At 41.4% G+C, this 71,460-nt stretch overlaps 5 protein-coding genes across 7 annotated transcripts in view; 2 read left to right on the forward strand and 3 right to left on the reverse strand.

Annotated features, from left to right (window-relative positions):
• Positions 1-2,908: 2,908 nt before the first annotated feature.
• gas6 (growth arrest-specific 6) lies at positions 2,909-18,645 on the forward strand. Its single transcript, XM_062527408.1, has 16 exons — positions 2,909-3,179; positions 3,295-3,375; positions 3,562-3,722; positions 6,697-6,721; positions 6,868-6,930; positions 8,880-9,002; positions 10,155-10,274; positions 10,582-10,707; positions 11,343-11,464; positions 12,003-12,121; positions 12,375-12,564; positions 12,982-13,146; positions 13,940-14,108; positions 14,546-14,688; positions 15,971-16,175; positions 16,860-18,645. Exons 2-16 carry the CDS (start codon positions 3,303-3,305, stop codon positions 17,006-17,008), a joined length of 1,953 nt encoding a protein of 650 aa, XP_062383392.1. The 5' UTR covers positions 2,909-3,179; positions 3,295-3,302; the 3' UTR covers positions 17,009-18,645.
• A 1,878-nt stretch (positions 18,646-20,523) lies between these two features.
• On the reverse strand, positions 20,524-29,923 carry LOC134071724 (transmembrane protein 255B). Its single transcript, XM_062528559.1, has 9 exons — positions 29,866-29,923; positions 29,573-29,715; positions 28,832-28,894; positions 25,128-25,217; positions 23,945-24,031; positions 23,460-23,545; positions 22,333-22,492; positions 21,172-21,336; positions 20,524-20,757 (listed from the first exon to the last, which is right to left on the reverse strand). Exons 1-9 carry the CDS (start codon positions 29,921-29,923, stop codon positions 20,524-20,526), a joined length of 1,086 nt encoding a protein of 361 aa, XP_062384543.1.
• Positions 29,924-34,446: 4,523 nt separating this feature from the next.
• grk1a (G protein-coupled receptor kinase 1 a) lies at positions 34,447-44,329 on the reverse strand. Its single transcript, XM_062527409.1, has 7 exons — positions 43,628-44,329; positions 40,110-40,237; positions 39,740-39,897; positions 38,906-38,989; positions 36,961-37,085; positions 36,060-36,261; positions 34,447-34,739 (listed from the first exon to the last, which is right to left on the reverse strand). Exons 1-7 carry the CDS (start codon positions 44,327-44,329, stop codon positions 34,447-34,449), a joined length of 1,692 nt encoding a protein of 563 aa, XP_062383393.1.
• A 2,726-nt stretch (positions 44,330-47,055) lies between these two features.
• On the forward strand, positions 47,056-51,618 carry LOC134071686 (potassium-transporting ATPase subunit beta-like). The gene is made up of 7 exons (XM_062528500.1): positions 47,056-47,167; positions 49,051-49,179; positions 49,307-49,420; positions 50,191-50,402; positions 50,708-50,770; positions 50,865-50,957; positions 51,460-51,618. The coding sequence occupies exons 1-7, from the start codon at positions 47,056-47,058 to the stop codon at positions 51,616-51,618; spliced, it is 882 nt and encodes a 293-aa protein (XP_062384484.1).
• A 5,092-nt stretch (positions 51,619-56,710) lies between these two features.
• Positions 56,711-71,460, reverse strand: part of tmco3 (transmembrane and coiled-coil domains 3) — a 19,429-nt gene continuing 4,679 nt past the window's right edge. For 2 of the 3 annotated variants that reach the window (XM_062528118.1, XM_062528116.1), the window contains exons 4-14: positions 71,168-71,359; positions 68,161-68,289; positions 66,021-66,113; positions 65,010-65,196; positions 64,630-64,728; positions 64,108-64,225; positions 61,870-62,065; positions 60,960-61,110; positions 59,585-59,664; positions 58,178-58,327; positions 56,711-57,513 (exon numbers count right to left, since the gene is read on the reverse strand). In XM_062528118.1, coding sequence (XP_062384102.1) covers positions 57,400-57,513; positions 58,178-58,327; positions 59,585-59,664; positions 60,960-61,110; positions 61,870-62,065; positions 64,108-64,225; positions 64,630-64,728; positions 65,010-65,196; positions 66,021-66,113; positions 68,161-68,289; positions 71,168-71,359 — 1,509 coding nt within the window. In that variant the 3' untranslated portion in view covers positions 56,711-57,399. The remainder of the gene's footprint in view (positions 57,514-58,177; positions 58,328-59,584; positions 59,665-60,959; positions 61,111-61,869; positions 62,066-64,107; positions 64,226-64,629; positions 64,729-65,009; positions 65,197-66,020; positions 66,114-68,160; positions 68,290-71,167; positions 71,360-71,460) is intronic. The other variant, XM_062528119.1, reaches the window with a different exon arrangement.

The raw sequence follows: 71,460 nt of genomic DNA on the forward strand, positions 1-71,460 counted from the left end.
GATATGCAAAACATTTTCACAATGTATCTAAGACAACATACGAGTGGATTTGCAGAAGTAGGGATTCGGGGCATGTGACAGAGTACCGTCACTACAGTTGAGTATGCACCATGACTATTCTTTGTATAATAAGTGGCACCACCATATGGCGGTCATACAGTAATATGCACGGCCACAAGCACAGAACGAAGCATATACGTAGCCTCAAATAAATAATACATCAATGTACGGTTAATCCTTGGACTACAATAATGTGGTCCTCTAAGAATTACATATATGCCCTGTGACAATATGAACAAATTAATTTGTTGAATTTATGGTTGAAGCAGATTGTTTCTCTACCTCCGTATACCCCATGTAACGCCCTCAAACTTACTTTCTTACAGCACATCTTTCAGTTTCATCGCCATTTACAGCTTTGTGTACTTTACACACACATGTTAATATGGACGGGAATGTTTTTATCAGAAATATCAAGACAAACAAAGTCAGATAATACAGCACAAACAACATTAAGCACGCTGTATAAGCAGCCTAGCTACCTTGCTGTACTTAATTATTTTGAAGTCACATGTAAATTCAATGCAGGAAGTTCCTAGCCTGGGTGTTCCCATGCTGCTTTGCGCGCAATTTCATTCACACTGCAAAGGCAGCCTGGAAACTACCACCCTAATTTTTGCCTGAGATAGGGGACCAATCACAGAACAGGGGGAAAGCAAGATGATGGTGAGCTATGCACAGACGCATTTGATAGACATCCGTGGCGGCCAATGAACAGATCTGGGCATTTTTTCAAATATGAGAAAATGAACGTTTGGTTGGCAGACTACGTCTCATTGAGATGTGGTCGCGTCAGCCAGGCTAGGAAGTTCCTGTGTTCCAGTACAAAAAAAGGAAGTTCCTGTGAAAACCAGTACACTCACAGGCTGAGTCTCAAAACCGCACACTTCTGTCAGTAGGCCTACACTGCTAGTGTGCACTGAGCGCTTACAGTACTTGCGTTGTGCCCACTTTTCGAAGGTTAGTATTGTCTGCACTATACTATGTAGGCCTACTTAAACAAAGTTTTTGACGTGTACAAGTAGGCGGTTTGAGACACCCCCTCCACATTCCCTTCATCACATGCTATGATTTTTCCATTGCTCTATTTTTGTTATATTGCATTAGTTAGTGGAACCCATGTGAATGTGCATGCTTTAGCAACAATTGGCTGAAGTATTTCATGACCCTGGTGCAGCAACAACAAAACGAAGGACCAGGGACAACTGCTACCCAGGAATATTAAAACCACCTACACTTCCCATTTGACCACTTCTCTGGGGGGTATTCCAAGTACAATGTGTAGTGACAAACCTCGGTAAGTTAACTCAGAGTAAGTGGTAAACCTCTTAATAGAAGAGCTGTACGGCTACAGTATATTCTCCAAACAAAACAATGCCATTGGGCTCTTGTAGGAGGTTTACCACTTACTCTGAGTTAACTTAACACAGGTTTGTCACTAAACCACATACAGTACTTGGAATGCTGCCAGGGACAACTGTTATCCAGGAATATTAAAGCCACCCACACTTCCCATAAGAAAACTTCATGCTCTCCTGGCTATAGCTGTGGAGACTCATTGTGACAGCGGTTTCAGAGCATGAGGCGGCGACCGAAGCTTGTTTGTTACCAAGATAATGCAGAGCAGAGCTCAGAGAGATGAATATTCAATATGAATGGGCTGACGAAGAACAGCAGGCCACATGGAGTAATGTCCTGGCCGCCACAGACCACTGCATTGATATTTCCACTCGTTCTGGTCAGATTTGTTGATGTGATTGTACTTTATCTCTTTAACTTAAACAAGTATAATGTTTCCATTCTCTCTCTTTCTCTCTACAAGACAAGTTCATTCTCCAACCCTCTCAAGTAGATTTACAGGTATCAAACGTTATCAAAGCTAAAAAAAAAAAAAAAAGACTGTGGTGTGTGACCAAGAGGCATTTTACAGTGTACAGTGTTGGTTGTTGCATCGGATTTCGATGGTTTATCTGTTTATCTTGTATTTTAATAAAACAACTCAAAACAAAATACTGCTGTTTGTAAATTGTGTTAAAATTGTGTTGCAACTCTCGCAAAATATTCAAATGGACACTGTTGACTCAAATTGTAATGATTTAGGCTACCAAAATATCTATCCATGGCTCATATGACCCCCAAGGCCATTGTGGCCTCTATGGCTGACCTTGCAATATTTTAGTGTTTATGGGATGCAAGTTACAACTTGTAAGAGATCTGTTCAGCCTGTGGTCATCAGAACATTATGTTTTGTCAGCAAGAAATTATGGGATCCTGACCTAGATCCAAGACACAAAACAGGAAGAGATGGGAGGGTGTGTGTGTGTGTGTGCGCGCTGGCGCGTGTGGGGGGGCAATGTCAGTAATATGGCATAAATGAAACCAAGATGAGAAGGAGGAACATGAACATGAAACTGCAAGCAATTAAAACTGATGTGAAAATGATGACAGATCAAACAAATGATCTTGGTTATTGACAGGCTCAGTCAATTACTGTAAAGCAAGTAGCCTACAATACCTGCACATGTGTTGCATATGTATAATTTAAATACATTTAGGTTAATATAATGTAGGCCAATTATACATTTAATGTAATATAATTGGTTATGCCTTAAATTAGTCGAGTTCCCTCAAGTCAATAAGATGATTGACCTAATTAGCCTGCTTCTATGAGTATTGATTTATGGGGTGGGTGGTGCATCTGTGTGGCATAGTCCTATACCTAACAACACTAGGCCTATAGAAAGTTACACTTCAAAAAATAGCCTCATCATAATTGGATACTTTCATGCGCACATGCCCCCGTTTGGCAGAACTCAGTCGGGGAATTTTACGTCATTGTGATTCAACGGATTTGGTGGAGTGTGTGAGTCCGCACTGCAAGCAGAGAGGAATAGCCTGCAGTGGGCTACCAAGTTCCGTACCAAGTTCCACTTGCACTTCAGGGAAACTGTCTACTTTGGGAACGCCTTTATGTTTGCTTTAATAACTTTCTGTTGGTCATCTGTCGTCGAATCTGCGGCTTAGCAGCCACTTCAGAAAGGGATGGAGGCAACATATTAAAATCGTGTAGCGTACGGTCCACGTATCCATGTAGCCTTTGGAAGGTGTGCCTGCTGAAGGTACGTAGGTCGGTTTTTAACATGAACAGAGTAAGATTGTTCAACTGCACCAATTGAAAAGTGCTGTACTATTGCTCGCACACCATTGGACTGAAAGTTTCTTCATCTTTAATAGACGCAAACATGCCGCTGACCGTAGTGGAGTTGTTGAGCTCGTGGCTAATCCTGCTACAGTTCGTCTCTTGGACATCGGCACGTAAGTAAACAAATCGTGTTGTTTCAATATTTGCGGCGAGTGCTCGTCACAAGATGTCCTCAAAACATAAAAAATATGGACACCTTAACCCTCCATTCGAGTTAGCTTACAGAGGTCAATTTCTGCAGTGTAGTATTAGGTTTGTGTTTGATCAGTGGTTTAGGTTGTTCTGTTAATTTTCTCTAGTAAAACTATCTTCGGAAGAAGCAAACCAGTTCTTATGGAGACACAGGCGGGCATACCAAGTTTTTGAGGAGACGAAACAAGGACATTTGGAGAGAGAGTGTGTCGAGGAGAAATGCAGCAAGGAGGAGGCGAGAGAAGTGTTTGAAAATGACCCCGAGACGGTGAGCGGCAATATTTCATTGTTATCCATGGCAAATGTTAGGTTCACTGCATACTACATAGCCTAGCTTACTCAATGTGGGTTTCACATTAGAGAAATGTGTAGCATATTTTACTGTGCGATTTTGTCCGCATCCTGCCGCAATGAAACATTTCCAGAGAGATGAGAATCGCTTACGGTGGTACTTGTTTCGGCAAGTTATTTCATTGACCTTCGCTGAAATTCATGGCCCTCACCTTCAGTAGCCTAGCCTAAAGAGGTTTTGTCATTCCAAGACATAATATGCACGGTAAGCGAATGACTGCTCTCTTCTCAATTAGTCAAAATGAACGAATGTCAACCTGGATGAGACCAAAACTCCTCCATCGTGACTCGTGTGAACGCCAGTGCATCGCAGCAGGACTGCAATATAACACTCGTTCTCCTTTCCGGCGCTGTGACGAAGTCACACCCTTCCTGTAGTTAGGATAAGTTCTCTCACGTCGAGATGATATTCCAGATAGCAGCTAACTCTGGTGATGATTCATAGGTCCGTTGCAGTGCCAGCTGATCAACGCGGAGTTACTGCAGTGCGTGGTGACGATTAAAGTTGTAGTGGTTTTATTTGAATGGAGACGCATTTGCCCACCCCCCTCTCCCCCTCCCTTATAATTGCTCTTCTTTCAGAGGTCCACTCTCCCCCCAACGTCATATTCTCGACTCTTCATCCATCTCTCTCTCTCTCTCTCTCTCTCTCTCTCTCTCTCTCTCTCTCTCTCTCTTTAACACCTTCCCGGACCATATAGCTAGCACTGACAAGTAAATTGGCCACTGGCATGTGTCATGTTATAGCCTGTGTGTAAATAATGTTTGGCATTGTATATGGTTGCTATTATGAAAGACAATATGCAATTCATTAGGCAAAAGGCTTCATCTGCCGATCTAAAGTATTTGAATTTGTCTGGTCACCTGGGACAGAGAGGATTAAGTCCTTTCATTTCATAAAATGAGTCGCTATGCACTATGTCGAGCCTTTAATGTTGTTCTATAGTGGCTGAGTAGAGGGAGCTGAAATGGGAACAGGCAGGTGTGTGCGAAGGGAAAGTTGTCCAGCATGAAGGTGAAAAGGGAGTTAACATGGATGAGGCATCCTTAGTCGTGCGTGGAGGAGGGAGTTGCACACACACACACGCACGCACACACACACGCACGCATCCCTTCTGCACGCAAGGAGGCACGGCAGGTCAAGAAGGCAGTGTCAGTGTGAGGTGAAGACGAATGATACAGTATATATTTAGTGTTGCGTGCAGTTGGCATTGTCAGTGACATAAGGAGCCCCACGCTACCGGTTGCATGGCCGCTGAATTATTCATTGTGAATGTTGCATGCTCACGCGGTACCTCTGGCTCTGACTCTGCAGTTTCTGACTGCAGTGGGGATGGGACTAGTTACCGGGTAACTTCCAGCCTCTGCAGCACGAGAGGAGGGAGAGAGAGAGAGAGAGAGAGAGAGAGAGAGAGGAAAAAAGAGGAAGCAAGGGAACAGAAGATAGCAGTGACGTGAATAAAAAATAAAAAAATAAATAAAAAAAGAAGGAGTACAATCTTGGTAGATCAAGGCAGCTCTGTGGTTTACACTTTTATGGATGGATTCTGGCTCTTAGTTAACCACAAGGTGGAGTCCTGTTAGTTCCTATTTGGTTCCCAGGGGAGCAGGGTCCTGTTTTAGATATGTTGGAGAGGCAAAAATGGATCAGATTGGCAGGTAGCCCATCATCACACCTTAGTGCTATTAATGCACAGAAATAAGACAAGAAGACCATTTCAGCTTGTTTTCAACTGTGATATCTTTTCCATAGAATCATTTGATAGTTTTACAGTTGTCCTCATTACCTCAGATACCTCTGCTCTTACGATACATCAGGTAAAATAAGGTCATGCTTACATATAACAAAAGTCTTGTCTTAGCCAAGCCATTGTTTAATATTTTTTTCTGAGATCATGCCTGGGCTAGCAGTGATCGGAGACTTGTGTCCTGTATTCACTCAGGAGTTCAGTTGTGCCCACGTGCGCTTGACGTCGTGACAGAACGAACCGAGAGTTCCGGGCAGGCGGGGCGGGGCCAGGCTAGCGCAAAGTGTCACTTTCAGATCAATTCAATTTACGAAGTTACTTTTTTTGTGGTGATTCAATCAAGCACCTCAGATTTTGCACTGATTGTTGAAATTGACGGTGCTCTTTTAAATGCCGTGTGTGTGTGTGTGTGTGTGTGTGTGTGTGAAAGAGACAGTGGCAACACTTTGTGAGAGGCATTTGATTTTGATGTCAGATGTGTATCATGGCCATCAAGAGAGTCTCGTATACTTTCACACGTGGAGTGCAAAACCGTATTCCACGTTACATTTCTTAGTCAAAGTTCTTTTTGAAATGTCTACAGACATCCGTGGCATGTGCTTTTTCTCCATAAAGATCCTTCCCAGTGTAATCCTATTATACTGTATATTGAAAGCCAAATGGGAGTGCCGGGAAATACTAATGCGCTTTGAGTTCCTACAACAGTCCATGTCATATTAGGAATTCAATTCAGCATAGGAACTTCTTTTTCAAGTTTCCATTATGTGCTTTATTGAATTGAGAACATAGGGCCTTGGGAGCTAACAGTAGGACCTTGGGAACATAGGACCCTCGAAACATAGGACCCTCCGAGCATAAGACCTTGGGACCTTAGATACTGACTGACATGCAAAGTAACACCACACTATGCTGTAGGATATTTCTATAAACGAAATAATGTATTTGTCTTCTGTAATTGATAGCACACAGGCCTAACTGTTTTTTTTGTTTTTTTGTGTGTTTATGTTAAATGTGTAAAAACTGTTATGCATGCAGTCAACCACACATCCACAGACACTTGGTGTATCTGAATGCATTGTGGTTGGGCAACATCTTATATTTATATTTTCTTGCTTTCTTGATTTCTGATTTTGTTGATTTCAGGACTACTTTTGGCCCAAGTATTTGGGTAAGTCATCATCATGTTTTCGGGATTTTATTATCAATAGCTATTTAGTCAAAGAATATTTGTTTTTAATCACTCACCTATCTTTTAAATGAAACAGTAATTATTGATTGTAATTAGACCCACTCTCTTACTTTGTTTGTGCCCAGCATGTATGGACAAATTTGGGGATTCTGAGAAAAAGAAGCAGGACCTGATTACGTGTGTGCACAGTAAGTCTCACTGGCATCGGTCGCACCGGTTCGCTGACCTGTCTGTCACCCCTTCATTTCTTTTTTCCTATTCTCGATGTTGCGACCATGTCATTTCCCCTTGACATAATTCACTTTATTCACTTCAGTTGTTTTCATCGAGTTGTCTCAAACCAGAAATGGGCGCTGTGTAGAGAATTTACAAATAGTTTGTTGCTGTCTCAGTTGCGTCACACCAGTTCAACAGTAGAGGGCACAGTGATGAAGTAGTCTCAAACCGCCAACTTGCACACTTCAGATGCATGGTTTACAGCTAGCTATAAGCTAACTGTAGATGGGCTAATTTTTTTTAGTTATGAGTTGGCTTTATGCTAGCTATAATAAGCTAACTGTACAGTTGGCTATTTTTTTAGTTATGGGTGGGTGGGCTTTATGCTAGCTACAGTATAAGCTAACTGCACAGTTGGATAACTTTTTCAAACAAATTGACATGGAATTCCATACAACCGCTCAGAATGTGACAGAAGTGGCGTTTGCCCCTAGAGTTTATGTGCCAGGGGCGCCCGACCGTACCACATCCGGGTTCAAGTGCCCACGGCAACCCAGGTTCGAGTCGGGCCCATCTCTCTCTCCACCTCGCATTCCGTCAGCTTCTTCACTGTCCTGTCTTTAAAGAAAGGCAAAACAGCCCCCCCCCCCCAACAAAAACAAAATGTAAAATGTGTGCTTATGTGCCATCAAAATGATTTTGGAAATGTTATTTTAAGGTTCTAAAAAAATATTTAAGTGCCCATGTATTAGCCGCGTTGTTATAAGCCACAGGACAGTGTTTTATCCAAGTTAAAAGAAACAAAACCATATTAAAACCATACTAACTGCCCCCGTGTATTAACCTCATAGCTGAAAACATTCTGCAAAATCAATGTATAAGCTGCGGCTAATATTTGGGAAATTACGGTACTAGCGATACCTGGACTAACCGCCTACTACAATTGTAATAACAGCCTATCCTACATTACTATAAGTTAGCTTTCTTTCTGCTAGTGTTTCAGTGGCAAACTGATTTGATCCTTTTTTTTCATGCTAACATCTTGTGGCTGTGGCTAGACTAGCCAGCGGACTACAGAAACAGCTGGGTGTACACCTGTTTTTCTTCAAAGTAGAAAATGTCCAAAAATGTTGCAATTTGTCTCAAGGGGTTAGAGGACTTTGGGACCACGTTCAACATGTCCAAAGTGCACATGCCTAACCACAGAGAGACAAGAGATTATTATTTGAAACATCTGGTCTGTATAAAGGGGGATTTGTGATCCTTTAAGGTTTACATCAGTAATGTTTTCACTTTGAAGATAGATTGTCAGATGTCTGATGAAGTCTTTTAGACTTGATGTAACAGCTATGTTTAAATTACATTTCATTTGGCTGACGTTTTAACCCAAAACGACTCTCAACAAGGGAAACAATCAAGGTAGAGTACGACAAGGACAACTTAGTGCAGCGATAAGTGCTACTCCCATAGAATCAAGCACATGATAGTGCAGCAATAAGTGCTGCTTCCATAGAATCATGTGTCAGTTCTGGTCAGGTGGTAAGTACTATTAGTACGGCTAGTCGTAGGTGGTGCTACTAGATGAGATACTCCCTGAAGAGCTGGGTCTCTAGGGGATTTTTAAAGGTTGAGAGAGAGATGCTCCTGGTCTGATAGAAACTGGTAGTGCGTTCCACCAACGGGGAACAGCGGATGCGAAAAGTTTGGATTGCCCTACCGGAGTATTCGGACGGTGGAGCCAGACGTCGTTCATCTTGATCTTGAAGTTGATATTCTGCTCAACCATTTCTCTCGGGGTCATAAAGGCTACTCATGAATGCATGCACAATTTCATACATGAAACAGTAGCTGTTCTGGGTCAGCTATGATGTTGTCAATGATACACTGAGACCAGAATGATTTCGATTTGTTTCCTTTTCAGATATCCCTGACCAGTGCTCACCGTCGCCCTGCTATTCCAGAGGTACGGTGCGCTGTGAGGACAAAAAGGGCGAGTTCCTGTGTCACTGTTTCACAGGATGGACGGGCCCCAAGTGTGACCAAGGTACATCATTACTCACCTCTTCCTGTAGCACATCTCTGCGTCTATTTTTTGAATCAAGGACAGCACTGAACCGTACTTTTTTTTAATCATCCATCATCACATGGACGCTTCGGGCCAGAAACCCTTCCTCAGCGTGCCCGGCCAATTTCGCCAGATGACACTTGGCCACGCTTTGCATGCTGATGAAAGGCGTTTGGCCCGAAACGGTCTGGCCTTGGGGAAGTTAAAGAAAAAGTACTTTAAAAAGTACTCATGAGATTCAAAAACATTACAGCACTTTCATTAAGAGGTGGATGCAGCATCCATTCCAGTTCAGATCAAGGAGTTGAGGATGTTATATTTCTGTTTTCTATATGTCTTTGTCTATACATCCATCAATGGAAGGCAAGACTGCAAGGGAAATATGTGGCCCACCACAACAAATGCATCTATGGAGTGTTTCTAATTCTATGGACAGCCTGCTACGCTGAAGCTATAAATATCTATGGATTGCATGCCACCTTGAAATGCAATCCTGATCTGGATGATGACAGAGGAGATCAGTTGCCAAAATGTTTTCTTTTACAGCACACAGACACATTGTTTTTTTTTTTACCGTGATAGCAGAGGACATGGCACAAGAAAAAGCAAAATCATCATTCAGTTGACTGACTCGCATCTTGTTCAACTACCATTGATAAGACAATGAAAATGACTTGCATTGCACACAGTGTAACAGTGAAGTTGTGCCTTTCGCAAAGCGCAATGGGCGTGTTCTGCTGTGTTTGAGAGGTGCTTGGATGTCACCAACGTTAATGTAAAATTAAACAGGGAGGTACTATGTTTAACAAACCCCTAGAGTCCTATGCACCACAAGGACAAATCTACTTATTTTATCGTGTGGAAGCAAGTCTTCAAAAACCTCACATAGAAATGAAAACTCACCCGTCAAAGTCATCTGGACATTCTGTTTTACTGCAATTTCTTGACTGTTCACGACTCGAGGTCTATACAGTACATCGATTTTGCAAAATTATACATGGGCCATAGCTGCAGTTTATGCACAACGAAGCTAATACACAGGAACATACTGTATATTCCTGCTGTGTGTGATCAATGTGGTCAGTATGTATATTTTATATAATATTATGTGTATTATGTTTTAATTCACAGATGTGGATGAGTGCAGTGAGCGGAATGGTGGGTGTGACCACGTCTGCAGAAACACCCAAGGGAGCTACCACTGCTATTGTCACCAAGGTTACGCTTTGGTTGGCCACCACAATTGTGTTGGTAAGTTCTGGGGAAGTGTGGCACGATGCTATTACCCTCTCCTGCTGGTGCTCAACAGTAGCAGAGCTTTCAGTATGCCGTGCTGTATTATTTGTGCTTTTATATGGTAGTATTACTCATCGATATGGTAATGTTTACTTGTAATCTTATTCTTACTCCACTCTTCCTTTTTAAATGTTCCTAGAATTGTTGTGAGAATTGCTTTTAAAAGCTCAAAATGCTTACCATGGTGTAAGTTGCTTTGGATAAAAAGTGTCCGCCAAATGTAATGTAATGTAATGTAATCTTGACACCTTTGCCCCCTCAGATATAGACGAGTGTGCTACAACCCCTGATGTCTGTGGGACTGCCCGGTGCTCTAACTTGATTGGGGACTACGAGTGTCTTTGCGAAGACGGCCACATCTATGACAACAAAACCAAGAGCTGCTTGGGTAAGAACTGTTATTTGTGCTTTATGTTGATTTCCTTATTTAGTCCATTCGATTTTACTCTAAACTTTTAATGTTGATCTAATATTTATTGAGATCATCATACTGTAAGTAGCTGGGCTAAATGGTCTGCTAAAATAAAGTTAACATAAACCGTAAAATGTGTAGACAAGATTTTAAACTGTGGTGTTTGTGTTAGCTCCTAACATTTATAAACAACTACCTGAGTTGTTTAGTTGCATTTTCTTAAGTAGACACCTTTAAGCTGTCCAAACAGCTGATATCCGAAGCAGATGTTTGCAATAACATGGTTGTGTGTGAACTTTAAAACAGTGTTTTGTCAAGGGAAAATAGTTTCTAAATACCATCATGTGTGCTATTCATCTTTTGGTGCCCCCAGCGTTGTCTTCCAGGCAGCGCTGCGTGAAAGGCACTTAGGGTTAGGCAAGGGTTAGAGTTGCGCTTAGGTGCCTTGAAGTTGACCGCAAGGGCTTAAAACTCATTGAGCGTGCCAGGCCATTCCCTTGTTGTTGCACTTTATAGATTATAGATGAACCCCTCTGTGCAAACCACTGTTGCTGTAGTCCTAACTCTGACCTCCATCTTTTCTCTCTCTTTGTTGCTGTCATTTTCGGTAGATGTGGATGAATGTGAATCACAGTTATGCGAGGAGGACTGTGTGAATACGCCTGGAGGATTCCGCTGCTTCTGTGATGGCCGTCAAGGGAAGAAGTTGTCTCAAGATCTGAGGACGTGTGAGGTGAGGTTTTGTTTTTATTTAAGTCTTCCCCCTTGGAGAGTTAATTTTGTATGGATTTGTATTGTTACGTTGATGAATGTGATGTCTAAAATTTGATGGACTCTGATCGGCTTTTTATGATCAGCTTTTTATTGTTCTCAAAATTGCTCTAAATGTGACCCCTGACAATATTGTTCTTCATGCCATTGGTATAAATGTGAACGTTTTTGTTCACCTTAGCTAGTCATCATCACCGTAGCTGGTTATAGTTATCGTTCTTGGTGTGAGCTGCAGAAGTATACTTCACCGGTTAAGAATATTGGCAGTAACGAAAGCTCTGTACAACATGTGATGGTCACTTGGCCACTTTGACGATGTTTTAAAATATTGTAACCTGTCTGTGACATACACAACGTTACGCAACGTTACGCAATGAACATGTTCCGATAGAACCTCGTTTTCACATAATGGACATTCTACATTCTACTTCGGTCTCACACTCGTTCTTCTCCCCCTGCCCATCACCCCCACTCCCAAATCCAATGAACAACCATTAAAGCCCCTGGAACCGTGTGTGCCTCTGGACCTGAAACGTAATGCACGCTCTTTGTATCTGGGTCGCATGTTCAGTGGGTCACCAGTGGTCAGACTTCGCTTTCGCCGGAGAGTTCAAACAGGGTAAGTCGGTGAACGGTCAAGAGGGCTTCAATCGCATTGGTCTACGATGCACTACTGTAAATATGTTTTGATTCCTTAAGTTTCATTAAAAAAAAAGGGTTGCATTATTCTGTAGTGTAATGATACGATATGTCTGTTGAATGTTGTACAGCTGTAAATCTATTTTTATTCATTTGATACACTACATTTAAAAAAACAAATTGATCGTAGCAGGAGAATGAAAGGAAATGTGTTTGGTCCTTTGACACTCTAGCTTCACGGCAGAGTTTGACCTAAGGACGTTCGACCCGGAAGGTGTTATCTTCTTTGCCGGTGGCCACCTCAACAGCTCCTGGATTGTGCTGGCGATTCACCATGGCAAGCTGGAGCTGCAGCTAAAATATGGAGCTGTAAGCCGCATCACCAGCAGTGGCCCAGAGGTCAACGATGGCGAATGGCACAAGGTCAGCCAGCGGTCACTATATTTCAGCTGATGTGTAGGGTTTTTAAAATTGAGAGTTATGCCTGATTCATAGTCTATGCAAGCTCTGCGAATGTGAACAATGCACCCAGCTACGCTAAAAGGGTCTGACACGTATAAATGTGATAAATGTCCAATTGTTTGTAACGTGATGCAAGCGTGAGTAACATGTCATCCTTTTTTGATGGTGGAACGCGTCGTCCACATAGCTTGCATAGACTATGAGAATTTCAAAACATTCCAACTCGCGTTAGCCTTATGTTATCCACTGCGAAATACAGTAAAGCCATTAATAGATGCCCTAAGTCTTCTGTCTCAATATAATATCATTTCAGTTAATAATTCAGTAAATATCATATCAGCTCATTCAGCATTTCTTTTGGTACTTCTTATCACACAGATCTCTGTGGAGGAGCAGGCGCGAAGCCTGGTGATAAAGATCGACCGAGAAGCGGTGATGAAGATCGCCGTCAATGGAGACCTCTTCACTCTGAAGAAAGGCCTGCATGAGCTCAACCTTACAGTTGGTGGGATCCCCTTTAAACAGGATGGCCTCATCAGCAAGGTGAGAGGAACTGAATGTGAGTAAAGAGAGAGGTCTGTAATTCTTCTCGTCAGAAGGATTACCGTAAAGCTTCTACTAGTCGAGTCGCCAACAAACGCAGGCACCTTAGAAGTGTCTGTATTTGACCGCCTTTCTGGGAAATGAACCAAGTAGCTCATAAATGCTGGGAAAATTATATAAATTTTTTTGTGACTAAAATTAAACTGCTGTTTTTATTTTTGAAGTACATTTGGAGGAATCTGAGGGATTTTTGCCTTGTATTCAGATTAGAGTAAAGAGTGACAGGAAGTAAGTGGGAGAGTGAAGATGGGTTGGGAATCGGAAATAATTACAGTAATTTCCCGCATATAAGCCGCTTTGTGTATAAGCCGCAGGACAGTGTTTTATGCAAGTTAAAAGAAACAAAACCATATTAACACCATATTAACTGCCCCCTGTATTAACCTCATAGCTGAAGAAATTTTGCAAAATCAATGCATAAGCCGCGGCTAATAGTGGGGAACTAACGGTATGGGTCACATTTGAGCCTGGGTCCTCATGGGCACTTATGACATGGATACCCGAATGTAGTATGGATGGATGCTTCTGCCCTTTGTGCCACAGGGCCACACAAAACTGCAGATAAAAATGATTCATGTGTCTAAAAATACAAAGAAAATGCCCAGCTGCACTTTCCCCTGAAGGAGGAATTTACCAGGAGCCCTGTTGTGTAAGTTAACTGTTGTTTGGAAAACAAGTGAAGTCATCTTCAAAGGTGTGTGTGTGTGTGTGGGTGTTTCTTTTCGAGATGCAGGTGAACACACGGTTAGACGGCTGTATGCGAGAGTGGCGCTGGCTAACCGGAGAGGACTCGTCGATCCAGGAGACGGTGCGCAACAACGACCACATGCAGTGCTTCTCCAAGGTGGAGCGTGGAGCCTTCTACAACGGCTCTGGATTCGCTTTCTTCAACCACAGCCATGGTGAGTGTATAAATGCGCTATTGCTAACTACTAGTGTTTATTAAATGCTACCTTAATTGGCTTGCTAGCTGCTAGCTGCTTTTTCCAAACGGGGAATCGTTTGAATGTTAGTGAAAATATCTTTCTGAAAACTTCCGCACAAATTTGTTTAAAGTGAGCTAGCATGCAGTAGTAAGGGAAGTTGTGAGTTCAATTCCTGGCTTCCACGCTTGAGCAAAGCACTTAATCCTGAGTTGCTCTGGGGCAGTGTCATGTAACAATGCCCTTGTAATATAATGTACATGTGTAAGTCGTTTGGAAGAAGCATCTGCTAAACGAGTAAATCTAAATCCGTCTGCATATTTTCAGTAATGTAATGTATTGTTATGTAATGTATTATAATTCGAAAGAGAGAGGTTAGCATTCTGACTCTATCTACTACCTCTGTCTTTTCCCAGGTGACCCGCAGACTCTGAATGTGCAGTTAAACATTCGTCCAGCCTCATCGCTGGGTGTGCTCTTCGCCCTAATTCACCAAGATGATGTCTCTTTCTCCATCTCTCTCTCCGACTATCACCCTACCAAGAAAGAGTGGCAAGAGGTGAGAGCCGAATCCGTAACTATAGTAACACGACTAACCGACTTGACCAGTAGCCGCGGTGTGAAATGTCAATAAATGAAGGCTCCCCTACACCGTGGTTCCGTTGAAACGGTTTGTGTTAGTTACCACTGAAGGAGATACTAATGAAACAGGAATATGAATGGAATAGTTTTTTTCATAGTTTCATAGTTAAACAGGAATTAATTTACAGTGTCCAGGGTTAAGACACACATACTGTAGACATCAACTGACTGCTAGTTAGTTACTGTTGTAACACAGTTAAACGACTTTCCAATTTTTATTAAATGACAAAGTAAATGTGTACTGAACTCCAGTGACTTGTTTTGTTCCACAATGAATTAGTATCCAACTACTGAGACATATATATACATAGATTTCTCGAAAACATGCGCGCGCACGCAAGGGGCAGAAAGCATCATGAACAGCATTAAGCAGCTGCTCTCCGTGAAAAGATTAAAATGAATTTTAGTGCCGAAAACAGCACTATTCGAAATGACGATGGTTAGAGAATGTTCAGGAATGTAAAGTAATGCATATATTTGCCAGAAACCACCAAAACCGCCAAAAAGGCGATGTTTTATAAATAATGAAAACGAACGACAAACTCTGAAATAAGCTCATAAATGAGATGTTATCATCATTTAGACAACAGTGGCATACAAAAAATGCCGATTATAGCGTACAGCAGCTGGTTATTAGGTTAACTTTATAACGTTAAGACCGGCCATTCGGCGTCTTCTGCCCCGTGGGTGCGCGCGCATCTAGTTTTGTTAGTAAACAGGAAATCTGTGTATACATTTCTTGTAAATACTTAATTCATACAAAAAGTTATGGAGATGTGTAATTTGTCAATTTGATATAGAATATTCATTAACTCATAATTTGAATGTCAATATGTGAATAAGTTATGGAAAAGTGTTCCTTGTCAATTTGATATTGAATATTCATTAATAGCTTATCCTGAAATATTGTTGGGGCGCATATTTTGGATGTCAATATGTGAATAATTCTACAGTAATTTCCTGTGTATTAGCTGCATTGTGTATAAGGCGCAGGCTTACAGTGTTTTATGCAACTTAAAAGAAACAAAACCACATTGATACCATATTAACTACCCTCACCTCATAGCTGAAGACATTTTGCAAAATCAATGTATAAGCCGCGGCTAATAATCGTGAAATTACGGTAAATCAATGTATGAGCTGCGGCTAATAGTCGTGAAATTACGGTTAACACTCATTATTTGTTTTCTCTCTGTCAGCATGTGCTGGTGTCAATGGGAGACGTGGTGGTGGCGAGTGCAGCTGTGTCCCTCTGTGGGTCCGGAGCTCACCAGGTGAATGTAACCGTGTCGGGGAACCTGACACTGCTGGAGGTGGACGGCCAACCAGGTCAGAGCGAGAACTCGGAGGCCAAGGACCTGGATCTCGCAGCACCCTACGGAACGTTCATTGGAGGCTTGCCAGGTGGGGTTGCATTGCTTAAGGTTGCCTCCACACCGGGTCCTTTTAACTAGACCTTAATATGTTCCTGTTTATTACACTCAGTAGCCTGAAAAGTTGTGGGTTCAATTCCCGGCTTCCACCGTTGTGCGCGAGTTGAGCTGAGTTAACCCTGATTTTCTCTGGGGAAAATGGCCCTTGTAATATAATTGACATATGACAATCGCTTTGGATAAAAGCGTCTGAAGTGAATTAATGTCAATGGGTAAATATAATGACCATAGTGTACACGTTTGATTGGGGGTCATTCCACGTCTAATCCCCTAGCTGTCTCTTGCTGAAACTGTGACAGAATTCTAGAATACGTTACCACCTCACTGCCAAATAAAACATGGATGACCTACTCACGTGACCTAAAAAACAGTTCTAATGGATATTGCTAAACGGAAACCAACTGTAACGCAAAACCATTGTATGTTTCATTGTGGTGATGCAGATGCATATCTGCTTTGTGGTCATTATGCTGCACGTTTACATGGACCAGATTTCAATACCTATAACATGACCTTCTGGTGATGCTCCTGGGGGGTTGACCTGGAATGACCCCTCATCAATTCAGAGATCTCTTGTTAACATAAAGCCGCAAAACACATAATGTTTGTGTTTCGCTTTCCCTGCCTCTTATGCCTGTTTTGTGTTTATTTATAGATGTGTCGGTGGTGTCCACCCCTGTATCGGCTTTCTACACAGGCTGTATGGAGGTGACCGTGAATGGGAATCTATTGGACCTGGACGAGGCTCTGCACAAACACAATGATATACTCTCCAAGTCCTGCCCCCTGGTGGGCATACCTTAATATTGCAGCTCAGTATTGCCACAGACATTTCATTTCTTCCAAACACGTCGCCTTTATATTTTCTCCTTTCTAAGTCCGATCCAAATGGCCTGCCCTTGCACACGTCTGCTATCTGCCTTGCCATAATCTCCCATCTCCAGCCCTTTTAAAGGCCAATGATTCAAGAAAAAAATCACACTATTAGGGGGACTCGACTTGATGTAGCTGTCTAAAGACGACCGCTGTCATGATTATTTTTGTGATTCCTATACGTTTTCAAATCGGAATTGTGCGTACGTCATGGTTGAAATGGTCATGGTTCTGATCAGAATCTCAGAAATAATCACGTCTGCAGTCGTCTTGAGACGGCTACATCCAGTCGAATTCCCCCTTTTTCAGCCTTCCTGAGTACAGCCCAGCAGCTTAAGTAGACCACGTTTTTATGTTTTTTCCTCACTCTGCCAAATAGTATTCTTTCCGTCACAGAACGGCCTTTCCTCCTCCTCCTCCTCCTCCTCCAATGGTAAGAAATGTTTATAATAGAGCGTAGGCACAGTTTTTTCATAACTAACATGAGCAGTTTCCTGCTTCAGTTTATAATGCTTAAAACAAGCAAAGCAAATGACATTGGTGAACTTTGCCCCATGTAAATGAATGGGCTGCAACGGTCTAGCACATGTCACATAGAACGCAAGAGTATTGTATTTTTAAGGTAGTCACGGAGACACATTTGGGGTTCCATATAAAAGTGTGTCAGGGTGCCCGTATACGAGAGGCATCTGGCGTAAAACACGCGGCAAAGCCCCACGTAAGCTACTGAGTGAGACGCACTGTATCGTAGGTCATATGTATATACATAAATGTACAGTGCTTTTAGATAGAAGCCTATAGAAGACGGAACTCAGAAAGGGGTCCCTACTACAGTTAAACATCCTCATGAGCTTGCCCCCCCCACAACAGTTTTTATCGCGTCTGTAGCCGGACAGGATTTGGGCATTATGTGTCCTCAAAATGCCACAAACATGGATACATGAACTGTAAAGATGTAATGACTTTTAGGGAACAAAAAAAAAAAAACTTCAATAAGGTCTGACCGCCATTCAAACTGAAATTTGCCTTCCCCTTTTTACCTATATCTATATTTTAAAGGCTCAGAGGGTATTTTTTTGTGTATGTTTGTGTGTGAGTGTGTATGTATGTGTGTGGATGGGTGTCTGTGTGTGTTTGGTTTAATAGCATACTGAATGTTTGGAATATAGTTTAACCATCTGTATTATTTTTTGAAGTTTAGAATCGTTGTTTTTGTATTTTCGTATGGTGCTCCCCGTTTGGGGAAACCTTAAAGGTTATTTTCAGTCCCACTGAATCAATCAATCAATCAATAAATACATATATACTTGAGCTGGCTGTGTTTAAGACAAAAAAAAACACACTGAATGTAAAATGCAATACTTTCACAAACATTGAAAAGAAAAAGTCTCCAAAAACATGTTTGAGTTTGAAAACTTAACACCAGTTCTTTAAGGAAGGAAATGCTATGCCATATACACACATTTTGAATGCTTGCAGTGGAAAAGTTTAAAAAAGGAAAAAAAAAAGAAAAAAAAGATGAATAAAAACTTCTTGAGAGGGTTCTAGCAATGCTACCTCAACCACAACATTGTGAGTCTGCTGCTTTACACACTATTACATGAATCTGATACAACCAGCTGGCAAGAGATTGTCTTTGGTATTCGCTTCAGTTAGGTCACGTTTCACAACCATTATATTACATTCACATGCATCTCTCACAGCGTTTCGTAGGTTTGCACGTGTGAAATAACGACACGTGTTTCTGATTGACTGCAGTAGTGATGTGTGAGAGTGCACACACTCTTTTTGTTTTCTATGGGTGCCTCTCATTTGGGCTTTTATACGTCCTCCCTCGCTCCTCGGGCCTCGATCCTCACTGATCGACATAAAGAATGATGGTGCGAAAACAATGGGATAGTCTATCCAGTGTTAGTTAGATCAGTGGGAACGCCCCTCGAGGATCGAGCATCGAGGATCGAGGAGGCATGTTGAGAAGCACCTAATGTATGGAGCCGGGGCTGTGTAGGAAAGGTATGGAGATACTGTAGGGCTGTGAAGGAAAGGTGTGGAGATACTGTAGGGCTGTGAAGGAAAACGGGAGTGTTTTTCAGTGTGCTCGCTAAGTAGACCATTAGCAGATATTGGCGGAATACCATAGCATAGATATTTGCACACATCAATACCATAGCTCACATCATGAGGTGTGGGATATACGTGGTTTTTGACCCAAGTGTGCACACGCTCTACCGAATGCACTGTGAGCGGAACCTTGCTTGGTTATTACGCAGGTTTCTATGCATGTTATTGGAGGTCTCCACCTGAAGGCAGACCCAGAGTTGTAAAATAAGGCCAGTCTTGCATGCCCACGTGCGGTCACTTACTATGACTACACTACTGCCCCCTACTGTCAATGTGAATATTGCATCTTGCGTACGTGCACGACTGACAGAAACCCTACTGAGTGCTGGGGCATCCTTCTATTCAGAGAGAGTGCCTTCTCTCCTAACACTCATAGCAACTCAACGTATCTGTTTATATCATTTATATATTTCAGAGGTTTTTGCCTTTAACTCAACAGAACAGTGGAGATAGACAGGGTGTGAGTGAGACAGATGGGGAGACATTTAAGGATTTAAACTTCTGCCCTCATCCTCTAGTAGTATTTATTGTTGTAGTATTTATCGCAACCTAAGGTCTGTTCTGCAAAGTATCTTGAATGTTATTGCTCACTATTGTAAGCGTCTTTGGATAAAAGCATCTGTTAAATTAAAGAGACACTATGCAACTTTTTCATAGTCATAAAAACGCTTAGAAATCGTTGTTTTGCTTGATTGACCAGTTTTATCGAAAACAGTAATATTTCCTCTCGTCCCCAGTGTCCCTATCCGCTATTGCAACCTTGCCGTTTGTTCAGGAGGCGATCGCTCCTTTTTTACATCTGGAAGTCTGAGACGCGTAAGGAACAAGAAGAACCACACTTGCAATTTATATATTTATATATAGCCTATATATGTATAAATATACGTCCTAAACCTGTCGGGGAAGCTCTGCAGAGAAATATGCAAGCATAAAAACGACCGAAAACGAAACCGGAGATGAAATCGCCAATCCTGCATAGTTTCTCTTTAATAAATATAAATGCGTGTCAGCAATAGTGTGCACGCGTTGTTAAAATCAGGTATATCCCAGGACTAAGAGGTTTGCTAGTACATAGGCCTCCAATTGTAGGTCAACAGGAACAGTCAACGTGGTCTGAATAAATCACAAACCAAGTCCCACGGTGGCTATGATATATCAGTAGAGGGTAGGTGGAAATCATGTGAAGTGGTTCTCCTCTCTTTAACCTAAATGCATTTGAGTCCTAAATGCAGTCAGCAGGTATTGGGGGGTGGAGTCAGCAGGCATATGGGGGTGGAGTCAGCAGGCATAGGGGGGTGGAGTCAGCAGGCATATTGGGGGTGGAGTCAGCAGGCATAGGGGGGAGGCTTCTCGAACATATTACAGGGCTGGGCGTAGAGTGTAGGGGCATTAGGGGTGAGAACAGGGCCCGAGGTGTCAGCTTGTGGGGCAGTAGTAGAGGGGTTTGGGGGGTAACTTGGGTTTTGGTCGCTGAGCTGAGTTTCTTGTAATGGGGCAGAGGAGTCTTCACCGTGAGGCTGAGGAACAGTAGAGTTGGGAGGTAGGCAGCCATTGTGGTGCTAAGAAAAGAAATGGAAATTAATCACGTATGATTTATTCATAACACTGAGGCACAATGGCCCCTCTGTGCATTACCACCTCAAATGTGCATTACTTTCTTCTGATTATCAAACGCTGTGTCGTCTGTTATCCCTTACTTATTTTTCTTGTTGTTTTTATTAATATCATTGGGGCAATTGCTCTGTCGCTAGTTTGAAGTTTAACACGTTTTTAAACTGGAGCTGGAGTTTAAAACCGTGTTAAACTCCAAACTAGCGACAGAGGAATTGCTCCATTATTACTGAAAGACATGTTACATTATACAGTAAATACAAACATACAGTACATGCAAGCTGCACTCGAAATATATAGAAGAAGACAAATGAAGCTTTATGAATGATCAGTAAACCCAAACATTCATGGGCTATATTTACCTGCATGGGAATAGAGTAGTTTGGGTAAACAGGCAGGGTGGGTCCGGGGGGGCAGAACCCCGGGTAGGGCATCAGATGCTGTGTGGGGTTATAGAGCATGTGTGGGGGTGGCAGAGGAGGAGGAGGCGGGCAGGGGGCAAGAGAAGCCTGTGGAGGATCTGGGGACTGGAAGAACAGAAGGGAAAAAAACACAATCCAAGACGTCATCTATCCACTTTTATTAACTGTAAAAAGATGGCTGCAGAATGAGAACTACTGTACAGGTATTGTCTGTAGGGGAGGATCATGCAGCAGCCTGAAAAGTTGTGGGCTTAACCATTAACGGCTTCCACCGTTGTGCCAACAAGGCACTTAACCCCGAGTTTCTCTGGAGGCAATGGCCCTGGTAATATAATTAACATACTGTATGTAAGTGGTCGCTTTGGATAAAAGCATCTGCTAAATTAATAAATTAAGAGTTTGGTTCCAATACAATTGGGAGGATTTTAGATAGAATTGAAAAATATATAATTCTGCAAATAGTATAGTATTTGTGTTATTTCTCTCTCCCTCCCTCTCTCTCTCTCTCTCTCTCTCCCCCCTCACATATACAGAGCATAAAACAAGAAACATGTCTATGCCTCAAGTAATCAGACATTTTTGAAGTGTCAAATATAATGCCATAATTGCCTATTTTCAAATCTTTAACCAGAGACAGCTGAGAAAGCTACAGAGTTCTAAAGGATCTTTGCTTTAACTAAATTCAGGCACAGTGCCTGAAAAGTTCAGCCCTGTATATCAACCCACTTAGTTCCATATCACCAGGTTCTGAAGGGCTCCCAAGATAGCCATAGTGATGATGTTGAGGAAGATGGAAGATCGGTATAAAAAAAAACCCTGCCGATTTTGTAGTGGTGTCTCTCTACCATTTAAGAAAGTTTGGCCCCAGGCGTGGCATGATTGGCTGGGGCACCTGCACCACACGCCGGCGATCCGGGTTTGATTCCCGTCCCGTGGTCCTTTCTGGATCTCACCCCAACTCTCTCTCTCCCACTCATTTCTCTTTCTCTACTGTCCTGTCCAATTAAAGGCATACCCCCCCCCCCCCCCCCCCCAATATATACAGTATATATATATACGTGTATATATATATACTGTATATAAAAGAAAGTTCCATCTCACCACGTTCCTAAAAGCTCCCAGGATGGCTGCAGTGACGATGCCCAGGAAGACGCCGGTGACGTTGAGTACCACACATGCCCACAGCAGCCGATGCAGGTGGATGACGTCCCAGCAACTCTGCACGCCCATGAACTCATAGTAGTGCTCCTGGTACTCTGGGCTGGAACGGCGTCAAACAGAAATGTTCCGCACATTCACATTTATTCAGACGCTCTCATCCAACGCAACTTACAAAAACGAGGAATAACATTCAAGCTATAGGCCTACAGTGCAGAGATGTTTGTGGGATTCCAGTTATGTTCTTATATTAGTGCTTCAACCCTAGAATACACACTTACACACAAACACACAGCAAAGAGCGGACATAATAAAAAAAAAAAAAAAAAAACAGATTACAACCGAAGAAATATATTACTGAATTTAGTAATATAACACAGTATTTCCCACAGTGTCCTATCAACGACCAAGCTTATTCATCGTCAAAAACAAAATCACCAACAAAGCAACCTTTGTGGGCCAAAAAACACAGACTACAGTAATTTCCTGTGTATAAGCCGCATTGTGTACAAGCCGCAGGGCAGTGACTTATGCAAGTTAACTCAAACAAAACCATAGTAACTGCTCCCACGTATTTACCTCATCATAGCTGATGACATTTTGTCAAATCAATGTGTAAGCCGCGGCTAATAGTTGGGAAATTACGGTATTCATTGCATATTGTACATTATACTACTGCTTGGTCAAATTTCCTATTGTGATGCGCTGTTTGGAACGTGCATTATTTTTCGATATACCGCACGGCTATGAAGTAGTTCCCTACTTTTGGGCTTATTACACTTGAATATTAATACGCCAATGTCAATGTAACGGTAAAAACAACAACGTTCTAAGACAGCGGCAATATAAAGGAAAGTGATAGTAGCAGTGGTATAAGCGGGATAATCAACTCCGCGCCGTGCGTTTATAGGAAAATAATGCACTTATCGAAAGTGTAAAGTCCCCTCCGCCTGCGGCGTCGGGTCCTTATTACCACTTCGAACGTGCATTATTTTCCTATAAACGCACGGCACGTCGTTGATTATCCCTTACGTAGTTCACTGGTGTCAGCAGATAGCCTAAATCCTTGCCTGTCGCAGTTGTACAAATCACAGCAATAGCAGCTGTTGGTCTTCACACGGAGTTCACACCTCTTGTTGTAGGGCTGACAGGTTACCTGCAAGACAGGTGAGAGGGGAAAGGGGGGGAAATGCTTGCTTAATGATGGCAACTAGCAGGTACTCATGGGCAGAAGTACTGGTCAAAGTATGGTAGGAGGGGAATAAGTAGAAGTGGTATAAGAGGAGGAGGAGAGGGATGAGGAGAGAAGAGAGGAATGAGGAGAGGAAGGAGGTAAAGAAGAAAAGAGAGGGAGGTGAAGAGGAGGGATGTGGAGAAGAAGGAGATAGAGGAGAGAAGAGAAGGAAGTGGAGCAGAAAAGGTAGAGCAGGGAAGAGAGGGATGAGGAGAGGAAGGAGGTAGAGGAGAGAAGGAAGTGGAGCAGAAGAGCGAGGCATGTGTATCAGGTGTGTAAGGTTGTCAGAGGTGCTAGGAGAGGATTAGAAGTAATGCTTACCTCAGTGCCACCGTAGTAGTTGCCGTACACGTGGCCCATTCCACTGGAGTAAAAGGAACATCTGCCCTGCATCAGCGGACGTATATCCTAGAGTATAATAGACACGAGAGTCGTTTAGAGAGTTAATCAGTCGACAGTAGCGATAAGAGACACAAGAGAGTCGTTTGAAGAGTTGAGGAGTGAAACTACGATGGATGTACAAATACGGACAGGGCCCCAACTGTGGTGCGGCTGGCTGGGGCACCTGCACCGTATACCGGTGACCCGGTTTCGATTACCGCCCCGTGGTCCTTTCCAGATCCCACCCCTACTCTTTCTCTCTCTCTCCCGTTCACTTCCCATCATTCTTCACTGTCCTGTTGCATTAGAGGCATAAAAAGCCCCAAAAATATACTTTAAAAAAGAAAGTGTGGACAGATCAGGTGTTGTAGAAGACCTGTGCATACAGTTCAGTAAGTGACACTAGTCTTTTAATGTGATTACCAGAGATGTGGATACAAAATAAAGACGCCAATGGTGTTGGTGCTGTAGAAACCATTAGATCATCTACATATGAAATAATGACTATTTTATATCAAGCACAGCACTAAACAGTAGGCTACTTTTTTCAAAACGTTTTAATCACCCCACAGATGTTTCAGGCCAGACCCCTCTTTCAGCGTGCACAGTAATGTTTGGAATGTGAAAATATTATACACTGAAGACACACACTGTCAAAGTAATGCCACACTCAAAACAAATGACACAAAAACAACATTTATCGTCATTGACAGAACTATGAATTCTGCATGAGTTCTGCAGCTGCATGTCAGCTTCCATTTTCGCAGGAACTGCAACCTGGTGTGGTACTTTGCAAAATCGTTTGTCGGGTCCAATCACAGCCATCCCCTGGGGGAGGGCAGGAGACCCACTGGCACAACCTCACCGAACGTCCTTTCACCACATCGCAAGCATCCCGTACATTTTCAATGATGATACTGATGAAGGGATGTTTTGATGAAGGGAGAGACCTAAAACCATTTGGCAGCGCACAATTTTACACTCATTTGTGTTTTATATATCCCTCCCACCAGAAAGATTATGCAAGAGCTTCAAGTGCATTTGCTCAAACTACCCATTTTGCAACCATAGATTCGAAAGAAGAGCATGACAAGGATTAAAAAAAAGATGGATTCATACTCACAAGGAACTCAGCAGCGATGACTCCATCGATGATGGCGCAGAAGAAACAGGACTTTACCCCCAGACTGATGAAAATGATGGCTGCTATGAGCTGAATGACAACAACAAACTAGGTCACAAGTGTAAAGCCTACAAAACAACATGCCTTTCACAGGATGGGTGAATGGAGACATACAGTGATATAAGCACACAAATAGGTTCCTTAATTTGTAGTTGTATACAGGTTTGGCCTTTTTCATTTTGACTGGAATAAAAATAAAGCTTAATATAAACAAGGGGTCTTTCCTCAAACGTTAATGCCATCTTAAAATATTAACTGGAAAAAATTGATGAAATGTAACAATAGCAGAGCAAAGTTTCTTCCTTGGGTCATTTCAGACCTTCCCTGAAAAGTTCATTGAAATCCATCCATAACTTTTTCAGTTATCTTGCGAACAAAGAAACAGACAGACACACAGACAGACAAACAAACAAACCCTGATGAAAACATAACCTCCTTGGCGGAGATAATAAGGTCTGCTTTGAAATCACATACATTGTCAATCGCCAGCTATCAAACAGCAAACAGCTGTCTGGCTCATTACATGTCTGTGCTGATGTAGTTCTTCTCAAGCCTTCCATAGATTTAGAGAGTCCCTGTGACTCAGCAACTCTCAAGGCGTGCTCACAACACCTTGATGTGGACCAGGACTCATTAATTAATTAACGTGCTATCAATTTACTCCGTGTGAGCTCCGGGTGGGTATAAGTGTGTGCTTGTGTGTGTGTGTGTGTGTGTGTGTGTGTGAGAGAGAGAGAGAGAGAGAGAGAGAGAGAGAGAGAGAGAGAGAGAGAGAAGAGAGAGTGTGCGTGCGTGCGTGCGTGCGTGCGCATGTGTGTGTCTGCGCAAGAACAAGTGTATATGTGACCATGGAAACATGAGTCTCTCAGTTCCAGGTACTGAACGTTAGAGCGTACTAGAGGCTAACTCCTTAATTTTTAATTGCTGGTCGGCGTGGTTGGATACTGGATAGAGTCCAGTGGAAGCACATTAACGCATACCAACGCAGAGCAGAATGGTAACGTTTGTGATTTTATGTGTTAATGTGTTTAGATTTCACACTCTTAGAAAAAAAGGTGCTATATAGAACCAAAAATGGTTCTACTGCATGATCCATATATGGCACACCTAAATGTTTTTTCTAAACCATTTTGAAGGTTCTATCAAAGGAACCACTAAGGGTTCTTTAAAGCCTGCATGGTTCTATACAGCTCTCCAAGAACTCTTTTTTTTTAACCTTTAAAAGGGTGGGTTTTGAACATTCTAACACAAGATTCCATTCCGCAACAATTCAACATTCTAAAATTCAATGAACCCAGACATTCTTTAGAATGTTAATTTTCCAACACTCCAAACACACCGGTGTGACGGTACACTCTTGATTAGTAAAAAAGGAGGAATGAGGAATGTTCATTTCTCAGCGTTGGCCCCTTGTGGTTCAAAATGCATTGCAGACTCTCGCAGTGCACAGTGACACCCAGAGGGAACATATGCAGAGACTTTTTAATGAGGAGAGACAGCTCTCAAAGAATCGTCCATAGAGATGTATGGGGTTAGTTTGAGATGCCAATATGGGCGTTATGGCAGTTGTCTACACATATCCCGCCTTTATAAGTACCCAACCGCATTGTTGGAAACAGTATGATTGACGTCACGTTTCAAAAAAGCTGCCCAAAATAACTGCCTGAAGCTGTTACTAATATGGCCGCAGAGTGGTGAGACTTGCCTATAAGGGCTTTGATATACAGTAGGGCCCTGCAGGGGCTTATGACCGACCTTAATTGGGCACATAAATATGCTCCCTCCACCTTGTCATCAGGGTCTGCATTACATTCTGCCATGTAATGACTCATGGTCATCAGTCCACCATGTGGCCACATGTACCGGCAAAGCCTGTTTCCGCAGCGACGGCGTGTTCTAGAACACCACTCCAAACATTCAACATTCCACTGGTCGCCTTCATTCAGAACTTGTGCAACAGAGATTACTTAGTAGGCCTGTTGTTGACCTGGAAGCCAAAGGTGATGTTCCCTTCATCCATGGGGATACGTTTGAGACCCATTCAGGGATTCATGCTGAGAGGTGGCGTCTGGTGTGAATGACAGAGTTGTGTATCGTCTGTAGAGCAGTGATATGAGAAACCGTGCGAGCAGATAATCTGACCCAAGGAGGTGGTGTATATGGCAAAGCCATACAACTGACCTTGTTATGGTGCACTCTAAAAAATGCTGGGTTATTTTTTTCAACCCAAACACAGTTGAGGCTGTTGGGTCATTTTGCTTGGGTTATTTTAACACGTACATGTAGGGTCATTTCTGTAACCCAGTTTGCTTGGTTGATAGTTTAGGACTGCTGGGTTGACAGTTTAGGACAGTGCCCCCTCCTCTCCCCCACCTGACGTGGAGTACACTACCCAGCACCAGGGTGACTTTAACACAGCTGCATAGTTATTTGAGAGGTTGAGAAAAAAAAATTGTAAATCCAGAGCATCAGCTACTGTACAGTGGGATCAAATAAAGTTCCAAATGGCTGGGGACAGAGAGAGGACTGGGAGTAAACAAGAGGACAAATAGATGTGAGTGTCTAGTTTCAGAAACACACTCCTCACAGGTCCTTAACAGCTTCAACAACACACCAGCGTCAACATCAACAGGAGGGCGACTCCAGGTTGCTGCCCCTCTTGGCAGAGTTGTGAAGAACATATCTCAAACACATACTGTATCTCAGACCGACCAAAACAACGATGGGCAAAAGAACACAAACAGTGGTCAGAGGTAGACTGGACAAAAAAACGTTATGAACACAGAAATCTAATATCACAAAGAACACACACAAGACACAGACCAAATTCTGGAGGAGTGTTTGACTCCTGTGCACAGAGGAAGCAATGCAATAATCTGGGGGGGTTGGGAGACTTGTACAGGACGAAGGGGATCTTGAATAAGGAAGGCAGTCGTTCAGCACTGTGCCATACCTTGGGGGGATGGAGCTTGATTGGAGCTCATTTCTTTCTACAAGAGGACAATGAGCCAAAGCATAGCTCCAAACCACACTCTTAAGAAAAAAAGGTGCTCGGCCTATATATAACCAATTTAGTTTTTTCATATAGCACTAAATGGTTCTTTAAAATAGTTAAGGCGTCCATCAAAGGAACCCCTAAGGGTTGTTCAAAGCCTGCATGGTTCATGCACTCCAAGAACCTTTTTTTAAGAGTGCACAAACTAGAGAGAAGAAGATGTCATTCTGTCTTAAGTGGAGTGTTCCAAGTGGCCTCAAACTTAAATGCCATTATGCAGCGTTCATCCGCACCTTTCTCACGGTCTAATGCTTTTTAAACATGATTTTAAAAAATACAAGTATTTACTTAAAGAAAATACGCACATCCAAATAAAGGTGCAGGAGCCAAAAAGCTAATGATCCAAAATGAAGAAAAAAATCCGTACACTTGCTTAGTTACTCGGTTAGTTTAATTTATCAGAATTCAAGTTATGTTTCGAGCCAGAAACGTAACTTGAATTCTTATAAATTAAACTAGCTGAGAGCAAGTGTGCATATCTTTTTCTTCATTTTAAAAAAAAAAAAACTCATAGTCTCTGAGCCTTCGTCAGCATCTTCCTCAGGGCTTTTCAAACGCATCAAAACAAGACAAAATAAACAAGACTCACCATGGGTCTGCGGTTCTCCAGAAGCTTAATGCCAAGAATACCGAGGAAGGACCCAAAGCTCAGCTTCAGAGTGAGAGAATGAGTGAGTGTTGATTAGAACCCAGCATCAAAACTCAGAGATTATACATGGAATGTTGAGTAAAAGGCTGATACATTTACTAAGCCTACTCCATAATATGAATATTATTCATTGATCACACTGAGCATAAGTTGTCTCACAGCATACAGTCCTTATTTCCAATCTTTCATGGTAGCCTATCCTGCTGATGGTGATGCAATGACCAACCTAGTTTACTGTTTATTGCAGTGACATTCTTCCAAACTTCTCAGACTTTGTCTAATCTGTTAGGTTGTTTTTCAACCACATTTCTTAGTCAGCTTTGATACTTGATATGGATATAACTATTAGCCTATTATGATATTATGAGCTTACTATAGGCCTGGTAGTATTACTATAGGCCCAGATTAGTAATAGTAGGCCTACATGTTTTATTTTTATTTTAATTTGTGTCATATAGGTCTATTGTTTACTTTTCTCAATATTGTTTTTTCTCAATTGATCAAATTAATTGCTTTGGGTAGAAAGAACGGCCAACTGAAAACTAACCTAGGCCTTATTTCGAGTTTGCGACATAATAACTGTTTTAGGCAGGCTAAAAATATAAATGAGCTATACAGTAAACTGCTACCACTCTGACAACAAGATGGAATGTGATGGCAAACTCATCGGGTGGCACGTACAATGATTCCAGGGTAAAATCCTGCCACAGCAACATTGTCAGTGCGCGTTGAGGACACCAAACCAACTGTTAGAATGACCAGAGACAATGCAAGGAGAGCGAACGTGCACCCGATGGCCGCCCGTCTCCGCTTCAGGTAATATTCTAAGGAAAGAGAAACGTAAGCTATATGTAGCCAATGCAACGCAAAACAGAAGAATATTTGGAAACACCTCAGGCTAAATTGCTGGCGTATAATTACAGAATGTTAGTTTCTTAACTGTTGACGAAAATACAGTGACTTTTCCATCTTACCTGCGGGGTCCAGAGCACCTGTCCCGGGCGGAACAGGAGGAGAAGGCTGTGCCTGCATATCCCCCCAGAAGAGTGTTTGAATATTATCCAAAGGAGTTAAATGAGGAGGCAGCCTATGACCCTTTCCCAGTGGTCAACAAGACCAGAAACGCAACAAACATCTATTGGTTTCAACGCAACATCTTTTGTGGGCAGCTACTGTATAGTTGTTTGACCACAGCTTCAACAAGACCGCTCCGGCACGGGAACACGACACCGTTTTGGCTAGAAATAGATAGCCTGTAGCCTTCTTCATGTGTCTAAAGCAAGAATCAGCTTTCCTCCGCAGTCGATGGACTTTTATGTGTCACACGCAGGTGTTAGTTTAGCCTATGCTGGTTGATTTGCCCTGATAAACAACAACAACAACAACAACAACAACAACAGCAATAACGATAATGATCATGATCATATTGATAATATGATGATTGATTATTACAGTGCACGAAAATGCACAGGAAGCACATTCCACAATGTTGCTTACCTCTGGCTTCATCCATCTATAGGCCATGAAGGCCAATACTGCCCGTTTTGATTGCAAAAAGCACCCAGTTAATCAACAACAAGCACTTTTTTTATATATGCTTTTATATATAGGTCCTCATCTTAAAATTCCTTTTGATAGCATGTGAAAGACAGATAAAGACACATGTTTTTCTCAGTATTCATCCTGGAAATGTTCTATTCTCTGCTCCCTACAGTATGGCTGAAACATCCCTTTGTAATGTAAGAAAATCTCTCACATCCCAACATTCGCAACTGTTTCAAGACACCAGTCAGCATATAGGCTAAACACGCTTTTGTCATGCCTTTTTGGTAGTTGGTAGCTAACAGCCAGTTTCAGATCATGAAAAACTACATGGGCCTGCATAAATTACCCCTGGCCTGAAGAATTCACCAGTTCGTAAAAAAAAGTTAATTTATTCACACACAATAGTCTACACAAATTATCTCATGCTGTGATCCCCTATATGCTCCCTTTCTGTTAAACTACAACTGTTATGATGTTTAGGCCGACCATCTTTTTTTCACAGCAATTTAAATTAGGCGCAGTGCACCTGCAACGCATTTAGAGGGAAATACAATGATCTCAGGCTGCGGGAATCAAGTGAGAGTAAGTAATGGTGTGACCCAGATCCATTTTAATGTGTGAGGAAAGATGTAAATGTGAAGCATCAGTTTGCGCATGACTGCAGGCAAAACTGTTGAACAAATAAATTGGCATGTCTCACACAGCAAAGGTGGAGGGTAGATAGCTCTGATGTCCAGAAGAGTTGTCTTCACAGTGACAAATAACACCAAGGGCCCAGCACAGAAGAAGATGTGAAGGGGTTAAGGAGAGTCTTAAAAGTTGAAGACAAATTCCTAGGTGGCTTGCTGAAAGTATGTAGTTAGAATATCTTTTTGGTTGTCATGGCATCAAATGAGAAGGCTGCACAAAAAGACTAGACAGATAGATTATAAAAGACAGATAGCTACTAACATCATCTGCATTTCTGGATGTACTGTATGCCACCCCACTAAACAGCTCTAAAATGCTTAAGTTCGTTGTTGTCCTTCACTTTAGGTAAATGATCACAACATAATGTATGTATTTTTTTCTGGGAAAATATTTATTTGAATATACAAAGTCTATCACTATGGGGATGCTACTGGGTATGATGCAGCATTTCTGGAACTATACATAGGAGCACCTTTTTTTTTACAGAATCTCAACAACAACTTTTTTGTGTTAAGCAAAACAAAACAAAAGTGCACTCAGCAAAAAAATAGCAACGCATTTAGAATGGACTGACTCTTAGCAACACATTCCAAAGTTAACACAAGGCTGGTTACATTATTTCCTTCAGCCATTCCTGCCATTGTAGAGATATAGCCTAAGTTCTTCAATCAAAACAAATTACATCTGTTTGCATAATACCCTGTAAGTACCTGTTTCATGTTTCACAATTAAAACTTGAATGAATGAAAAGTCATCAGCTGAAGCAACTGAAATGTCAGTCTGATTGCCATGGATACTGGAGGTGTCGACATAGACCAGAAGACGAAGGGTGCCAAGAGTACACCACACTGCAAAACTCAGTTTCATGAAACAATTAAAATGGTCAATATTCATACTGTGTACGTTGTTGGGACAGAAGCATCTACTTAATACTAGAGCCATGTCTTGGGACATGGACATACTCTTCAGTGTTCTTATTTTCATTTTCCTCCCAAATCTCAGATACATATTCCTTGGGACAGATCAAGGAAACTAAAACTGCTTTGGAGACACAATAGTTTTTGGGTTTTTTTCCCCCTCGGGGGTGAGCCAGCCATCTTGCCAGTCATTGTCAGATAAAGTGGTACACCATTCTTTAAGAAATGAAAGAAGATAGAATAATTCACCTTAAAGGTGCAGTGTTGACACAACCCTTGGTGGAGAATCTTCACCCCATGCTAGGCAAGCTAATGAGCTTCTTGGGAACGGGACAGGCACTGATTTGCACTCCATTTCCTCCGCAAGACTTCTCTCACTCCGACAGGGAATATGTTCAGCTCCTCATCTAGCAGGGGCTTGTTACCAGGGAATACGTATAAGTAAATATCCTTTCTTGATCCTGTGAGCAGTGAGGGGTTCGGTGTCTTGCTCAAGGGCACTTCAGCCGTGGCCTGGTCGGGGATCGAACTGGCAATCCTCCGGTTACCAGCCCGAAGCCCTAACCAGTAGGCCACAGCTGTTCAGCTCTTTAAGCACCACTGAAGCAGGTTGTGTGTAATCTCCAAGATATATATATATAAAAGGACCACTGCTCAAATCTCTCTCAGTCAGAATTACTTTCATCCGCCTACTACTTATATTCCTTTATGTAGGCCTATACAAAACAAGCCATCGCAGCATCCCTGTCGTTCATATCATTCTTTCTGGCCTTCTCTCTTTGCTGTAGCCCATCCACACTCACCCCACATTCAACTGCAAACCCCATTTAACATAATTTTTACATTTTACAAATACACTTAAGCATAGCATAAATAATTGTAAATATGCCCATTTTGACAAGTTATGCTGCTCTAACCCTTCCTCTCTTCTTCTCTCCTTTCCTCAAATCTCCTCTTCTCACCTCTATCTTTAGCTCTCTCTTGGGCCTACCCCAGGCAGAAATCCTCCCCCTTTCTGAGCTTGGCCTTGATCGAGATTTCTGAGAGTTGACGACATACTTGTAATGAGGTTTTTAGGCTTTTATTTCTATAATACAACTTGAAAAGATGTTCATTGTTAATAATATTATATTAAAATAAAATATTATACTGTGTTTAACAGTACACAGTGACATTGAAGGAGGCCTAATGGGCAAAATGTTTGTGTGTAACCTCTGTCGCTAAAGAAAATATCAAAATGATAAAAAAAAAAAAAGCTTTATGAGGGCAACCTTTTTGGATTTTAATAATGTTATAATCAAGGAGACTTCAATTTAAAAACAGAATTGAATTGTTCAATTCTATCAGTCTAGAGCCCAGAGACCTGATGAGGCCATGTACAGTATGGGCGCCATATTGTCTTGTTCTCCCTATGTCCTCCAGACACATTGAATGCTCAACAGGAAATATCATCATGACCGATACGATAATTTAGTCCAAATGACCATATTTTTCAGAAGGGAAGGACTGTTCATTTTGCAGTTACTTTAAGAGCGCTGATAATGCTGTTTTATCAATCAACTGCTTTATTAATTTAATGCGGTCAACAAAGTGGGGACATTAACTCTAACCACAAATATTCTACATACCTAACTCCCTAACATCTAAATTAACACTTAAACATAAATATTAATAACCTTCACAAAACCAGTAACAATAGCGCTCAACTACAGTAAGTCAACTTTGTTCAACTTTTGTTGTGTAAGTCAAAATGATGTGATTCTGCCAAGCGTTTGACAGTGGATTTCTGTGATTAGAAGATTACACGTTCTTCTCTCCTACTGAATACACTTTCCATTGTTTACTGCTTGGTCTTTTCTGAACCATTGATTATTTATAACATATGTGATGGTCTCAAAACTATCTCAAAATCAGGACTGTTGGTCGTCTGGGGTTCCAAACAAGTTCCAGAGACGTCACCATGGTGACATGTTGTGGTGATCACATCTGAGGGTTCTGAAAGGGAATATGCTGACTTCATACCTCCAACTAATTCATTTGCACATGGCAACCTTTGGAGAGGCCTCACAGCCTTACGAATTCCACCAGAATACTTCACAAATGCAACTTGTTACCAAGTTCAAGTGCTATTATTTCCAGTTCTCTCTCTGGAGCCCACAGTCTCCACTTTTGATTGTGTCACATAAATACAATTTAAAATGTTGTATTTTCAGTCAGTATGGTTGGCTGTCAGCAATATACTGTTCCTCTACTAGGACCTATGAAGAAAATAATATTACCTCAGAATGAAAGATATTTCAACACATTCCACATTGATACAACCAATCCCTCTCTCTCTCTCTCCAAATAGATGGATGATATATTGTAATGACAGGAAGGAGAGTTCTGCTTCAACAGTGCTGTTTAAGACATACAGCAGGTAGAGGACTTGGGCGGCAGCTCGTGGATGGACTCTCGACGGAGGTCGTTGGGCAGGGCTCCATCTTGACCCCAGACGGTCAGCTCGCCATAGATGCCAGTCTCTAGCATCTCCTCTTGCCACGGAATAGAAATGTTTCCCGAGGCAAACTCGTCGAAGAACTCCTTGTCTGGCTCATCGAGAGCCACACCCTTGACAGTGGAGAAGGCACCCACGTCATCTAGGTCCTTGGCATAGACGGTCTTAGAGTCCGGCACAAATGGAGGCGGAAGGATTCCTAGTGAAGAAAAAGACAATATTTTATATTTTATATTGTGCTGGAGAAAGACTAGGAGCCTAAAGAATCAGAGGAATGACTTATGTGCTCACTCCTACATTGCATATCGTCTTTTCTCGTTACAAATTGTCAGGCACACACACAGCTGTTTAATATCCAATAGGCCTACATGTGCATAAGGTGCTGTATCCACCAAACGCGTTTTTTACAGCCAGAGCGCCCTCAACCTCCTTTTCTCGGCGCTTCGATAAGTGTTTATTGTTGCTAAGTTACCAAAACCAGAGACGGTTTATAACAAGAAGTGACATTGACGAGCCCGGCGCTGTTCCAAAAGTTGAACAGATTTCAACTTTGAGCGCTCTGAGCACTGCGGTAAAAAATGGTCAGCGCCGAGAGCTTTTTTCCGCCGAGGGCGCTCAGCACTGTGAACGCTGAGCTACATAGACTTTATATAGAAAATTGTCGCCGTCGGCGCAAAAAAACGCGTTTTGGTGGACACAGCACCTAAAGCCCAGGGCCGGCATGAACTAGTCTGTAGTGTAACACACACCTCAACCACACCTAGTCTTACTTTATACTTTAAACCTCAAAACCCAAACTAACATGATTTTAGGTTCACTCTCAAAATGATTATGTTGGAAAAAACAAACTGTCCCTATCACATATTGTGTAACAAATAACAAAAGAATGTGTTGGAAACAACACACACTGGACACAAAGAGGTGTTGTTTTTAACACATTCATTTTAAGAGTGTAGGCCTACTTTGAAGACATAGGTGAAACAAACAGCACAAATGTCCCGCAAGAAAGAATAATGGTCCCCTAATGGCCCTATATTCCTAGGTAAAGTGCAAAGTTAGTCTATAAGTACATTTAATTTCACTTTTTAATGCTTGCATTTTACCCTTCCCCTTTTATTTCTTTGTTTTTATTCCTATTATTATATTATTATTACCTTCACTAATGTTTTATTTGGCCCATATTTACGCTTCATTTATTTATTTTATTAATCTAATATATCATTTCTCATTTTATGTGGTTCTAACTGATTATGTAAAGCACATTGAACTGCCTTGGTAAGAAATATAAATAAAATCGCCTTGCCTTGCCTTGCCTATAGAGTGCCAAAACATTACACATGTCTCATGGTACTTTAAGCCCAATTCACACCAAAGATTCCCGACGCGACGAGACTGAGTTGCAGCGCTGTGAATTAGAAGTTGCACGTAGTTGCAGTAGTGAGTGGCATCTCGTCGGGAATCTTTGGTCTGAACCCTACTTTACAGGGTGATGAAGGCCCCTAGGATTCTATCACAATACCTGCATCCAGTTTCCTCCAGTTGATTGCAGCGAAGAAAGGGTGGGCCCGCAGCTCATCACAGGATCCATTTTTGAATCCCAGGCGATCGTCTACAGACTTGGCCAGCAGCCCTTCACATATGGACTTGCTGTTCTCGCTGAACTTCTCGTTGTAAGTGACCGGATCGTTCAGTATTCTGTGTTTCACCTCCTTGGCCTCCACCTGCACACAGAATGCAGAATCAGAATCACAATCAGAATCAGAGTGTCAGAACGTCACTAAGCACTAACACTCCAGAAGACCATAGGAAGCGTAATATGTATTATAAAGCAAGCAGCTTTGCAGTGATTGTCATTTAGCCTACACATAACGCATACAAATTAAAAATCCACCCATATCTGTGCACAAGGTGAGAATGCAGGAGAAATTGCACTACAGAAGCATATCCACAAGGAGGCACTATTGAGTCACCTCATTTAATGGCTCAGTGACATCTTAGTGAGAGCAACAAAGTGACCTGACAATCTCCCTCAGGAACCAAAATAATAACAACAACAAAAACCCTCCAGCGTTGTCGCAGAGCTGAAACTGGCTACTTTCCAATTTAACCACGTACATTTACATAGCAGTCAACTGGTCATGACATCTGTCACCTACAGCACAGTCACAGAAGGAGCTACACAGCCATTTCACTACTGAGAGCATGGAGCTGAAAATATAATCAACGCAGCACAATTCAGTGAAACACTCGGATCGTGAGTAAGTACATTTTTACTGATATACAGCAGTACATTTTTTATGCACTCTAAAGCACTCCACACACAGACATCAAGGCAAACAAATGATGAAGTAATTCGATAGGAAGGTAAGAAGAATGAGGAATGAGAATATTTGAATGAAAAAAAAAAGAGTACAGGTTACCTTTTCACCTCTAGATCTGAAAGGGCCTTTGGCAGCGATGAACTCGAATAGTGTGACGCCCAGAGTGAAGTAGTCCACAGAATAATCATACTCCTCCTTCTTCAGCAGCTCTGGGGCCATGAACCCTAGTGTGCACAAGACAAATAGGTCAAGGCATGGCCTACGAGGGTACCTGTGTTTCATGACTAAATGTGTACAAGCCAAATAAGTCAAGGAATGGCATACATGGGTACCTGTGTTTCATGACTAAATGTGTACAAACCAAATAGGCCAAGGAATGGCATACGTGGGTACCTATGTTTCATGACTAAATGAGTACAAACCAAATAGGCCAAGGAATGGCCTACGAGGGTACCTGTGTTTCATGACTAAATGTGTACAAGCCAAATTGGTAAAGGAATAACCTACACCTGTATTTCATGGCTAAATTACATTACATTACATTTAGCAGACACTTTTTTCATCTTCGACTTACATACAGTATGTGAACTATATTACAAGGGATTACATTGTCATTACATTGTGCCCGGAGCAACCTGGGGTTAAGTGCCTTGTTCAAGCGCACACATGGTGTCTACATGAATGTTTTCATAGGAAATTGGCATGCCTGTTGCTATACTTGTTAATCAATGCTGTGCTGAAAGACAGAATAGCTTTCTTTGAATCAGTGGTGCCAATGGCACAAAAAAAGGAGGAAAGTACAGTATGACTGAGAGTCAGGGTTGGGGTGCAGGGGAAAGCATCAACACTTCACTGCAGCCTAATAGCAGCCATGGAAACTTGATGTCACCGTGCCGAGGGCGTTGCTGTTAGCGCTCAAAGTATTGATGTTAAATGATCAAAGATTAGCCAAAACATGAGCTCACTTTCCATTTGGAGACTTTTGGCCGGCCGAATCTACAGTATATCTCGCTGTGTTGTGTTGCAGTGCCCCACAGTGACAAGATGTTTTTTTGCAAACACCCAGACAAGGGGCCCTGTGCTCATATACCAGTTGAAATATTTTAGACTTTGAACATTGCGATTAAAAAATAATATGGCCACATCAATTGTAAGCTCTGCTTACAGTGGCCTCATTTACACTGGGGACCACCAGCACAGGAACTTGAGCCAGGAATTTTGCCTGGACTACAGCCACTCACAGGGATACTGAGTTACTGATGGGTTTGCACCAGTGAGCACCATCAAAGATCCTTCATTACTGACAAGATAGAGCAACATAATGCATCTCTATGGAAGCAAAATTCGAACAGTTCCTGTCTGCTTAAAGAGGCGTGTCGCAAAGTCGTCATAATGGGATTTCGATCTCTGTCAGATTGGCAAGCAGTTCAGTTAGAATGTAACGTCACTTTTTAGGTCTGCTTAAAGGGGGATTTCGCCCCCCTCCCCTTTGCGAAAACAGAACGCGGAAATGTCCGAACATTTGCGCCTCTCGCTCCGCTTTAACCCTCTCTGGCACCATGTAATCAACAGCCAAAAGAGCTCAGCACTCTAGAGTCTATGGACAGAACTGCTGCCATAGAGACACTGAGCAACATTCCATGTCCACATAAACAACATGGAGAGGGTGGAAAGTATTACACATAAAACAGAGAAATCCTTATTCATTACAGCCATCATGTGCACTGAGCCTGTGATATACTTTTGGCCTCTGGGGGAAATGCTGGTGCTGTTACAAGTTTCCCATTTCTATTTCACACTTTCCCACACATTTTCCCTCATAGTTCTAGAGGCTGCCATAAACTCCAACAAGAAGAAGAAACATCATGGGCACCTACTAGTAACTGCAAAGCATTTCTGTTTGGCCCATAGTGACTAAAAAGACTTGTTTTACCATTCTGAAAAACAATGATAATTTTATTTTACAAATGTAGAAATTGCTCACATTATGTTGTTGCCACATCTACTAGGATGGAGTGCAAAGGTGAGAGTGTATAGTTCTCACCTGGAGTTCCGGCATAGCCCTTGGTCTTGGTCTGATCTTCCGCCAGCTCCACTGCTAACCCAAGGTCAGAAATACGCACGTGACCTAGAAGCAAACAAGAATCCAATGACGGAGAAAGAGTGACCATGAGAGTGTGTGTGTTCGACCAATATGTACATTACAAACAAAAACCAAAGATAAGTTTGATAAGTCTTCATACTGTCCAATATAACAACAATTATATGAACTCAAGAAGGTCACGGAGCAATCCTTTAATTTTGTACGTGCGGAGAATATGAAGAGCTCTTTCCAAAACGCTATGAATCCATTTTTGAAAACTTTAGTAAGTTATGTTATTTAATTGTGTATTTCTGGTAATATCAACAAAAGTGCAATAGTGTTGTTTTGATTAGGTAAAGATAAATTAAATAACAACCCAATTACAGTTCCACTGAAATGTCTCAGACAAAACAGCAAAAAAAAAAAATTGCATTTTTTGAAAATGCATTAAAATGGTGGATATAGCGTTTTGGAAAAGAGCTCAATCATGTTTAAAGGCGGAAAATAAAGGGCATGTGTTTCTGTTAGTGTATGTGACTACAGGGGGGGGGGGATAAGGTACAAGGATACAAGGAGGTTTATTTGTCACATGCATATGATTACTAAAGTAAAGAATGCAGTGCAATTGTCAGTTCCTTCGCCTGTTGTGCATTGTGTGTTTCTGTTTGTGTATGTGACTACAGGGCTACGTCTCTGTACACGAGGGGAATATAATCATGTTTAAAGAAGGAAAATAAGGTGCATGTGTTTCTGTTTGTGCACAGTATGTGCGACTACAGAGTTACGTCTCTGTACCCTCGTTGTCCAATAGAACGTTCTCCGGCTTCAGGTCCCTATAGATGATCCTCTTCTGGTGCAGGTGCTCCATGCCCTGGATAATCTGGGCTGCGTAGAAACACGCCCTGGGCTCGTCAAAGCCTGGGTTGTTCTCGTCCACATTGTATATGTGATACCTAAGAGACATGAATACATGATCAATTTGACATTTTAAGTCTGGTTGTGAGCAAGACCGTGTGGAAAAAAAACCCCGACTGAAACTATTAATACTGCTGCTCGTAATCCTGTATGGCGATTCATATAACTGTGTCTATTGTTATCTACAGTACATGCCTAGGATTAGGCATGATTACACTCATGCTTCCAGGAAATGGCCACGTTTGATCACCTTAGGTCTCCTCCATTCATAATGGTCATGACTAAGCACAATTCCGTCTTGGTCTGGAAGGCGTAAGCCAGAGACACGATGAATCTGCTATGGACACGTGCAAGAATCCGCTTCTCCACCATCGCCCCCTACAGGGAAAAAAAAACACACAAAAAAAACAATAGGTTTGTAGGTGACAAGGTGCCCATGCCATGCAACACAACAACACAACAACAACAACAACAACAACAACAACAACAACAACAATAATAATGTTGATGATAAAAATCACATAAAAACCAAAATAATACCAATAATGTATATTCTTAATTTAATAATAATAATATAATATAGAAATTATAATTTGGAGGAATGTATGCCTAATATTAAGGTATAGACTTGAATCATGAAATTTAGCTACACAGGTGCTGATCTATTGCATGCATCCAGACAAAGCTGTTACCCATCTACAGCTGGGTGGACAGAGACAATTCAAAAAGAAAGATTTAAGGACAGCATCAAGCAACCATTTGAATTGGCAGTCCTCCAACTGACTCACTAGCCTGTCGATTAGAGATATGTGCTCTGCTGATACACTTCCTACTTTGCACTAATAGTGCAATTGCACTAATAGTGCAAACTGATACAGGCCCCTATTGGGTTTTTACCAAACCCCACTGGCAGCAAGGCAGCAAAGCTTTTGGCCTCTGTGAATTATTTTACACACCCTTGCACATCTGACTTCAGATCTTTGATGTATGATGTATGCTAGCATTGCTAGCATTGTTCGTATTGCTTCATCTTGCTCTACAGCTGCTGCCATTGTTGTCTCATCTACATTAAAAAAAAAAAAATAACTTCAACGTCATCAGACTTGGCCCATCTCATGGGTTGCTGATTGGTGGGTCCCTAAAAATGGTCCATCTTTTGGGGGGAAATGTGACAGCTGATTACAGAGGCGTACCATATTCTGGTTAAAGTTCGGCACCTTTGGCCCCAGCCGTGGCACATGGCACGACTGGCTGGGACACCTGCACTGCACGCCGGCGACCCGGGTTCGATTCCTACCCCGTGTTCCTTTCCGGATCTCACCCCAACTCTCTCTCCCGCTCGCTTCCTGTCTGTCTCTCTACTGTCCTGTCCAATTAAAGGGGTGCTTGTGGCGCAACAGGCTACAGCGTCCATACCATGAACGAGTCTTAGAGCCCACAGGGACCCAGGGTCGAGTCCGACCTGCGGTCATTTCCCGGTCCCACCCTATCTCTCTCTCTCCCACTCGCTTCCTGTCTGTCTTCACTGTCCTATCCAAATAAAGGCAAAAAACGAAGAAAAAAAAAGTTCGCCATCTTTACATCAGTCCTGCTCAACAAAAGCTGAAAATAGGTAGATGGAGCTTTGCGTTAGCTAATGTGGTGGCTGATGCATTAGTGACTTAAATTTCAGGCCACTCGGATGTACAAAACCAGGGACATAATTCCAAAAACGAGGACATTTTCAGTTTGACTATCTATCTGTGAAATACATACAAGCTTTATCTTCAAAAAAAGGGGACATACAGTAGGTAGTTTTTCTGTATTTTCCACAGAAACAGGCAACCAAAAATGAGGACTGTCCCCTTGAAACCGGGGACGTCTGGTCGCCCTACACTACAGTGAACCCATTGGAAATGTTGAATAGTGCAGTGACATGTGCTCTCATTTGCTGATTGGTGACTTCTGCAGAGGTCAAGAGAGGGGTGACATCATGGCCTGAATGGGGAATTGAGCGGCAACTTTTGCCACATTCGGCTTCTGGGCTATCGGTTCACTGTAAACAGCACAAGTCTAGTCTGACTTTGATCTAGGCAGATTGTCCACAAAAATGGACAAAGGCAAAAATCTGGGGGTGGGCATCAACATGTGTAGGCGCTACAGTTAAAATTAAATCTTGAACTACTTAAATACTACATTAATAGTGAAAAACACTGACAGGGTTGTAGGAAAGGGTTGATATTTTTACGCCAATTGTTACATGAGATGAAAAGTTGAACAATTTGCCTATCCCTCCATCACAGAGACAACACAAAGTGTTGTCAGAGACTAGGCTACTGTTCATTTTACCGTCATTTTTTTTTTTACATAGAAAGAGGTTGAAAAAATCCCCCAGTCAAGGTAATACTGTTCCTTTCGATGCGTTGTATTTGTGCTGTCTATTCTCCTGTCCTTGCATTGGCAGCCACATTAAATCTGTTCCATATATAAATATGTTGGAGTTAGCACTTCCTAATGAGCTCAATAGCAGCACTAATACTACAGCGCACATGCTAATAATGTACATGCTAATGAGCTCAATAGCAGTGCTAATATTACAGCGTGTATGCTAATACTGCACATGCTAACGCACACGTGCTACCACCAGTTACGGCATGGTCCTAACAGTGAAGGCATGCTACTCATGCTTCAACAATTTTAAATTATTAAAAAAAAAACAATTTCACTTGTGCTGAGGAAATGTGCTTATACCTTTTATGTAGGCCAGTGCATTAAGATATCAATAACAATGTACCAGATCTAAGTGAATCTCTATTTATATATTTTTTATGATTTTCATGAACATTCTTTGCTCACTCACTCACAGCACTGTTTAAATGTCAATTCACACATAATATACCTACTAACCAGTCATCTCTGGCTGAAAATTGCTATGAAGTAATTTACAATAGCAAGAAATAATAGAATCTTTAATGAAACAAGATGTGTCATTCTGATACTTTAAAAGATGCCTGTGCAGTGTGCAGTAAGGATATGGGCCCCAAACTCTACCGACTCTCTACTCTTTCAGTTTTTCTCAGGAAACATCTACATTTTTTTTTACAGTGTCTTGTCATGACCATGTTAATATGACACAAAATGAATAACTCATATCAGAGTGTGTCCGTTAGACACCTGGATACCACCCGTTCCACTGAGACGATTTAGGTCTTATGTAAGTAAGCATGAAACGTAATCTGGGTGCCAGTGACATTCAGATGAAGGTGAGCGGCTTAAGTTGTGAAACTATCCCAGTTAAGTGATCAAATGGTTTCGGAACAGCCAGGATCAGCATATATGGATCATCACATACTGATCTTTTTAGAAGAGCAGGTGTACAGTAGTAGCAGTAGTAGTAGTCGAAGTAGCAATAGCCTAATAACCGCAGACTGATCTTTTTAGAAAGGTAAATGGACTGCATTTATATTGCACTTGATTGCATTTATATTGCACTTGACACACACACACACACACACACACACACACACACACACTCATACTCCGATGACGGAAGCTGCCATGCAAGACGCCAGCCTTGCGTCTTGCTACATCAGAGTAGTTGGGGGTTCAGTGTCTTGCTGAAGTGTATTTTGACAGTCTCGAACTAGCAACGACTCTTTGACCTCCTGAGCAATTAGTTAGTTGTAGTAGTAGTAGTAGTAGTAGTAGTAGTAGCGGTAATAATAATAGTTATAATAGCAACAATAATGACAATGCCTACCCAGTGCAGATCTGAAGAGCAACTCTTACCTCAAATCCTTTCCTTTTCTTCAGTCTCTTCTTGTTGAGTTTCTTGCAGGCGTACATTTTGCCTGTGGCCTTCATTTGGCAAGCGGACACCTCTCCGAATCCTCCCTTTCCCAGCACACGGAAGTCCAAGAACCAGTCCTCCGCCATCGGCTGCATCTCGAGCCACTTCCACTGGAGGTACCGTTTGAGGTACATGGTTTCCAGATAGAACGTGTACGGAACCTCTTTGAGGAAGTCCATCACGCAGGTGAGGGTCTGCTTGAAGAGATCGTCGCCCGCGTCCTGGTGCTTCTCCTTCACCTTGGTGATTTCGTTCTCAGGTAGAAAGGGACAGTTGTATTTGGCAGCAGGCTCCATGTAGCGTTCGATGATCTTAGCCGCCTTCCTCAACCTGTCTTTGTCCTCGGCTTCGTCGAACTCTTCTATGTCCTTCCACAGGCGACAGGGCCCTTTGTACTCTTTGGCTGACTCCAGGTATTCTTGAAAGAGACGCTTGCCGATGGGCTGCTCCACACAGATGCTCTGAAACGAGAGGTCCAGCGTCTCGCGGAGGTCCTCGCACACTGTGATGTGGGGCAACTTCAGCTTGGCGTGGTACTTCTTGTCGCGGCTAGTGGCTGGATTCGCAGAGCCATCGAAGCTGCCACGAGCGGAGATGTAGGCCGAGTTCGCGACCACCGTGGTGAGGCTGCCCATATCCATGATGGCAACGTAAGGGTGGAAAAAACGCTTGTAAGAAGAAAAAGACGAGAGTGCAGACTATATGGAAGAGGCGTGTCTCACACCTCTCGGGCAGAGCAAGAGAAGAGTGGAAGGAGTGAGGAGAAGACAAAACGAGATGACACAGAAATATGCCACTCAGAATGCCCCACACAGTGAGGGAGGGGCAGAGAAAAGCAACATGTGTTGCGTTCAAAAACCAAAGAAGAGGATAGTCCGAGGATTACTGTCGCTTAGCGTCGAATACTGGGAACACGCGGGCCCCCCTGGAGTGGTGGAAATCAAAACAGAACGTGTCGGAGAAAGAGACAGAAAGAGGCAGCGGCCAGATACGACACTGGAGGACTTAGCTGGGCGCCGCATACAGTCCCACACATCTCCCTGACTCAACACCTTTCTCTAAAGCCTTTATCTCCTAACGCCTAATACCTTCCCCATATTAACCCTTCATAAGTCTCATACAAGTGCGGTTGCAGATAGATGCTCACTGTGGGTTTCTCCATTGCTCAGCGAGACTGACGGTGAGAACCTCTGTCAGATATTTATATCATCAAGATCACTACCACAATGTCAGTGTCGGTTTGACAGAACTACTTGAATCTCACACAAATTTCCAAGTTGATTATTCGCTGTGCTGAAAAACATAAACCAACTGGTACCCACAGGGCCCTTTCTCTACTCTTTGTCACAGGGCCGGAGTGGAACACTTACAATTACAGCCCTGGGGTGGGTAGGGGTTTGGGAATGGGGCTGCGACTGCACAACCCAGACTGCTGAAGTGTCGTGAGGACGCAGCAAATGAAACAATATATTAAAGCTCACCATATTCAGACCGGCACAAAACGCTGACGGCCCACCGGGAATCCTCCCGAAGCTCCCGATTAGGCATTCCGGGCCTGGCTTGTCAATATTGTTGGATGTCTGAAAATGTACATGTATAAACAATGAATACTGTAGCTCAAGGAATCAAACATCTATTCTTGTGTTAAACATAAAATAAACAACCTCTCAATTTCCATTATGGATACCCACTGCTATCAAACCATTACACACACACTCCAATACCTTGAGCGCTGTCACTGTTCATGTTTTCCCTCTGACATTATACATATAGGAAGGGTTTTATATACGTATATAATGCAAAAACTGAAATATGAATTATTAAATGCATACTACACTATTAATACATCACTAAATGCCACTCAGGACAAAATACCTTTCAGAAATGTTTCAGCAACATACCTGCAAGACCTTTGATCTGTTGCCATGACATCATAAGTGGACATGTCAAAGTGTCTTCCTGCTGCTGATGCTCGCAGGTGCAGGTTGGGAACCAAATTACTCAAGATATCATCAAGGGTGTTGCGCTGGCCAATTCCCAAATTAGACTCCAAATCCAATTAATCTCAGATGTTCAGAAGATATTTCTGAATTATTTTCATTGTACCTCTTCACTTATTTGAAACAATGTGCGACTTTTTGTCAGTGATGTTCATTTGCGAGCACTTAGGGGCCGCTCACACCAGGAGTGATAACCATAATAACTATAACGATGACTATAATTCCCCTGCCCCTCACACACACACACACACACTTACAGGCTTCCTCTAATAGCATGACCCCAGGCAATTGGGTTAGCCCCTTGAGTCGTGGATCTGCCCAAGGTTTCGCATTGGCTGTCAGCTTTTTATATATTTTTTTTTATCATTCTCACAATCGCTCTGAAAGCGATCCCCGATGACATCGTCCTTTGTGTCTTCAGCATTCTAGTTCAAGTGTGGACGCTTTGTAGACTAGCTAGAGCTACTTTTATCTATTGTTACAGTTAAGATTGTTGGTGTGAACGGCTCTTTACTTTTGGTACCATTTGAAATTAACTGTGAACTAGAATCTGGTCATATTGAGGACAGCTTGTCAAAGTTATTTTCCCACTAAACTTTCTCAGCAATTAACTAGTTTTAATCTGCTAATTTGTATATATATATATGATGTATCAACATACTGTATGTGTACATAAAAAAAACTCCACTCACTGGGAAGGAGGACACTAATCTTTTGACGTCTTTTGAGTAGGCCTATGACATGGATTCTGAAGGATTCTGAGATAAGACATTTCAGGCCCTCTGTAGTTTAGTTTGGTGTGGGCGGGCTGAAAGGACGGCACAACCCTCCAAGGTTACCTTCACTGTTCTCACCTGTTCCTCAGCCATAACTCTGCCCGCCCAGCGTGTGCGTATGGAACTGGTCCTTATCAGACCATATAAAGTCGTAGTCTGTGGGCACAGACATTTAACATTCACCAAGGCGCTCAGAGAAGAGACCAGTGCAGAAAGCGGACATCTAAAATCTCAAATTAAACGTGGGTAGGAGCGGCGAAGAAGCCGTATGGGTTTACAAAATACGAGAAAGGAGGGCTACGAATCTGTCATATGTGTGTGTGTGTGTGTGTGTGTGTATTTGAAGAGTTTGATTCCAAAACGCTATATATCCATTTTTAAAAACATGCAGTTGTTTTGTTTTGATTGAGTAAAGATAAATCAACTAAACATAAACCAATACAGTTCCACTGTAATTACTTGCAAAACAAAATGTAAAAAATATATTTATGAAAATTCATTAAAATGGTGGATATAGCGTTTTGGAACCAAACTCTTATTCCAGTCAGACTGCTTGTTTTCTCTTCTTAGCTATAAATCTGACCAGCTGAGATGGCCACCCTGAAGGAGAAGAGGACGTGTGGGCAGCGATGTGAGGACTTTGGGCGCTTTGTGTGGAACCCAGACCAAGGATCCTTCATGGGCAGGACTCCGGTCAGATGGCGTAGGTATCACCGAGGAGAGCTCAGGTGGAAATTGTGTAATCTATAGAATTTCAGTTTATAGAAATTTAAAATGTCAAGTAATGAGATCTAAATTACTCACCAATGACATGGGCTTGAGTCTCGAAACAGTCCTATGATGATATATAAGGTTAAAAAATAATCTGATTTTGTCAGTCAATAGGCCTTGCAAATACGTAAATTATATATTCCATAAATCAGATAGTGAAAGCAATGGCATATGCTCAGTAATCCCACCTACACAAAAATTGCACCATGCTTTATATTTTCACTATTTACTATCTACTAAAACAGATTTCCATAATCCAAAACCACACTGGGTCTCATTCAGCAATATCTTCAATTTGTTCTGAAGAAGCTCCCACATACAGTAAACTGGTACATAATTGTGAGGGAGGCTTAATTTGGCTTTTGCTGTTTTCACTGAGGTGCCACAACTATTGTTTTAACTGTGTTTTACATAGTGTATGCAAAAGAAAAAAAATGATTGCCATGACGACTATGACAGCTGCTTTAAAGTGTAGGTACTATGCAGGAAGTGAACAGAAAATTACTTTATTTAGTAGTGTCAGTTGGTATAAACTGGTGTAAATACAATTTTTTTATGCACATTTGGTGGACATTGAAGTGTTATTTGATGTGTTTATTTAGACCATAATGCTTTGGAAAATGATGAAAAAGAATATTTAAAAAAAATAGTCATTTTATTCAACTTTTACATCTGTAGAAATGTTTAAAATGTAGTAAAGAGTTGTTTTACACAAATATGTCAGCTCTCAAATGAGCACAAGAGTGCGGTTGAGTGTGGTAAGGTTTTTGCTAAAGGTCATCCTAGATAAGAAACCTGTGGAGAATACCAGAATCTTTGTGGACTGATCTATGTGGGTAACATTCTTTGTTAGAATGGTTGCTGAACGCATACTCTCCATCTCTGTTTAGTGTTGCCCAAAAAGGTGCATGAAATATTGAAGGCTTACTTTAAAGTTTTCACTCATCAACCTACAGTACAGTATCCATGGCCAGTGGCAGTTCTTGTTCGCTCAGAAGCACAGCAAACATGCCGCACTGTAACTTTGTAGTAACCTTGTGATAAAGACCGCGTCTCCTTATCACCATTACAATGTTTAAAAGGTGGATGAGATAATACAGTACCGGTTAAGTAATGACTGCCCAGTGTCCTTTGAGCAATGCAACAGCAGAGTCCTTACCTTGGGAGAGGGTAGACTTAGACCAGGGCTTGACATTAATAGTGTCCCGGATGCCCTTGGCTACCAAATTGTTACTAGTGGCAAGCAGATTTGGTTGGCAAAGGGGTTAGGATGATTCTGAGGGCCCAGCCAGTAATACTATCCGTAATTTCCTGACTATTAGCCGCGGCTTATACATTGATTTTGCAAAATTTCTTCAGCTATGAGGTTAATACAGGGGGGCAGTTAATATGGTGTTGATATGTTTTTGTTTCTTTTAACTTGCATAAAACACTGTCCTGCGGCTTATACACAATGCGGCTTATATGCCATAGAGCCCAGAATTACCAGAATTACTGTCTGCCATTGGGTCCAAATTTTTCTAGCAGCGTCACTGAAAACATAATTCAGAGACTCACAGCATTCGGGAATCTAAACAACAGCATAACACGACACCACATAATAATGTGGCAAAATTATGTGGGTCAGTGACATGCTTTACTTTGCTTGCCCCTTTGGTCAAGGGTAAATAAATGGTCACCTATGTCCACTATTTGCTGGTTGAAGATGACTGTTTATACTGTATGTTCCTTACAAAATGGTTGAATGCTATTCATAGCCTATACTGGAAGTCTGTCATAATAATGAATACATTTCAATTACTCCCCCTCTACCAGTGTACATCAGCGCCTATTATGTGGCATTTTACATTGTGATGACGGCGCTGTTTTCTCTGGCCATCTGGACCCTGATGTACACCCTGGATCCCTATGCACCAGATTACCAAGATCGATTAAAATCGCCGGGTGAGTACGCAAAAATGTAAATCTTTGTGAGCTAAACTGGAGAATAGAAATGGCAATGCCTTTATGTTTATATTTTTTGCAAGGCACTTTGATAAACCTTAAATGTCTGAAATGAATTCATATTTAGGTGTAATGGTTTGGCCGGACAAATACGACGACGAGGACCTTGAGCTGGTTTACAACATGTCTGACAAGAGCAGCTGGATGAAGATGTCCCAGTGCCTGGAGGACTTTCTCATCCGTAAGGGTCCAACTAGTTTACAAACATAATGACCTCAAGGATAAGGTGACCAGATGCCGGACACCAAAACCAGGGACATCATAGCAAAAACGGGACATTTTCAGTTTGACAATCATTCTGACTTGAACTACATACAAGTTTTATCTTCAAAAAACAGGAACATAGGTAGTTTTCCTCTATTTTCCCAAGGACAGGCAACCAAAAACAGGGACTGGTCCCTGAAACCGGGGACGTCATCATCTTCTCCAAAGTTGGATAAGAGGATACTTTCCCTTGGTTGGGTAAACCCTGCCTCATTTGCCCCGCTTTTCCTCAGGCTGGAAACCTGCACATCTATCTCTTCTGCTTCCTGTCCATATCTTCTGTGTCCAATCACAAACTAGCTTACAAAAGATGCACCCAGATTGTTGGTCTGATTGGTTGAAGGACTATCCAAAAGTGTACAGAGTCATTTGCGCAGTAGAAATATAGCGCAGACTCCCCAGACTAATGTTCAATCTTAAATGATTGAGCTTAGTATGGTGATAGCTAGACTATACATTCCCTTTGTTCTCGGCGTTTGCAAAAACTTAGTTTGATGCTGTTAGCGTAGCTTTGCATAATTCACTGGAAGTAGGTTACACCTATTAGCCTAGGCCCTAGCTAGCTTCATTCACAAAAAAATGGGTATATTATGGCGTTGAATGAGTTTAGTATGAAAATACTTAGTGGTATCTACAAACTTGATTGTGATCATTAATTTCATCCTTGTCCATATTTTTGTCTTGCAGCTTACAATAACACCAAACAGGAAAACTGTAAAATGATGAAAAAAGACTGCAAACTAGGGTCATACTATTTCCAGACACGTTTTGATGCTCCTAACCACACAAAGTATTCTTGCGTCTTCAACACAACCGAGCTTGGACCATGTTCTGGTTTGGAGGACAGCACATTTGGCTACAATGGAACAGACCCATGTGTTATCATCAAAATGAATAGGGTATACAACAACATAACACAAGACACCGCATCATATTGTAAAGGATATTTTTTACAGATAAGTGACTATAACATTTTTAAATCAAGGTAGCATTCAACAGTAAGCTACTTTTTTATTGCTCCACGGATGTTTTGGGCCCTTCCTCATTGGTTTAAGAAAGGTCTCTGGCCTGAAACACCGTTGGGGCAATTAAAAAAGTTGAAAAGATCTGTTGAGTATAATTGTCGATTGAGATTAAGGTGTTGAGTGTGATCGTGAAGAAAAATACCGTTTCAAATAAAATAAGTTGTGTTGTTATTCCATAGATAATCAGTTTCCTGCCCAACAACGGAACCAACATGGCACCCTATGTCAACTGCACAATTCTGGTGAGTGGGGTGACAATGACGCTTGGCTTTTTTCTGTACGTCACATCTTTATTTAAAAGCTATATATAGAATGTCTGGAACTGTGCCAATACAGGGCGGACATGAAAATGTGCAAGACATTGAGTACTTCCCGACCAATGGAACATTCGACCTGTCCTACTTCCCGTACTATGGACGGCTAGCACAGGTACTGTAGATGCCATCTAAGTGTATATATATTTGGGGACATTTTGCCTTTATCAGACAGGACAGCGAAGATCGACAGGAAGTGAGTGGGAGAGAGAGATTAGGTGGGATCGGGAAATGACCACAGGTCGGATTCAAACCTGGGTCCTAGTGGATATGGGGACCCAAGCATGGTACAGCTGCTGTAGCCACAGCAAGTGTAAACTACCGTTTGTGTAAACTACCGTTTTTCTGAGTGCACATACAGTAGGCTAAATGGACTGCAAGGAGCACTCAACCTTAGTTCTGTCACTCAAGCTCTTCAGATGTACTTCTGTAGCAAAATAAAGTATGAAACTTAATGAAGACCCTGCAAGTTTCCATCAATACAAACTTCCTATTGAAACATCCATATTACATCCATGCAAACACAGTTCACAAGTAACTCTTGGGACCTACACACCTGAATCTCAGATGGATCATATTCTAAAAGACTGACTGACCATCTCTTTTTTTTTCTGTAGCCATCGTATTTGAATCCCCTAGTGGCAGTGAAATTCCACCTGATTGGGCAACGTTCGGCGAGGATCCAGTGTAGGGTTGTGGCCCACAACATCTTCTACGAGAACTTCTATGAGCCTTACGAAGGCAAAGTCATCTTCCACATAGAGGCCACAAGCTAAAGCCTGGTGACAACTCACAGCAGTAACACCTGTTAATGGAGACTACGCACACATTCATATGTGATTTGTACTTTTGTAAGCTTACATAATATCATAAAAACTCGATTAAAGGCCTAGTCCCAATTAACTGGCCTGGTGTTGCTACAAGTTTGGACAAATGAAGGTAGGTCCCAATTAGAAGTCTTGTCTAGTTTTTTTATGGAAGTATATGAAGTGTTGTATAAAAAATCTAAAATCCCACCAGATCTACTGCTTGAGCTAGTTCAGAGTTCCTGAAGTTTAAACCTCCGTCCATTTGGACATGCTATTAGCATCATTAGATAGGTTAGATTCTCCACTAGTCAGTTCAGTTGCAGAAACCATGAGCACCAAAGCAGACGACAGTCAAATTCATTCAGATTTACCTGCATGGTACAGAGAGGTGAGAGAAAACATAATACTCCCTATATTTGGTGGCCATAAAGTCTGAATATGTGTCTATTACTCGACTATTTATAACGTAATCAATTTATAACGTAATCAAAAGGCATGGCCCATATCGATGTGTGTGCCAAATACAAGCCAGTTGAATTCAGCGAACAAAAGTTGAAGCGAACAAAAGCTACTGATTGGGCCATTAATCGAGTTTTTACAGTAAGTGCATATTTATAGCAAACATCACAATGATATTGTGATACTCCTCCCTGTAGTTGTATTGTATCCTGTTGGCTTGTGTTTAATAAGTGCCTGTTAATTATCATAACGTAGCCTAGTTCAGTGTTTCAGATTACAGTCTAGTAAAAAACGTAACTTCATGATCTTCATTGACAGTTTCTGATTTTGCTGTATTAATGTTTAACTCCTTCTCTTTAGTAATCTTTTTTAAGTCTGTATATTATTTGACCGACTCCATTACCTGAGGATCAACTGTTAGATATTGTGTTATGACATCAACCTATCTTTAAAAACATAAACATCTTCAGTGTGTTGTGGTTCATTGTGCCTGCGTGTTCAATGTGTAATATTTACTATAGGCCTATTAAATCTGTTTTATTTTCTTATATTTTCTTTTTTACATAAATCATTTATCATATTTCTTTATGCACCCTGTTACCATCACATGCGAAAATGACAGTAGGCTATGTGTAGTGGTGGATTCAAGACTACCAACATGAAATAAGTTCATCCTCTCATTTTGTATAGAAAGTATAATGTAATTATCCCAATTTAGTTATGAAATGTCTGACTAAATTGATTGTAAATGCCATCTGTAGAAAATACCATCTTCCATGGTACTGAAAAGCACAGCTATTGTTTAGTTGACAGGAAGGATTTCGTTGAAATTTTGTGATGACACAGAAGGTTGCAGTTAGGTGAAGCTATCAATTCTAAACAGAGATGTGTATATACAGTATGTGCAGCTTTATGCATGAGAGATCCGGCCTATGTGAGAAATGTGCATTTCTTGGATGGTAGAGCGCTTTGAAACAGATCAACTACATCCACTGAATTTATAGTTAGCGGAAAGGACCACGGGGCGGGAATCGAACCTGGGTCGGCGGCGTGCTGTGCAGGTGCCCCAGCCAGTTGCGTCACAACTGGGGCTGATCGCATGTTTTAATGCATACTTAATGCATATTTCACATTATCTCATCTCTGAATGTCTTCAGAGTTTCAGGTGAGGATGTAGAGGGTGGTGCGTCCTGTCCAGTAAAGCTTCTCATCCAAGTTCAAGATTTCTAGCGGTAGAGAGTGGATACAGTGTGTCCTGGGATATTACCACTATAGAATGCATCTCGTTCAGATGATTTAATTAATTCAGAAATTAATTGAATTTGTTTTACTGGCCTAACTGATATATAACTAAAGATATATAACTCAAGATAACTGAAATGCTCAGTGTAAAACTAACTTGGCTATTTCAAAATCTCACCTAATAGAGATATGGGCTGGAGGCTGGAGGCTGAGCATAATCAATTGTGGTAGATGCCAGTGCCAGGCCTATCAGTGTACCAACGTTATGCCGTTCAAACTTACCACTAACTAAGCAGATCAAAGCTCTGAGCAGCATTTGATCTTCAGATGAAGATGAAGGCAACTCATACACAAAAAGCTCACTAGAAAAGCATGAACAAAGAGTGTGACTTGGGTGTCGTGTCGTGTCGTGTCGTTTCTCGTCTTGAGCCAGGCTGAGGATTCCAGTGTAATTGAGCTTCATCTTTCTTTCCCCTTACTCCTCCTCTTACCCCCCACACACACTCTGCAACTATGAACATGGGTGTTGAATTAGATCTTAACCAAAGAGCCTCAGCCTTCGATCCCCAGGCCCAGGAGAGGAGCCTGTCTCATTAAGAGGATGACACTGATGATGTGCGCATAATCCCGCTGACCGTGGCCTTTTTCTGAGCGGCTTATGTTGCCAGGTCATCTTACCCCCAGCAATGATAACGGAGGGGTTTATATTCCAATGGAAACCTCCATATGCAAACAATCTACTACTCTAGGAAACCCTGTACTGCATGAGTAACACTTTAAGATTGTACCGTTCGTGGAATTGGATTTATATTGCTGGGATTTGTCAATACAGTCTGCAATTTTCTGATGTTTAAAAAATGTTGTATTAATGATGTGAAGCCAGTGGCTTTGTTGTCCCTGTCTGGGCCTGAGGTAACATGAGACCTCAGCAGTGTGGTTCAGAACGGAGAAGTGTGGTTGAGAATTCCACGTGAATGAATGTGGATCCTTTTGCATTGACCTGTGATTACAATTTCCTGTATTTCCAGTTTAAGCCACTTAATTACAATTGGCCCCTTAACAACTGTCATTTTGTACAAATTGTCATGGTTTTTGAAGTCAGGTCTTAAATACTGTACATCTCATGCATTTAACTATTAACTTTGTTTAGCAGAAGGTGTTGTGGAGTACTCTGAGTTGACACAAATTGAATAAATATGAATCATTTCATATTTTTTTTTAGTTACATATCAATATGTACCAATACTGTTAAGGAACAGCAGTAAAATCACCATGGCATCAGTACTTAAAACCAATACTTGAAATCATCAATATAACCTGATATAATATAACAGGAAATGATTGAGAATGAACGAGGGGATAGAGAGAGAGAGAGAGAGAGAGAGAGAGAGAGAGAGAGAGATAAATAGATATTTTATTGATTGATCTTTTATTGGGGAAATTCAAGAATTTAGGTTATGTGATGATGTGTAGCGTACCTAACCTTATTCTACTCCCTCCATGTTCCTTGCTCACAATGACATGCACCAGAAAGCCTTCTGTAGCCTGCACCCTCCTATTGCCCATCTGTATCAGCAGCTGTGTTTACAGCCGTGAGAGTGTGCACGCTGTGATTGTGAAATGCCAAATGTATTAAGAGCATTAGAGCATTAGCTCCCTTCTCTTCACCTTTCCCCTCTTAACTAGTCAGCCGTAGAAACCGCAGGGGAGGCAGAGGGACTACTGTAGCATAGCTACAATAGCTAGCGTTGGTTAGCATAGGGCCGTGGTCTAAAATGTTTGTAAGTCTTGATTTCTGAACCATTTGGGATGTTTGTAAATATAAAGTTTAAAGGTGATTTTAGTTTTATTGTAGAAGACAAAATCCATGTGTGTACAGTACACATATTTTAAAAAAAGCCTTATCCCAGACAAATCTACAGTGAGTAGTGGTGTTTGGATCACAGAACTGCCCGCCTGCACTGGAATACTTAGTGATGCTACAAGGCTGTTTAGCTGTCTTCAGGCACACTAGCATGGAAAGAAGAACCAAATGATTAAAAGCTATTCATTTAAGATAGGGGCATAATACGGGTAAAAACAAAACCGATTCCAAAACTGTTCCAGCAGTGGTGTAGTCTAGTTAGCTGTCAGTGGATATACTGTGGTATACAGCATTAGTTTGCTGTAGTGGGTATATTGTGATCATCCCCATATGCTAATACGTATCCTTGCCTATTTTAAGTGGCTTTACTAAGATGGTGATGTTTTTTAGATGGGTATACTAAGATGGTGATGCTTTTTTTAGATGGGCATACTGAAATGATGATGTTTTTTAGATGGGTATGCTGCGTAATCCTGCGTATCACATAGACTACAGCAGTGGGTCTCAACCCTCTAGGCCTGCATCAGGGTGTGGGTTTGCCCAACCTACTGATGCTTCTCCAGAGCTCCTGTGAGTCTCTATGGAGCAGTGGCTCTCCTGCGTCAGAAACCCCCAACTCCTCCCCAAAGATGCTGATAGGACACTGTGTAGAGTTTAGAGCAAAGATTCTAGAACAGAGCTCTGTTCTAGAATCTTTGGTTTAGAGTGTGTTTGAGGCCACTGCTTAGTGCTGGGATATACTGTACTGTAGGCTACTGTACTTACTTTAAACAACACGCACGCATTATGGCTGCCCTGCATATCCAGCGTCTGTTTGGTGCTCAAACAATGCAGCAGTCAGCAATGACTGCCACAGGAATGCAAAGATCATTTTGAATACATTTGTGAAAATTACAATGATTGAATGAAGGACTATAACTTTAGGCAGATGGTTTTAGAGAAGGTGGAATCTTTAAACTTTGATTTTTACTCATTTTTTTTAATTAAGGCAATAAGATCAATTTTCAAATGATGATTTTATATTCCTCTTTTTAGGCAACTTTAGCATGGTATCAAATACATGTTCTCCCTGACAACTACAGTGTGCTAGACTTTTCCTATCTGTCCTATGGGGCACCATACCTCATATTCTTCACTTGTATGACTAACATGCCAGTGGCAACTGTGTTGCAGGACAGTTAGGGCAGGGGCACGACTAAATTTGGGCCCTATGACAGATAAGAATTCTGGGCCCCCTCCCCGATAATAAATAGTACTATCAAGGGGGCTCTCTGGGGGCCCCTATCAATCCTGGGCCCTTAGAATCTTCCTAATGATGATGACATGCAATGGCAGGTCATCATCACAAGAGTACATTCTCAAGCAGCAGGACAGAGTATGCTTTTGGTGACCCCTGCAGGTCAAAGTGTGCAATTACACTGCCTATTGGAGGTCTGAGCATTCAGCGTCAAATCATTTTGTAAATAAATAGATAAATAATAGATAAGTACACAGTTATATGAATATATGTCACCGACCTTTTTAATCTGATTAGTTAGATTCCCACTTTATTTCATATTTACACACATTTGGAGGAATTTCTCGGATGTTCACAAACTTCACAGCGCAGCAGCAGCTGTATATTTATGACTATGGATACTGGCAAAGCTATAACTGTATTCATGGCTATAAATAATATTACGCTAACATTCAACTTAATAACGGTTTTAATGACCGGGGCTTTTATTTCCGAAACATTTAACCATTTATGTCTTGAAAAATAATCGTAAACATCTTTTTTGAAAATAAATCACATACTTCTGTGAACAATTGATGAAAAACGGCATTGAACAAATTAAATATAATAATAATAATAATAATAATAATAATAATAATAATAATAATGTATTTTACCCATTTTACTCCTCTTGACTTTGACAGAGCAACATTTGTTTAAATTAAGGCAAAATGAGGCGCCATCATGCCTTCCAGGCTGTGACCTTGTCTGTACCTGAAGGGCGATGAGCATCTCCAGTTCTACCCTTAGTTGCAGATCATGGCATTCCCAATCTCTACTCTCTGGCATTCCCAATCTTCACCGTCCGGCATTCCCAATCCTTACAGTCTTAACAAGGATGGATGGACCCATCTCATCCCAACTGCCACTGCATCCATCGGCCACCTCTGGCCGATCGAGCAGAAGTTCAGGTGACCATCTTGCGGTCCATGTGAGGTATGAAGCGAAGCCTGGCGGCCCACCAAAGCGCTGGGGCCAACAGGAGGCTCAGAGTCGTCACGCTCAGCACCAGCAGGTAGACCTGCAGGAGAGGGAGGGGAGTGGAGGGAGGGAGGGGAGGGAGGAAGGGGCGGTTAAGATGATTAGTGGACGTTTGTTTATTTTGTTTGTTGTTTTTGTTTGGGGGGGGGGGGGTGGTGGTGTTCTTGTATGTTGTGTATGCTATGTTGATTATCTGAAAATCCCAATAAATAAACAAATAAATAAATAAAGATGATTAGTGGACAGGAGTGCTGTGGCACAAGTGACACAGTGGCCGAGCCATAATCGGGCCCGACCCAGGGGGTCATTTCCACTCCCACCCCATCTCTCTCTCCCGCTTGCATCCTGTCATCACTCTCTCACACAATTAAATAACATTGTTGTTATGTTTGACTTGTTGTATGTTTGACTGTTTTCAAAAATGGATTTAGAGCGTTTTGGAAAAGAGCTTCTTGAAGTTTAAACTGAATCAGGCCCATTCAACTGTAATTGAATCATAACCTTTAATCCTTTTCTGTTTAAGAAATTATTTAAATTAAATGTGATAGATAGATAGAAAGATAGATAGATACTTGCATTACTACACAACAATGTTGATGGTATTTTTTGTTACAGGGTACAGCTCAATCCAGTGAAAAAATATGGGATATCAAATAGGATATGATGATGATGATGATGATGATGATGATGATGACGCTTCTCACCTCTCGTGAAATGATTCCTGTGCGGCGGGCTTGGCTGCCGAGCACGAAAGAGAACTCGCTGACCTGCGCCAGGCCTGCTGAGACCAGCCAGCAGATGTGGCGAGAGCCGCGCGGCAACAGGGTGGACAGAACAACCACCGCCATGAGAAACTATACGACCACCAGCGGGAGAGGGACAAACAAGAATGGCACATTAGCAGAAGCATCCAGGCAAACGAAGAAAATATTTTCAAATCTAGTTATTATACTATAATACAGTTGTACCATGAAGGGAAAACAAGGATAATAAATTAGAAAAAGTTACAAATATTTTAATATCCAGTTATCATATTGTGCATATTGTACCGGGCATATTGTACCATGAAGGAAAAACAAGGATATTGGATTAGGAAAAGTAGAAAACATTTTTAAAATCTAGTTATTATACTGTGCGTAGTGCATGTTGGACGGTGAAGGAGAGCCTGTACGGGTCCCGGGTACAACATGGCGCATATTTGTGACTGCTACCAGAGAGGGTTAAAGCAGAGCGAGAGGCGCAAACGTTCGATCATTTCCGCGTTCTGTCTTCACAAGGGGGAGGGGGGCTAAATCGCCCTTTAAGCAGACCTGCTAACATTCGAACTCAACTGCTTGCAGATCTGACAGAGATCGATATCCCACTATGACGTCTTTGCAACACGCCTCTTTAAGCAGACAGGAACTGTTCGAATTTTGCTTCCATAGAGATGCATTACGTTGCTCTTGTCAGTAATGAAGGATCTTTGCTGCTACCACCCAATGGCATCATGTTGGGTTATGTTTAGTATGCTTGATTGTTGATCGGCCACTGTACAGGAAGCCTGTAACCCTTAAAGGGAAATGTTGCTATTTTTAACCTGGGTCTTATTTTCTCATCTTTTTTCCGGCCTGGTTTATTTCTGAAGGGATTCCTTCCATGTTGTCAGACACTTTCTGATTTTGATGTTCACCGTACTGTACGTCAGTCCCACAATGTGCATCGAATGACGGAGAGGTAAACAAAATGTTTTTATTTACATTCATACAGCACCTGGCCATAACAGACTACTTTGGTGACCTAATACTGTATACTGGAGCCTAATTAAGATGCTGCTTTGTCTATGCACATTCTATACTGTGTAACAAAGCTTTCATTCAGCCAATGTAGCAGTGTATTATTTTAGGAGTATAGTTTTAGCATTTTATTGTTTTAGTTAACAAGTGATGCATTCCAAAGCTACATTAAAATAAATGAGATGGGATGAAAAATATTTTAAAACTTGTAAAAATGTGTCATTTTTAGTTTCAAAACGTGAATGGATTTTCCATTCTATTTCAACACTGACTGGGTCCACTATGACCCCGTAGGAAAGGCGTTGTGTCGGAGTGCAGTCGCAGATGACTACTCACCTTTAAGATGACCAGAGACAGCGTTAACACCAGCAGTATGGTCAGCTCATACAGCACAAAGCTAGGGAATACATGGAGACCTGCCGAAAAGAGAATAAATTCACCATCACAGAGATTGACCAAACTTTGCCTCCAGTGTGTAAAGGACTGTACCAACTGAACCATGTTACTGAAACATTTAGAGTTTGTCAACATTAAAGGAACGGCTATTAAGATTTTAGCTTCAAAAAGGCAGCGATGAGCTAACTGGAACAACCCACTTCCAGTGATTATGCTAACAGATAAGCTAACAGTGTCAAACTACGCTAATGTCCACACAGAGAAGAGAGGGGCATGTATCCTCTAATCTGACTCACCACTGCAAAAAATGAAATCTCACCAAGTGTTACCTATGCACTGCCAGACAAATTTGCTTGTTTTTAGGACAAATTTGCTTGGCACACTGTCAGACAAATTTGCTTGTATTCAAGAAGAGATAAGTAAAAATGAGTCAAACCTTTCTTAAATTAAGTCAAATGATTTCACAAGAAAGCACTAGGAAAGTCTCTTGACACTGAAAACAATACCAACTTTAATAATAATTAAAACAAAGATTATTTTTTTTTGTCTTGATATAAGATTAATAACACTTGGTTAGATGTTATTAGATAAGCAGGTTTTGAAGAATGGGGTAGATGCCAATTTGTTGCTTTAAGTGCCGTCCTATAATATAATGTTCCGCTTGACCCCAACAGTGTCCTCGCTCGGCAGGTGAACATGTTGCACTATGATCAATGGGATTTAAGCAAAAGCTCGGCAGGTGAACATGTTGCACTATGATCAATGGGATTTAAGCAAAAGCTCGGCAGGTGAACATGCTGCACTATGATCAATGGGATTTAAGCAAAAGGTCAACAGTCCTTCCTGAGCATTGTGTTGAGATATTATTAGTGTGCCGAAACAGCAGCAGTGGAGGCCTACTGCTGTACTTCATACGTTTCCTTTCTTGATTACTTGCAAAAGCAATTTTCTTTCAAAGCAAGTTTCTTTCTTTCTTTCGTTCTTTCTTTCTTTCTTTCTTTCTCTATTTCCTCCTTTGTTTCTTTTTTTCTTCCTTCTCTTTCCTCCTTTCTTTCTCTTTGTTTGTTTGTTTGTTTGTTTTTCTTTCTTTCTTTCTTTCTTTCTTTCTTGCCTGCCCTGTGTACTGTATCAAAAAGAAAAGGGGCCCAACTGAAAAGTTAGTCTGAAGACCTGATGTGCCTTTTCATTATCTCATTTTCAAATCTGAAACGCTGGGCAACAGTTGCTGCACTTCAACTGTCATTGACGTCTTTAGAACAGAACAACACAGAACGGCACAAATGCTATTGCCCATAAAAGAACCAATGTCACTCACCAATGGAAGCAAAAAATATTATAGCCAAGAAGTCTCTGATTGGCTCCACACAGCGCATCACTTCCGAGGTGACCATGTGGCCCTGAGAGGAAACGAGTGCTCCCGCCAGGAAGCAGCCGAGCTCCATAGACAGATAAAGGAACTCTGTCACCTGGACATGAATAAAATACGTCAGACCATCCCTCATTTTAAAAAAGACACTGAACTAAAAAATGATTAATGACCCTATAAAACAAAGGATGACAAGGAACACGAAAATCCTCATCTTGTTGAATCCTCACACTATATTAATATCATATTATAGATCATGATTATTTTTTCATTCTTATAGTGTTTAATATTTCTGATATTTATTCTTATTATTGCTGAATCCATCTTCCCTGGCTATTGCAACAAGAAAATGTCCCCGGTGTGGGATTAAAGTGTAACTGCACCCCATAAAATGTAAAACATATTTTAGGATGCAGTTACACTTTAAATAAAGTCTTATGTTATCTTATCTTATATTGTAAATGCTGATGCATATCAGTGTTCCTGGTAAAACTGCCTTGTGAGTATCAAATACAACTTGAGACTTGATTTGTTGTGGAAGGAGAACAGCCTCTACCATCAGCATAAGGAACATGAAGAACCCCTGCCATTAGCATAAGGAACATGAAGAACCCCTACCATCAGCATAAGGAGCATGAAGAACCCCTACCATTAGCATAAAGAACAATGAAGAGCTCCTACCATTATAAGGAACATGAAGAACCCCTACCATTAGCATAAGGAACATGAAGAACCCCTACCATTAGCATAAGGAACGTGAAGAACCCCTACCATTAAGGAACATGAAGAACCCCTACCATTAGCATAAGGAACATGAAGAACCCCTACCATTAGCATAAGGAACATGAAGAACCCCTACCATTAGCATAAGGAACATGAAGGCCGTTGTCCCCAGGACCATGATCTCCTTGCTGCCCCGACATTCGGCATGGAGCTTCCTGTAGAAGGGGCCAATCACGAATGAGCGCAAGAAAAAGCACAGCAGGAGCACTCCTGCCAGGAAGACCAGCACCTGCACCAGCAGCCACAGCACGTGGACCACTCCGGATACAGCGCTGAGGGACAAAACACACAAGCAGTTAGGGACGCCGCTCAAAGTTATTTATTGATTTTAGATTATTATCTAATAATCAAATTTACTTAGTGATTTTAGATTATTATTTAATAATCAAATGTACTTATTGATCTTAGATTATTATTTATTTAGTAATCAAATTTACTTCAATAATCAAAGTTACTTATCGATTTTAGATTATTATTTAATATTCAAATGCAGCTTTATAATATTGTAATAGGGACTTTTTGGGGTATATAGAAATAAATTAAGGACCAGTGGAAGGAAAATCAGATACATACACGTGCTATACGCACAGTGCAACCATACTGTACATGCATAAACTAAAATACACGGTCACAGTCTTTTGTTTAGTTATTTTATCCAACTAAATACAGTATATTACAGTAAGTGCTTGCAGATTTCTGTGTTTTTAAGACATGCCGTTTCTACAGTCATTGGCTGAAGCTTCTTTACAGTCATTGAGGTAATCACAGGATTACATTGTATTGCTGTTTTGTTTCATGCCGCTTCGTAGCTTTCCAATTCAATGCTGGACCGATGTGAAATGTTTTGGCTCCCAGTAATAATCTGCACTAAAAAAAAAAGTCTAAAAATAAGACATAAGTCAACACTGACATGTGTCTGTGTGTCTGTTGCACATGCCAAATGTTTTTTTTTCAAAACATTTGGCATGCTTCCAAGGCATGTTGTACTAATACGTGTTGTGAAAGTTTGAACGTGCCAAAGATATTGGCAAGTTAAGTGCTACATTTCTGCTATAGTTAGTTAGTAGAGAGGTTCCCCCTTCACTGTGAAGTGCTTTGGGTGTCTTAAAAAGTGATAAATAAATGCAATGTACTGTTGATGTTGCTATTATATGTTATTACTTCTGTCAAGGAGGTTATGTTTTCATCAGGGTTTGTTTGTTTGTTTGTTTGCAGTAGTAGCAGTAGTAGTCATAGTAGTAGCAGTAGTAGTAGTAGCAGCAGTAGCAGCAGCAGCAGCAGTAGTAGTAGTCATAGCAGCAGCAGTAGTAGTAGTAGTAGCAGTAGTAGTAGTCAGAGTAGTAGTAGCAGTAGTAGTAGTAGCAGTAGTAGTAATAGTAGTAGTAGTAGTAGCAGCAGCAGTAGTAGTAGTATAGTAGTAGTAGTCATAGTAGTAGTAGCAGTAGTAGTAGTAGTAGCAGCAGTAGTAGTACAGTAGTAGTAGTAGTAGCAGCAGCAGTAGTAGTAGTAGTATAGTAGTAGTAGTCATAGTAGTAGTAGCAGTAGTAGTAGTAGTAGTAGTAGTAGTAGCAGCAGCAGCAGTAGTAGTATAGTCATAGTAGCAGTAGTAATAGCAGCAGCAGTAGCAGCAGCAGCAGCAGTAGTAGTATAGTCATAGTAGCAGTAGTAATAGCAGCAGCAGTAGCAGCAGCAGCAGCAGTAGCAGCAGTAGCAGTAGTAGCAGTAGCAGCAGCAGCAGCAGTAGTAGTAGTAGCAGTAGTAGTAGTAGTAGCAGCAGCAGTAGTCATAGTAGTAGTAGTAGTAGTAGTAACAATAGTAGATTTTGAAGTAGTAGAAGTAACAGTAAAAGTAGCAGTAGTAGCAGTAGCAGTAGTAGTAGTACAGTATAGTAGTAGTAGTAGTAGTAGTAGCAGTAGTAGCAGCAGTAGTAGTAGCAGTAGTAGTAACAGCAGTAGCAACAGTAGTAGTAGTCATAGTAGTAGTAGTAGTAACAATAGTAGATTTTGAAGTAGTAGAAGTAACAGTAAAAGTAGTAGTAGTAGCAGTAGTAGTAGTAGTATAGTAGCAGTAGTGGTATAGTAGCAGTAGCAGTAGTAGTAGTATAGTAGTAGTAGTAGTAGTAGTAGCAGTAGCAGCAGTAGTAGTATAGTAGTCGTAGTAGTAGTATAGTAGAAGTAGTAGTAGCAGCAGCAGTAGTAGTAGTATAGTTGTATAGTAGTAGTATAGTAGTAGTCATAGTAGTAGTAGTAGCAGCTGCTATTGAGTGCTTGCAGGTCAGAGGAGTGCACTGTACTGTAGCTGCAGGTAGGCTCACCTGTCGGCCTCTCCTTCACCTGCCTGAATGAGGGTCGGCATGATGGCGATGAACAGACCCAACTGGACATCCTGCATCACCAGCATGCCTAGCAACACACTGCTGGGCTCCAACTCACCTGTGAACACATTACCGCAGAATTAATCCCCATCGCCAGCTCACCTGTGAACAAAATTCCCGCGGAAATAATACCAATCCCCACAAAAGACAAGTATACTGCAGTATCCTACAGCACTGGAGAGACTATTATTCCAGATTCCAACAGCAGTGTGTGTATTTTCAGGCTGTTTTATGCCAAAAAGTACAATGATCCATGAAGTATAAGGAAAATCAGGAAAAAATGAAATTGAGGACAGTCAGGAAAGTCTATTCGTGGGTTTCATCAGGTCCCTTTCCACAGGTGTAAAAAATCAAGCACCTAGATTATGAATGCAGACTGCACGGTGGTTGACTAATACACCTGTGGAACCAGATGAAACCCATGAATACATTATGCTCCATGTTTCAGATCATGACACACACCTTTCTTCTCATAAGAGATAAGAGGCAGTGAGTTGATCATTCTTTGACACACACTGTGTCTGTTCATCTCTCTCTCTCTCACTCTCCTCCTCTCATTGCCTGCCTCACACACAGACACACATACACACACACACACACAAACACAATTAAAAGTGATGAACTAAATATGTTTAAACTGACTACAGTCTGATGGGCAGTGCAGTGCAGACACTCTGACACACTATTGAGACACACACACACAGACACACACACACACACACACACACACACACTAATAAAAGTGATGAACTACATAGAGTATGTGGCAGTGGAGACACTCTGACACACTAATTATCGATAAGTTATCAATAAAATAATCCCTCGGTGACCACTCAACTCACCCTCTTTCTCCGCACGGGATGCGCCGGAGAGGAACTTAGACACCAGCGGGGTGCTAGACAAAGACAGACAGCTGGACACAAACACAGTCTGTGAGACATTAAGCCTGAGCAGCTGCCCCCACACCACCCCAGCTCCGACCATCAGCAGCGTCAGACAGGTCGTGCCCTGCACAGATATCCTCCAAACCTGTTTAAAAACACACACACAACCGTAAGAGCTCCTTAAGCTGCATTCACATACGTCGCTACTCGCCCATCTCTGAGCGAGAACTGTCAATGTAAAGTGAATGTGTTCCAGCTGAATGTGGCCAGGACAGGCGATGTGAGGACTAGCGATGCGATGTGGGCGGGTACTAAGTTAAAATAATTTTAACTTCCAGCGATGCGAGTGAAGCGAGTGAAGCGAGTACCAAATCAGAATGTAGAATAGAGATGATTGACAGTTAACGGAAGCGAGGAGCGATGTGCGAGTAGCGACGTATGTGAATGCCCCTTTACTGTACCAACTATGCAGATATCCTCCAAACCTGTTTAAAAAAACACACACACAACTGTAAGAGCTCCTTACCGACGACGACGACGCAGAGATCCTTATGCCTCGTAATTAAAATCAGCATTTCGTAAATCGAAATCAGCGAATGTGCGTGATGATATTAACACATTGCTTGGTGCATTGTATACCGTACAAAGAAGAGTAGAATTATATGACACTGATGTGACAGGAAAGAGTCACACTTGAAAAACACTTAAATATTCAGTTAATCTCACTATTCAAGTCATTATCCACAGACCAAGATGCTTGGAAGTGGTTAGTGCTTGAATGGTTATGGTATGGTAAACGGACAGCATTTAAAAATGTATTTTCTACACACACACACACACACACACACACACACACACACACACACACACACACACACACACACTGATGGCAGATGCTGCTATGCAAGACGGTAGCCTACACATAGTTACTGTAGCATGTTCTATTGAAACTAGAAATCCAAATGCTACCTTGTGAAGCTGCTCTGGTGAGAACTCCAGCCCCACCACAAAAAGGGTGAACAGCACTCCAAACTGCCCAATAGTCTCCACCTGGACCATAGACTGACACAACAAAAACAGACTCATGTACACTCAAAACAAGGGATTATTGTAGAATATTATCACAGTGGTTTTGTCTTAATGTTTTGTGCATTATTATAGTTCTGTTGTCGTTGTCATTTCATTTCCATCAACTGTAGATATGTTTTACTGTTACAACACATTATTGTAGAACAATAGTAGAACACATGATATATCATATTATGTGATATGTACAGTACCCTCCAGAATTATTGGCACCCTTGGTAAAAGTTGACTAAAAATAGGTATAAAAAATAATCTTTAGGTGATTAATTGTACTCCCACAATGAAAACAATGAGGAAAAATATACCCTGCAAGGCAAGCAAATTAATTCTGAGAAAAAGGAAAATCTCATAAAGAAATAAATATTTTTAACAAAAACAGCTTGCTCACAATTATTCATGGGTTTCATCAGGTCCCTTTCCACAGGTGAATAAAATCAAGCACCTTGATTATCAATGCAGACTGCATGGTGCTTGATTAATACACCTGTGGAAAGGGACCTGATGAAACCCATGAATTGGCACCCCTGAAACATATTATGTACAACATTTAACAGGAGCATTTTCCTATGTAAATGCAACGTTTTAAAGTAAATCAGAGTGTCTGTGAACTTTCAGAAGTAGTTCATGACGTTCTTTTTCACTATGGTATGAAAATGAAGTCACTCAGAGGCTATATCCTCTAGTCATTTTTCAACATTGGAGAGACAAGAGAATACACTAAATTGAAATAAAAAGAAATTGTGCTGACATTTGTAAGTAAGAGAATGTCTATGGAAACTAGGTATTTTGTTGAAAATGCCTATATTTCCAGTTAAAATGATGACTAAAAGGTTCTAATCATCTGGAAATGTGGCAAATATGCTTGGACAAAGACCCATGGCTATTTTGCTCCCACGCACAGTATGGAGGATGGTATGATAGGCAAAAAAATCCATAAGAACCACTGTTGAGAGTTACAGACAAATCTATCATCTTGGGGTCACCAAGTCCCCCCAAAAAATCTTCAAAAGTGACCTCACTGCTAATAGATTATTTAGACAGCATGTCAGGTTAAAGCCAGTAGAATAATTTAATGAACAATGTAAATGGCAGGAGTTACTGAATGGTACCATGACATGTCTGGGAGTGTGGTCTATTGTCAGATGAAAATAAAATTATGCTCTTTTGCTAAAAAACACTTAAGGTGTCTTTGGCGTACATAAAAGAATGACTATACTAAAAAGAACCCCATGCCTAATCAGAATTATGGTTGAGGGGCTGTGCTATTGTGGGGCTGTTTTAATTCCCAAAGGCCTTGGGAACCTAATTAAGGTGCATGGCATCATGAACACCAAGAAAAACCTGAACATTTTCAAAGGAAATCAAACAATCTCTGCCAAGGCCCTAAAAGTTGGTCATGATTGGATCATTCATCAGGTCAATGAACCAAAACAAATGCACAGATCACAAATATGGTTTACTGAACACAAAATCAAGCTTAAGACATTGCCATAGCAGTCCCCTGATCTAAACTCCATAGAAAAACAGTGGGGTGAGTCAACGTGAAGAATGCACAAGTGTGGACCTAGCAATCTGGACGATCTGGGGAGGTTTTGTAAAAATGAATGGTCTTAAATCCCTTACTTTGTATTCTCAATCTTTATGGGGTGTCAGAGAAGAATATTACATGCTGTTTTATTGACAAAGGGAGGTTTAAGAAGGTATTACAAGTAGGGGTGCCAATAATTGTGAGTGACGTGTTTTTATTAAAAACATTTATTTCTTTATGAGATTTTCCTTTTTCTCAGAATAAATTTGCCTCCCTTGCAGGGTGTATTTTTCCTCATTGTTTTCATTGTGGGAGTACAATAAATCACCTAAAGATGATTTTTTAGACCTATTTTTAGTCAACTTTTATCAAGGGTGCCAATAATTCTGGAGGGTACTGTATATTAGTGATTGTTGCTTTTTTATCATTATCATTATTATTGTCCATGTCCGGTATTTGTAATTTCATTCCCATACAGAGCTGCTTTGCTGTTACCTTGATGCTGTTAATCCCAGATGGCCCGAGCAGAACCCCACAGATTATGTAGCCAAACATGGGAGGCAGGCCCAGCTGGATACACAGCCAGCCGCAGGGCAACGAGAGTATCACTATGGATATGATGTCCTGAGCGACAACACAAAGGGAAGCACAAAACCCAGCTCTTCAGAGAACATCTCCTCTCATAGCTCTACTACACACAATTGCACTCATGGACGCACTTATTACACTCATTGATGCACTTATTGTGGTTGTAAATTTGTTGTTAGAATTGCTCTTAAAGCCCAATTCACACCAAAGATTCCCGATGCGACGAGACTGAGTTGCAGCGGTGTGAATTAGAAGTTGCACGTACTGTAGTTGCAAGCCGTCGCACAGCATTAAACACGTTGAGTCGCAGTCGCAAGGTTTTAGAACATCGCGGCTCGTCTCGTCTCGTCGGGAATCTTTGGTCTGAACCCTAATTAAAAGCTTAAATGTTTTTACCATGTTGTAAGTTGCTTTGGTTAAAAAGCGTCAGCCAAATCTACTGTACTGTAATGTAATGTAAAAGTTAAGAGACATCTGTCCTGGGCCCGTATTCACAAAGAATTTTAGGGCTAAAAGTAGCTCCTAACTGGCGAATTTAGGGAGGAACTCCTAAAAATAATGGGCGTGTCACTCCTAACTTTATGACTCCTAATTTTTTTCACTAAAAGTTATTCACAAAGCATTCTTAGCCTAAAAGTAGCTCCTAAGTCTAGGACAGCGTAAAAGAACTCGAGAGGACTTCTAACTCACTAAGAGCTAAATTCACAACCCGCTTTTAGTGGCATTTCACGTCGCGATGTTTTGAAATGACCGTGCAGTGCAGGAGCTCGCTGTCATGCAAGGGAATAAATGTGCATTGCAACTAAGGATGCAAATGCAATAATGCCACCGACAACCAAAACCACCATTGCATGTAAACTAACTGTAACGTCTTATTGTGCCTAATTAAATTAAATCGCTTCTCCTCTTTGCAAATATAGGCTACGTGTTTTCATACAGATTAATTTAAAACATGTTGCAAATATACTGCTCCAGTCCATAGTGTTTCATTAAGCCTAGGCTTGCTTTACTCTTTATTCATTAAGGCTATGCCTATTTATTCATCATCTTCCATCCTTCACAGCCCGACATAGCGCACGCATTCTCACCAGCTAAGACCTAACACCTGTCACTCAACTCGTCATTGTAGGGGAGGTTTGCCATCATTCCCGCGCTATAATCACCAGCCAATCAAGGTGGTCACTTTCATCAAGCTCGTGCATGAGTAATGACGTCAACCATAGCAACGAAGACTCACTTTTAGTTTAGGAGTGGGCGTTTCTCCTTACTAAAAGTAGGTCTGAAAGGCTTTGTGAATAACTTTTAACTAAAATAACTTTTAACTAAAATCTTCTAGCGCGATTTAGGAGTACTCTTAGTGATAAGATAAAATGCTTTGTGAATACGGGCCCAGGTCTGCGTTTCCCAAAACCATAGTCGCTAACCTGTTAACCCTCATGTTGTCCTAAAATCTTACGACGTTCGTTGTCCTTGGGGTCAATTTGACCCCAGCTACAAAAAACTCTCAAAAATGATTAAAATTATTTTTTTTACCCAATTTTTTTTTGTGGTAGGTACTTAACAAGAGTGTAATAACCACTATCAAAAGCCCTACAAAACAATCCCACCCCCCCACACCCCTTTATGAACCCTGGAACCCTGACTGGCAATATGGCCAATCCAGTGTCAACAGCCCAAAGGCTGACTTTTTGGACTTTTTCAGACCTGCCAAAATAACTTATATGTAATATGTACTTGTATATGAAATAATGATAATAGCTACATGTTCTCATACTATTACAATAATAATATCCATAATTTGTCAAATATTCATTTTCATCATGTTTCATAAAAATGGGGTCAAATTGACCCCAATACCACCAACGTAACTATTTTTTTTACAGGACATTGGAAACATATTTTTGTGCAAATTTCATGTTTACTCTGTTGTACCCTTCAAATAAGGAAAAGTCATGAAACTTGAAGCAAAACAAAAAAAGTGAACCATATATTTTATGATGTTAAACACTGCTTGGGGTCAAATTGACCCCAAGGACAACATAAGGGTTAATGGGAAATTGTATTGCAACCAACAAAGTTAACTTAGTTAGCAACTATGGTTTTGGGAAATGTACTCCTGAGATATACATCATTCACACACATACAGTACATGATTCATTTTTACAAGGGGAATAAAACCTTAATTAAAATGGGATTGTCCATTCAAATGACACAACAAAGCAATTGCCACATTCTTTTTAAATTTGATTTAAAAATTACATTTTTGTGGGCTTTTGCCTACTGTATATGTTATGTGTCCCAATCTTACTCTCTTGATTGCCCAAGGCAAATTTCTCCACTTGGAGACAATAAAGGCTCATCTTATCTTATCTTATAGGTATAGAACTCTAGAGAGAGAAGAAGCAAGAGGGGGAGAGAGATATGGGATGGGCTGGGGAAATGGCCGTATGTCGGTGTCGGAATCCAACCTGGCTCCCTGCAGGCACTCAGAATGTGGTAGAGGTGATGCAATTTGCGCCATCACCCCCCTCCCCCATTCTATTGTTTTTTTCCTCCAGTATTTATTCATACTGTACATACAGACGGCATCTCGTCATAATCGTGGTTACCGCCCCCAGTTACCGTGGTTACCATGGCTGAAACACCCCTCGTGGGGAAAAACATTTGTGTTCTGCTAGCAAGTTAGCCCATTGACTTTCATGTGTGATGTTAGCATGTTTTCCCCCACAGAGGGGGCGGCAACCTTCTAACCATCTGGATCTATGGGTTTCATAAGGTCCCTTTCCACAGGTGTATAAAATCAAGCACCTTGATTATCAATGCAGACTGACATGATGCTTGATTAATACACCTGTGGAAAGGGACCTGATGAAACCCATGAATTAGCTAAAATCTAATTGCCCTTGGCACTGACCTTGATGAAATGGTGATCGGCGCGGGACATGGTGGAGTCTCTGGGTTTGGTCAGCACGTACTGGTTGTTCTGGGAGTCGATGAGCATGCTGAGGCCCAGGCTCCCCTCAGACGGCTTCCTGTGAGAGATGTTCTTGCTCTTCGGCTTCTCCTCGTCGTCCTCCACCCTCAGCACTGCTTCAACATTCATCCCCTTTAGCGAATGAGAAACGGTTCACAGGACACGAACGTGAGCGGGCAGGCGATCAGGGTCATGTGAGCAAAAGATGACAAAGGAAGAAATGTTGCTTAGAG

This window comes from Sardina pilchardus, chromosome 23 (assembly GCF_963854185.1).
Source record: "Sardina pilchardus chromosome 23, fSarPil1.1, whole genome shotgun sequence".
Lineage (NCBI taxonomy): Eukaryota > Metazoa > Chordata > Actinopteri > Clupeiformes > Clupeidae > Sardina > Sardina pilchardus.

Coding starts and splice junctions, on each gene's coding strand:
- LOC134071724 (XM_062528559.1), bottom strand. CDS start 29,923: ATGCAGGCACAGCCTTCTCCTCCTGTTCCGCCCGGGACAGGTGCTCTG. Junction 28,895..29,572: donor GATTTTACCCTGGAATCATT/GTACGTGCCACC, acceptor CTCACTCTGAAG/CTGAGCTTTGGGTCCTTCCT. Junction 23,546..23,944: donor ACTACTACGGTGGCACTGAG/GTAAGCATTACT, acceptor CCTGTCTTGCAG/GTAACCTGTCAGCCCTACAA.
- LOC134071686 (XM_062528500.1), top strand. CDS start 47,056: ATGGCCACCCTGAAGGAGAAGAGGACGTGTGGGCAGCGATGTGAGGAC. Junction 47,168..49,050: donor CAGGACTCCGGTCAGATGGC/GTAGGTATCACC, acceptor CCCCTCTACCAG/TGTACATCAGCGCCTATTAT. Junction 50,771..50,864: donor ATGTCAACTGCACAATTCTG/GTGAGTGGGGTG, acceptor GTGCCAATACAG/GGCGGACATGAAAATGTGCA.
- grk1a (XM_062527409.1), bottom strand. CDS start 44,329: ATGGATATGGGCAGCCTCACCACGGTGGTCGCGAACTCGGCCTACATC. Junction 38,990..39,739: donor CGTTCTATTGGACAACGAGG/GTACAGAGACGT, acceptor GTTTGCTTCTAG/GTCACGTGCGTATTTCTGAC. Junction 34,740..36,059: donor CTGGAGGAAACTGGATGCAG/GTATTGTGATAG, acceptor TTTCTTCACTAG/GAATCCTTCCGCCTCCATTT.
- gas6 (XM_062527408.1), top strand. CDS start 3,303: ATGCCGCTGACCGTAGTGGAGTTGTTGAGCTCGTGGCTAATCCTGCTA. Junction 10,275..10,581: donor TGGCCACCACAATTGTGTTG/GTAAGTTCTGGG, acceptor TTGCCCCCTCAG/ATATAGACGAGTGTGCTACA. Junction 14,689..15,970: donor CCAAGAAAGAGTGGCAAGAG/GTGAGAGCCGAA, acceptor TCTCTCTGTCAG/CATGTGCTGGTGTCAATGGG.